The sequence below is a fragment of the Plasmodium gonderi genome (genome assembly GCF_002157705.1).
Source record: "Plasmodium gonderi DNA, contig: Pgo-contig_0, whole genome shotgun sequence".
Classification (NCBI taxonomy): Eukaryota; Apicomplexa; class Aconoidasida; order Haemosporida; family Plasmodiidae; genus Plasmodium; species Plasmodium gonderi.
In genome coordinates, this window is record NW_021628929.1 from 17,504 (window position 1) to 89,592 (window position 72,089).

The window sequence follows — 72,089 nt, forward strand, 5'->3', positions numbered from 1 at the left end:
TATAGTTCTTATGGTGATATTATTTTTATAGGAACACTAATTAATCCCCTATAAAATATATGTAATTATTATCTTATATTATTTGTAAACATTGTATAATAAGCTCATTTGTTACATACTAATACTTTAACATTAAAATTTTTATATTAATCATTTAATTATGATGTTTACTCACGCTATATAAAAATTATATAAAATATATTTATTCATGTGATGTGTTAATTTTTGTATATTATTACTTCTTTCCTTTTAAGTGTCAGTTTTATATAAAAATCATTTTTTTATTAGTTTTTAATGATGGAATTTCTTAATATTATTCTGATTTATAAGATGTTTTTAAAAATATCATATAACACTGTTTTCTTTTTCATATGTACATTTGATTTTTAATAAAAGTCTTAGTGTGATTCTCTATTTATCAAAAATTATGTCTATATCGTTATGGAAAACACATTTCCACACTTTCATTACATATTATAATTAATTATTTTCCATCCTATAAGAAGACATATTATTAATTATTTAAAAAAAAATAAAATACTTAAATTCATTAAATATTCTTGTATTTAATACGTGAAAGAATATGTGAATATTTATGTATTCCCAAAAAATCAGAATATTTGCACCTTTTTTATAGTAATTAAAAGTTAAAATAGCATATCAAAGAAAATTAGAAATAGTAGCTATACAAAATATATTAATATGTCAATTTATAAAGCCATATGTATAAAATTCTTCAAACACACACTTTTATTGTAATTACAAATATACATGATATATAAAATATTTATTGTTATAAGTTTAATTAAATATAAAATTATAATAAACAAATGCTATGTATTATTAAAAGTATAAATATAATATACTTTTAGATATAACAAATAATATGTAATATTATTAATAAGCATTATTACATTTAGAATATATACTTAATTTTAATATGTCAATATTATATATTGTACATATTTGTATAGAAAAAATACATGGAAATTAAATATCTTAATTATATTCTATAAAAGTATGGCATTGCTCTTGTACACTATTTAGCACTCTCATGTGTACACATATATAAAAAATATAATTCTCAAACTCATATAGTTCCTGCAGAATTGCATAATTATATAAAAAAAAAAAATCATCCTACGTATAAAGCACATATCAGATTCATATAACTAAGGTAATATTACCTATGATAAATGAGGGGTTTAAAAAATATTTGTATACAAATCTTTTAAGTAAATATTAATGAACGTTATAATATTAAAATATTTATATATAACTAATAGTTTATTTACTTCTAAATAATAACAAAAAGAAAATATGATTCCTTTGTATCATAAAATTAAAATTATTTCAACTATGATGCAAATATAAAAGGTTATATATTTTAATTAAAAACATATTACTATATTACAAATATAAAAATTGTAGACAAATAATGTATAAAAAACATTCCTAACTTTTAAATTAAAAATATATCCTTTTTTTAATAAGATTATCATATCTAATAAAATAAGTGAATATGATACAATATACCTATTCAACATTTTAGTATGTATGTTAAATATAAACGAGTATACGTATAAGCGATTATAATAATAAAATGTATTACAAGAATTTCTCAGTTTAATTGATATACAATTTATACAATTCTAACATGCTGTATATCAAATATGAACATAAATAAGCTATAGTCTAACAAATAATTTTAATATAATTATACCATTTTTATATGTAACAATAATGAAAATACCAATTACTACAATATAAAAATTAAAATTTTCGTTTGCTCAATCCAAGACTAAAATCACTGAGAGTAGGAAGCGAAACTAGAAATATAGACGCACGGGGTCTTTCTATTTAGTGTACTATTCATTTAGTGTTATTTTTTTATCCTTATAATATGACTTTATATAAATTTTGAAATTTATAATCTCAAGTAAATTAACATTTTTTAATTAGACTTTCATTATCAAGTGTATATTAAAATATTTTACAAGTTGTATTCTTTATGCTTTTACATATTTCTCCCATATAAATATATATTTAAAAATAATAATCAAACTCACAAAAACACATTGGAAAATTAAAATATTATTAATTATAATTTTGTTTTCCGGGTGTACCACGATATATTTTGTAAAAACTAATATTATACTATTATTAATCCAGCAAGTATACATTATTCAAATAAGATTATATTCTTACAAATAGTAAATTTATTAAAAATATAGTTTTTTATTACGACGATATAAGAAAGGTAGATAATGAAAAACAATATATACATGCTAATAAGAATTATAAGTATCAGATCCAACATATATTTGCTAACCGAAAAAATTAATGTAGTGTTATAAGGTAAAATATTATGTTAACGCTATATGAACAAATAATTTTATTTTACAATGCTCTTTTTAAACATTAAAACAATTTTCCTACTCTTATCATTGATGCTGTAATTAAATATAACAGAATTTGAAAAAAAATACATATTGTAAATTTTTCTTTTCAATATATCTTTTTCTTGGTCTTTTAGTTTTATATAAAACACAACTTCATTAATTCTTAGAATTTTATTTTGTCTTGCTTTTCTAGATTTAATTGTTTTTTTAATTCTCCTTTTTTAATTAAGGGGGAGGGATATATTTATTCTTATTTCACTGTATTTTTATATTGCTTATTCATTGTCCTCTGAACATGCATGGTCCTTTAACCACGCATCGACCTCTGAACACGTACCGTCCTCTAAAACCGATTTATATTTTTTCGCTTGACTAATCAAATATTTAGACCATTTACTTTTAAACATTTTTATTTTTGTTAACCAATAACTTTCGTGTAAAAGGCGAAATATATCGACGCTTAAGCTAAATATTACTGATGATTTGGTGAATGCATACAAATCTTTTTGAGAGTATTCTTCAATCTCTAATAGATTAATCAAAAGTTCTGTTTCGCATATTTTCCAATGTATCATTTGTTCTTTCTTTGGCATTCCATATTCTGTGGCAATTTTTTTATACATTATCCATAATTCATTCATCATATCTAAATATAAGCTTTTCAAATATTCATTAAACACATGCAATGCGTAGTGTATTTTTTTCTTTTTTACGACGAAAATTCCACAAGAGTTAATTAATTTTATGGCATCATTTCTTGTTATACCTTTGTGATCCCTTGATTTGGCAGGTCTATCAGATCCTAAACTACATTTATTATAGGAAAAATCTCTGTTTCCGTCATCATTATATAAAAAATTTTCTGTTAAAGAGCTAAGTAATGAAAAGTCAGATAAGTTTCTCACACATCGATGTGACGATAATTTTGTCAAAGATTTTGAAAGTAAATTATTAATAAAAACCTATGAACATTTGGAAGAATTCGTAATTATAATATTAATGTATTTACATATATATATCAACTCATGCACATAATACATTTCCTGAAGAAAAGAAAATCAAATTAAAAGAAACAAGGATATTTAATAAATTTTAATTTTTAACAGAAAATCTTACAATTAATAGAAAACTAAGCAGAACAACTAATGTTACGTTAATGTTATTCCAAAAATACATTTTTTTCAAATTATCTGTTTTAGATAATATATTTTTCTAATGGATTATTATTTTTAATGGTTTACAATTCAAGAATTATATTTTTTTAAATTTAACATTCAGGTTCAGGACACTACATTTAGGCATCATAAAAAAATTTTAATGCATTGGATTTGCATAATTGTGCTATTCTTTGTGATATGTTTTTACTTTTCAATAAAATGAATTACTTTAACTTTTTTATATAACATGTATATGCATTTTAATCTACATATTAATGATTTAATTTTATAATGTATTTATTATTATATAGTATAACTTAATATTATGTTATCTATATGTATCATTATATAGTTTTTTTTACTAGTAAACATTAATATATATAATGAATAATTTATTCTATTATACCAGTGTCTTATAGTACTATTTATTTAATATCTTTAGAGTTTATACGTTTATGCAACATTTAAACTATGAATTAAGAATCATGTGTGTAATACGTAGGAACTTTCTATAGTTGTAATATTTTATTACAAATGATAAAATAATATGTGAGCTTAAGATGATTAACCAGTAATAGTCACAAAATCTTGATTTTATAATGTAGTTTATTTTTTTTTTTTATGCTTCTTATAGTTTATTATTTAACGTTAAGTTGATTTTTATAACAATTTTTACATTTAAGTATATTTTATTTTTGTCCATTGTATCAACTAAACTTATAGTTCCAAAATGCGAAATAATATTTTATTTATGTGATGTTAACTCGTGGAAGATACTTTGCATTTGTGTATATAAAAACTAATATTGATGTGAAATTTTTCATTGCCCTTTTCGCACGTTATGTAAAAAATAATATTGGAATTCTTCTAACTTCTTATTCTGTTTTATTTATATATTAAAATCCTAAAAAGGGGTAACCTATGTATATATATAATAAAATTTTCATTTGAAAAAATATGTGGCATAATGCAAAATTTGCTTAAACTTCATAAAAAAATCAATTCGGGAAGAATTTTTCATTTATTATATGTGTTTATACGTGTAATAAATAATTACTTAGTTATATCATTAGGAATTGCTGGCATCAAAATTTTAAAAAATTTACATAAATTATGAATTATATTTTTTTCATAAATGTACTATTTTACAACACAATTGATATCTTATTTATTGTAGAAAATATACATGTAGTATTGGGCATTTCTGTATTCCTTCTCAATTTTCGATTTTTACCCTAATGTAACATAATGGCAAAGATTTTACGGTTAAAAATTGTATCTTTTCATATTATGAAATTTATTAAAATTAATGCGTTATGATATAGAATAAATTTTGATAAATAACTAATAAATATAATTATGCATTAACATGTCTTTTTCTTGATGATGAATTATTAAAAAATTAAATATAATTCTCTTGCAAAACTGTTATTTAAAATGCTAATTTACTACAATATATAATATTCCAAAAAGGTGTGTTAAGAAAATAACAATGCGTATACGTATACCTTATTAAATAAAACAGGTGTAAAAAGATATTTATGCAAAAATTCTAAAAAGTGATGCATCTAAAGGACAATGCTTTTTCTTTTATTTAATCATACTAAATAGTATTTTTACCATAATATGATTTTTACTCGTATAAATATATTTTAGTAAATTTAAAATAGTATGCCATATTGAGTGCTATTTTAACACAGGTTCATAAAATAAGTTAAAGCACCTTTTACCTAGTTCATATTTATAATTATTCTTACATATATAGACAAAAATTACACAACGAATTTTAAGAAATTATAATTTTCTTATGTTTTTTATTCATACATAGGCGTCGTGTTAATGAATAAAGCATAAAATAAAAATTGTAAAATTTAATATATTTGATTCGCTTAACCTAAATTATAAAAAGTAAATATGTTTTAAAAAGTAAAAAAAAGAATCCATAATGTTATATGAACAAAATTTATGCATAATTACACATTTATAAAATTTTTATTGCGCTTCATTATTCCAAAAATATCATTGCACCTTGTCAAATTAAAGAGAAAGGAAATATCCTCTTACATGCACATGATTTAGTTTTTTTACTTTTATCACCATATATTAAGTTATCATGTGTGTCTCATTTTTTTTTTATAACATTTTTTGACGTATTATAACTTTACATTTATTTTAAAGATTTCTATTTCATGTACTTTTGAGTAGCTTTCAGTTAAAAGCTTATTATATATAAATATTTTTAATATATTAGACTACATTATACTTTTAATAAAAACTTTTCAGCATGTTTTCGAATATGATGAAAAGTGATTTCTTTAAATAAATATAACAATAATGATAATTATTTTCGCATCTTTTTTGTATATCTTTTAGTGATATATTATGGATTGGTTATTAAATTATATTCTAGATTCAGTATAACTCTTTTTACCTATTCACCGTATTTCATTAATAGATGCTTAATAATATAACATTCTAAATATAGTATACATTATTTATATTTTGTTAAGGTTGCTTAATTCATCCAAGGTATAATGCATGTATGCTGTTTCTTTTATTTGCTATTATTATTTAAAAATATAATCATATTTTTATATTAATGTGTGCTTAACCAAGTTGCAAAAATTATTTATAAGGCGGATATTTCTTATATATAATAATAAATAGCTTCCGTAAAACACGATTAACAGACGTGTCTTTTCTCAACCGATAAAGTGAAATGTTTGCAATTAATAATGCCCTGAATTTCTTTTTGCCTATGTCTAAAATTCAGAATGAAACGTGGATGTATTGTATTTATATTTGACTCTTTATATATAAATCTAATTGTGTGTCTTTTCTTTGATCTTCGAATTATCTTTTAATTTTATTTTTTCTAGTATTTTAGCATGTTTCCCCTACTAAAAATTATGATAATTCATAATTTCAAATTTTTTCTTTTTATCTGGCATTGCACAAATACAGTTAAAAGTAAGAATATTATAATTATTAAGATTTTTGTGAATTATCAAAAATTATACCTTCCATAATTAATGAGACTTTTGCTTTTGGAACAATTATCACATTGTGGACCGCTTTTATCAGTGATAATGTAATAAATATTTTCATAATAAATGTTCATTAGTTTTTAAATGCATCTTCATATGCTATAATAACCATAATATATTTTTGTAAAATATAACAATGAGTTGCTATCTATGGCCATATTATTGAATTCCTCAATATTAATTCCACAAAATATATGCTCAGATAGCTTAATTCTTTGAATTATGATTACTACTATGTAATTTAAATTCTTACAACATTCAACACTGTCTACATGATTACATATATATATTTTTCTCCTTATTTATTATTTCATTATATTTTTACACTTATACAACAAATTTATAATAATTTTGTTATCATTTTGAATAATAAAGGGTAAAATGACCCTTCAAGATTTTTTTTTTTTTCTCATATTTGCATTGTCTTTTCTTCAATGAAGTAATTCCAAATTTTCATTAGCATTCCTAAATCTAATAGCATAAAAAGGGGCACAAATATATATAGATAACATTTATTGAGTATATTCTTAGTAATAAATTAAGAAAAAATTTTATAAACTTAATTATCTCATATTCATATCTATTGCTACCTGTTTCCACTTTCTTAAGCAAAATATATGAAAAAAACTATTAACATATAAATATACATAAATTTCCATATAAAAATGCTTTCCCTAAAACTTTAAGTATTGGTATTAAAAGTACAGTTATACGTATATCTTATAAAATGCATGAAAATAACTTGTACATTTTTACATAAAATTAGGAAATAGTTGAGGGAAATATACTTAATTATTGGGGAAGAAATAAATGATTTTTATTAGGTATTATAATAGACAAATAAAATTATAAAACATATTTATTAGATATCCTTTTGGTTTAATGTTGATTACTAAAAGCACCGTATTAATACCTAATGCCATAAATTTATATTATTTAAATTTTCGTGTGACTAAAATATTTTCTTCTGAAAATCATCAAAAATTAGGGGTAAAGAATATTTTTCATAATTTCCGATATTTTATGTGTTGTAATAAGAAATATAAAAATTATGTGATTTGCATCAGACGACCCAGTATATTACACTAACATTTTCAATTATTGTGCTTAACACCAAATGTCTATTTATTACATTTTGAAAAAATATATATAAAATAAATAATAAATAATTATTCCATGTGTTAATATATCTAATGATACCAATATGCAAATGTTTATGATATATATTTAAGTTTAAAAATTTACAAATGTTTTATTTTGTTTAAGAATAAAGATTATTCTCTTTTCCCTAAATATACATAATTTAAACTTGATCATTTATTTATACAATTATTAAACTTTTCTTCTTTTACTTATTTTTTAGTGTCCCTTTTCATGTTTATATCGAATACCAGATTCACACATGTACACACATGTTTACAAATTAATGAACTTGTAATATAGGTCATTAGTTACCATATTTACATGGATTATTATTAATTCCAAGTTCATACTAAATTATATGTCATAAGGATGTTTTGGTTTTCAACAAGAACAAGAATAAATTGTTAAAACATTAGAGTAGCTTGTCATAGTTAACATAAGAATATAATACTCTATTATTGATATGTAAAAAAGGAAAAAAAATAATATAAATTAACAAAGATAAAAAAAAAAAAAAAAAAAAAAAAAAAAAAAAAAAAAATGAATAAATAAAATAAACTAATAACATAAATAAAGATTAATTCTAAAAGTAAAAGAGAAACATGTGTGAAATAAAAAAAAAAATTAAAAAAGTATTTTAATTTTATATATAACACAAGAATTGCATATAATGCGCAAGGAAAAAAATAATAACGCCTATGTTTAGAGTGTAATACATTCACCATAGCACCCATAACTAATTTTCTAAAATGCTATGCTATTTTACAGTGTTACTGATGTAAATAAATTTCTTATTATTCTTAAAAATAATTTATAGCTTTCTTCTGTTTTCAATATTTTTTATTGTTTTTCATCTCCATTTTTCAATTCAACAAAATTTTTAATATAATCGCATCGTATAATTACTGTCTTATTTATATCATTCTTTGAAAATTTCAGAGTTATTCCTATATAATTAAAGTATATTTATAATTGCAATGTTTCAGTTATATTGATGAAGTTTCATCTCATTGCGTGAACAAGGGCATATACCTTATTGTGTTTTAATCATTGATATTCTATCTAACATATTTTTATTGCCTTTAACCTATATCCAAAATATGATGGCTCCTATATTTAATTTTCTTTTTTTTTTTTTTTAATAATTTCAAAATCCCCTTTTAACTACATTTATTGTGTATTGAAAAGAATAAATAGTTTTTCATTGCATGATATTTAGTTTTCATGTGTCTGTCTGTTATATTTTACTGACTTATATGTTCTTATTTATTTTATCAACTGACCCTTAAAAAATTTTAATACTATAATCAAAGCAAAAGGTTGTTATATATTATGCCACAGTGTACCTGTAGTTATCCATAAAAATTCCTAGTTCATTGAATGGCCAAATATTGTATCCTTCTTTCCAAATTTTATAGTGGATCTTCCGAATCATTATCTAATAACTCATTCTTTATAAGATTGTAGTGATTATGGGCCAAATTTTTTTTTTTTAATTTCGTTTTATTTAACCTGCATCCAAAGGCTGTGGAATAATTATAGAATAAAAACATAGAATATATAATATAACAATTTTTTAACTAAAATTATTGTTATAAAATATTTATTCTTTAATTTCAGTTTTATTATTACTCTATGATAAAAAAAAAAAAAAAGGAATAAAAATGTCACCAATATTGTAGAAAGCATTATAGAAAGATGAAAATAATTTGAATTAAATATATTATGCATTGTTAAAATAAAATTAGAAGAAGCATCATTGGCCTCACTTGATGTAGAATGAGGATTTATTGAAACGTGTGCTCTTTCTTCTACGAAATCAACAGATACACCATCACTTGTTGGAAGAACCATAGAAATCTCGTGCATTACAATCCTATCATCTAGAACTACTGAATCTTCGCTTTTTCTTAACATTTGAAGGTCTAATTCTAATTTAATCATTAATGCCTTAGGATTGAGCTTTTCTAGACATTTAATATATGGAGAACAGTAATCATATACCCCTTTGCCTTCTTCACAACAGTAATATTCTTTGTCATCAAATATAGGAATAATATATTTAACATACTCTACATATTTTTTGCATTCGGTATAAATAGAATTGTTACAATTAAACTTTTCAAAGTTTTGAAAATAATAACACAAATCTTTTTCTTCCTATCATTGTTTCATATTAGCAGATTGATAGCATCTGGAAGATTCCTCCTTCAAATCGCTTGAAATAACATTTGCAACTAAATTAAAAAAATATTCAATAACATTATTGCTATATATCTTATCCAAGATGTTAAATTTTTTCCTTAATTCTTCAAAGAATCAATACTAAAATTAGTAGCAACTCGCCTTACGATCTTCATTATTTTGCATACTTGATATTTCTTTTAAATTTTTTAATATGTTTTTACAAAATCTTTTAATTCTATCATCGGAGCTTGTAATTTTCATTCATCCTTCATTTTCATCAGTTAATTTATCTTCATCATTCTGGTTTTTATATTTGTCATACGAAGGAAAACGTGAAAATAATTTTTCCTATTATTATGATACCCGAAGTAAAAAATATTTAATAAATAAATGAGTTCATTAACAAATGTATCCTTTAGGCATGTTAAAATTGTAAAGGATATTCAACAAATGACCATTTTATATAATCAGCACTTAAAAATACCCAATTGTTCTGTTCTAGTGTTCCAATTTTTTTAAAGCATGTTTATTAATTGAAGCAACAAATTTTGCAGAATAATAAATGTATACATTTCAAAAATATGTATACATGACTTACATCATTATGAATTTTCTTATATTAATTTTATGAACTAAGTATTTATTCCATGTAGTTTTGTTTTTACTGAAGATTCTGATTAAGCTACATTAATACAATTAATATAATTTAAGATAAGAATATTTTCTGCAATTGAGCAAACAATTAAAATGAATGGCAATATTATGTACAAAAACTTAAACAAATACAGAATAATTCTAGGATAGCAAATATATATAATTAACTCTACATACAAATTTAGTAAAAACAGTTATTCCTATCTGAATTGTCATTCAGGTTCTGTTAAGCGTATAACATGTTCCCCGAAATATAATGATTTAACATAAAAAATTAAAAAATGTTCTTTGCTGGTTGTATGAGAAATTCCACACTTTTAAAAACAACATTTGCAGTATTAAATGTATTTTATTGATACTATTCTTATGATAATATTATCATATTGTGGCAATTGTTAAAACAAATAATTAAAAGCATAGAGGTTTATTCACAAAAAAAATTGGATATATTCACATCAGAGAATAATTCATATATTTTAATAATATTATGAAAACGTTTATATTAGTTCAATTAAAAAATGAAAATCACTGGAAATTTGGAAAATATCACTCTTATTACTGAAAAAAGCAATATGGCATGTCCTTTAAGGAAAATAAGACTAATAAAAAATTAAAACTTCATATAATCATTAATTTTTTTTATTCTTAATAAAAAATTATTATTGTTCATCATTTATCCTTTATCATATATATGTGTATGTTCAGTACTATCATTGGTTTCCTGTTCATAGTTATTTAAAAGTAAATTGTATCATGTAACTATATATCTAATAATATTACAAATAAGTTCTATTTTTATATCATTTATATAAATGATTCACGTAATATATATTTGCAAAAAACCTTATTTATATACATTTTTTTTTTTACTATTAATGTGGAACTTAATATTTATTGCTTATACATATAATTAATGTTTGTAATAATTAACACCAAAAAGAATGTTCATCATAAACTATGTGATGTTTTATCTAAGAACAAAATTAAACTATAGGCAATAAGTTATATTTTGTAGATTACATGTTCAATAAATATCATTAAAGTAGCATCTTAACTGTAACTAATTTAAACATACATATATATATAACTTTGAATTGACACTTTTGTTCCTATAATGCAAAATATTGCTACGTAGTATAATATAATTTATAAAGTCAAGAGAGACGCATGGGTCATCCTAATGAGTAGTAACTGATGGAAAACTTAAAATTTTCATGTTTTAATGCGTAAGTAAAATACATTTATGTAATTTTTTTTTCTCAGAACGTGACATTTATTACATAATTAACATCAGTGTAATTTAAAATAATTATCCATTCATGCTATTGCAATACAAGTATGCAAATAGTGTGTATTATCTTTTCATGATTTTAATTTACTATATCTAATAACCTCTTTTGATATGTTTTTATTCTATATCATTAACTTGTTTAGCGTTTTCATAAATTAACACAGAAAAAGTTTGTTCTTTATGCAAATTTTTTTTTCTAAATTGTAGAGAAATATTGTTCCTTTGTATATGTCCTAGGCGAAAAAGAATAAAAAAGAAAAGTCTGCTTTTTATTTGCATAAGCAAAAGACCTTATAAGCAACGCAATTATATTTACAAAAAATTCAGAAGTAAATATTCCTTTTTGTTACATAATCAAATTTTATATATATAATAATTTATAATATTTATTATAATATTTGTTTAATTATGCTATATTCATTTTGTTAAGTATCATAAAAAAGGACCATTTGTTATGGTATCTAAGAGCACCATTAAGTAGCACAAAGAAGAAAACAAGTAAAATTGAACTTTAATTCAAATTATACTAGATTATGAATATTATATTCATGCGAAATAATATTTCTCTACAAACCGTGTGTTTATAGATTTGTGTGCAATGATTAAGTATGTTTTTTAATATACATGTTACCTTTATGAAAATAAAAAACATTTTTTGTTTTGTTCTTGATTTTAAATAAAATTAGGTTATGTTTTAATGATTAATAATATACTAACATTATAATATTCTATATATTATTACCTATTATTGTTGTTAATGTGCATTCCCAATTTCACTTTTTTTGTCAATACATATTAAAAATGTCTGTTTCTAGTAATAGTTATATTACTCATATAAGTTAGTCTCAATCTGTGATTTAATGGCACTCATTTTCCAATAACTGATTAGTTACGTATCGGAATTCATTAATATAAACGTATAATATATATATATGCATGAAATTACAATTTTTTTGGTTTCCTTCATGGTACTACATACTCGTATGACCCTGTTAAACTCATTGTATTTGATTAATTCATTGACAGTTTTCTTGAAGGATTATTGTAAAACGTATATATTCTTATTTTATTAGAAATAGTTCTCATGATTTATTATTAGTATATTATTCCTCTCTATAAACGCAAAAACAAAGTCATATTTTTTCTTACACAATTTACATTTACGAGCTTGTGTACATATATTATATATGCATTCTCAATATTTATAATTTATTATGGTTTAGTAGCACATTCCTCAATATACTGTGTTTTAATCTTATTAATATTAAAATAGTGGATATGCCCTAAAAAATTAATGTCTAATATACAGATTAACACTAAACTTTCAGTGACATACAAATCAATTTTCAATTCTGGATTTAATTGTTCTTTGGACAATGCCGTTCATTGTTATTTAATTATAATATAATTTATACCAAAATATATTAATAATATGTTTTAAAAACATGAGTTTGTTATATAAATTTATTAAAATTTATGATAAATAAAATTCCATTATAATAGTTAACTTCTCATAAGAAATATTTTTCATGAATAATTTTTTCCTCCCTAATATTACAGATGCCTATGTCCGATTGTAGTCATCAGATAAGCGTATTTATATTATTAATAGTCCATTCCTCATTTTATTGATTCTGTAATATGTTAAAATGCATTCAGCTTAATTTTAAAATAACCCTTAACAAAATAAGCAATAAGCAGACACCTGTGACCTTACACACAGATTCTTTATTTTTTTTTTTTTTAGTTCTACTAAGTTCATAACAAAGTACGAATAGCATATAATATACTTAAATGAATAACACGCTTCTGTAATATTATTTATAACCTATTTGCAATTGCCCCTTACTGTATTACATACTACAAAGTACAAATATAAGGTATTATTATATAAAACACCAATAAGTACTTAAACATTACTTGAACAATGTAAATTATCCACAGACATTATATCATGTTGAAAAAATATAAAATGCGTTATTGCACTTTTATTCATTTGAACCAAGCTAATAAAAGTGAATGTAAAAAGTAATATTATTATATTCTTAATGGAGTATACATAGTTTTGTAATTTCGAATGCATTAAACAGAAATTTTACTCTTCCAACAAAAAAGGTAAACAATATATTTTTATAAACAACGACAAGCATGAATGATATATTGTTTTGATGACATATAAAATATATATGATATTATCCCTTTGACGAAAATAAATATTTCCCTAATGTAATATTCGCTTTGAAAACTAATTTTACAAATTGTCTAATAATCATTTAAGTTATACATGTTTCATTTTATTATGTGATAAAGGTAAAAAATAATAATAAAATAATTACATTGTATAATATGTATAAAAACAATATATAAAATGACATAATGTAATTACAAAAAAGATTAATAAACAAATTTTCTTATTTAAGGAATTATGTATAAGAAAATAAATGTACCTAAGCAAAAAAAAAAAAAAAAAGGTATACAACGTACTTAGCTCTTTTAAAATTTTAATGTGTAAGCATATATATACAGATCGATTATTATATAAATTTTTATAGCAAAAACATAGATTTTATATATTTTTTTTTAATATAATAAAACTTGTATACACCCATTTCTTAATATATTTTTTTATATTTCCTACTTTTATTATTTTAAAATTCTGTACATCTTATTTGTTTTCTTTCATGTATCACACATTTCTTTATAATATTACTCTCAATATTTATTAAACATTTTGAGCTATAAAAAATTCATAGAAAGCCATCAATATTCTTTTCCAAATGTAATTCTTCTCATAATTCCAATTTGTTACATTTCCCATTCTTGACAAAGGATGCTTTAATGACTGCCTTTATTCTTTATTATTATATATGCTAAATAATTGTATTTTTTTAAATCATACATATAACGTACCTATATTCCAAATCTGCTAAATATTTATAAGTTCTAACTTATATAATATTGTTTTTATTTCTTAAACTTATCTACATGTTCCATTGTAGAAACTATTAATTTGTTACATTTTTACCATTCTATTTTACTGACATGTTCATATGTATATTTTTTATGTGTTGAAATGTTTTGTATTATTAAAAATGCTCTTACTTCATATTCATTAAACCCAATGTGTAAATTCTTTAATCAATATATCAATGTCCTTTGCATTATTACGTATATGTAACATTTGTTAAAAAGTTTTATTACATTTCCTCTACGTAGAATCCATATAGGTAAAAAAGTTATAACCATATTTAGTCTTTATTAAAACCTGTTGTGTTTATACTCAGTACTACCTTTTCTTATTTTGGACAAATGATTTACTTAGAAGAGTACGTTACGTTATAAGCTCCCCCATTTGCATTAGTGACTAAAGATTTATCACTTCCATATAATATTACAATATCTTCATAACCAATGTTAGGTCCAATCCATCTTCTTATTTTTGCGCGTGTGCGTAAAAATGATCTTTTCAATGGTGTAAACTAACAAATAAATTATATAAAAATATCACATACAGATCATTTTTACTATATTAATAAAGGGAATTAAAAAAAATATATATTATAGAATAAAAATACAAAATAATATTATTTTTAAATAATATTTATATATTTACCTTATATAAAATATTAAAAATTAAAAATATTCCAAGCAACAAAATCATATATGGTATAAGGAAATCATATACAAAATGCATTCCATCCCACATTAAGCGGTATAAATAGTTATCATTGTTACCCGAGTTAATATTTTCATTTACACCTAATTCATCTTCTACACCGGGTGAAATTAAATTTTGTTCAAGTTCTTCAGCTTCAAGTTCATCCATAATATGCTTATATAAACCATCATTTCGTAAATCCAGCCTTTTTGCCTGTACAAATATGTTATAAACGTCTACATAGCAGGGGTTATATCTATAAGTAAAATAAATCAAAGGTCCCAGTGATATAATCATACCAGAAGGACGATATTTCATATAATCATCAATATATCTTTTACAAGTATAATTATCATCTTTGCATGAGTCTCTCCAAGTGTAATATATTGGGATTCTTTGTCTAAGGTAATCAAGATATTTAGGGCATGATTCTTTTGTCTTATAAATAATTTCTTTCCTCATTTTACCAAAATCTTCAAAAAAATCAAATAAATCCTTAACTTCCTGCAAAAAACCCATGTCACTATACAAATTATAGTCCGGAAGGCACTTAAAATCATTTCCAGTGAATTCCTTTTTAACAATGCTTTCCCACACTTTTTGAAGATTAGTAATAATATTCTTTAATTCCCTAAAATTTCCATTAGGTTGAAGTTTCTTAAATACTTCATCATGTAACCAATAATTTAAATCATAACAGTGTTTTTTTCCGAATTCATCCTTAGCAGGGTGCTTCTCATGAACAAGTGAGATATTTCTACTTAGTTTTTTAAATAAATCATTAATCCAATTATACTTTTTTGTTAATTCAGATATTACTTCGTATTGTCCGACATATTTTTCTATATCCGTATCCTTTTTCAGCTGTTCGTAAAATAGATAAGAAGGTGCATCGTTGAATACAACTCTAGACTAAAAATTAAAAGGGGAAAAAAAAAATATATTTATATATGTTTATTATTACGCAAGTGCATATTTTCCTTGTGCAATATTTTATTCTTATTAATAATTAATGGCAGATTATAATAAGTTACAAGAATATTATTTAACAAAAAAAATTAATATTTACTGGCTCTTCTGTCTTCATGAGTAGGATATATTTTTTTCTAAATTAAATGTCCGTGTTTTTCACAGAATTTTAACATTTATACTTAATGAATTGTTCCATATTTTTTTAAAATTAAAAATATTATTTGTAAATATCCAATTTCTTATCATTTATTTTTTAAGCAGTTGTATAAAACTTTCTTAATAAGAAATAAGACAATGTTTTATTAATGCATATATCTCTAATAATAAAATTCTTTTAAATTGTACCCAATAATTGTGTTATAAAAATCCGAGTAACATCCCTGTAATTGTATACATACATTAATCTGAATGATAGAAAAAATTAAAAAAAATAAAAAAGGTGAAATATTCCACAAAACTACATAAAAGAAAATTCTGATTAAAATCGGTTCAAAAACTTAAATAGAATAATAAAACGTAATATGCATATATAATAACATGTACTTATATTTTGTCATGATGATTCAATGTTTTCATACCTTGTTAATGGAAAGGAAAAGACTTTATATTATCAACATGTCAGTAATTTTTTTTTATCAAAATAGTGGTGAATTCAAAAACATTATGCCATTCACAATAAGCATTCGATCTATGTAACGTATAGGCAATTGTATTATATTTAATTTTAATATAACTGTAAAATTTATTCTTAATTGTAGTGTAATGGTTAAGCGGAGTTTCCCACGATGTTAATATTTATCTTAATATTATCGCATAAAGAAATTATATAGGAATAAATAATTTTATATATAACAAAATAATACAAGCACTCTTATTTAAAATAAAGATGTCATACACATACTTTAAATGGAATAAGTATTTTAAGATAAACAATTTAACACAACGTGCTTATATGTTTAACGTTATACTCAGTAGTAAATACATGTATGTAAAAATTACTTTCATTTTAGTTTTAAACATAATTACATATATATATATATATATATATATATATATATATTATCAATAAGCTGAAAAAATAATAAAAAATTTAGAACCTTTTTACATTGCTCATAAAATATATTTTGTGCACTTTTAATGTAACACATTTAGAATTTATTCTGTATTTATTATTATATTATATATTCACTAAAATTTAATTTTCGTAAAGTCATAATTTTCAACTATCATTCCTTTAAGATATGTGTGTGTAAACTCTTCCATTAGTATAAATAATTAATTTTTTTTCACCTTAATGCAATATAAAGTTGACATTTTAATTGTCAGTGATGTTGTTCTTTTATTATCTTATTACCTTAAGAAAAATTATTCATTTGTTGCTTTTTTTATCAGAAAAATTCATTAACAATAAATAATTATTAGCTTATAATCAAGGTAATAAAACAAAACATTCTGGAATGTTTTTTCTCATCTTAGGAAAATTTTATATTGTATAATGCGCAAAAATAAAAGATAAAAACTACCCATCTATGGCAAATACATATTTTCGTCATTACGTCGAACATACAAAATAATTATATCATACTAAGAAAATGTATATTAATATATTTTTTCTCTTTAAATGTGTAATATCATGTGAATAATTATTAAAAAAAAAATTATTTTAGTTTTTTGGCTATGCTTATAAATTATTAATATAACAAAAAATATGCTTGTATATATTTTTTAAGCTGAAATTATTTTCCCCTTTATTTGTATAAGAAAATTATATTATATCCCCAACGAATTTAATCTGTCATTTATAAAAATTACATAATTCTTAAAATATGCTTTACACTAATATATGAAATTTATGAATATATAGAATTATACCAGTTTTCATATTAATAAGACTTTTCCAATGAGATTGATAACTGTGAATTATTTTTTTCTTAATTTATTGATGTCGTGTCTTTCTATGCTTCTTAATTTTTCTAGAATATATATGGGGATCAATGAATTGCCAAAAGCAATTATAAAGAATTTTGTATTGTAATAATACCAGAGTTCATAACATTTTTTTTTCCAAAAATTAAATAACTATAAAAATGTATTTTTATAGTTTGAGTTATTCATTATGCTGTAATAAATTTTGCTTCATACGTGTATAAAAAATATTTTTGTTATAGATGTAAAAAAAAATTTCCTTGGTCTTTTTTTTCATATAAATGTTAATAACATGGATCCTATAAATATTTTTATTTAAATTTGTTCACGCTGTATCTACGCATATACTTTTGTTTTCACATATTTTCTTATTTTTAGTAATATTAAAAAAATAGAGGAGAATATATGCTATATATTTTGTTAATTCTAGAATGTAGCATGATAAGGTATTTTTTTTGTGGACTTCTTTTTTTAACATATGAAATTGCATAACATTTTTGAATTTACGTCTTTATTATGGTAAAGACACATTAAATAGCAAATATCTTATATCCGAACAAACTCATTTTTAAATATATATAGTGTAGTTCACAACAAGAACCATTTTTTATTTATATCCTAGATCCTTTTCATGATATTGCCTTATCTATGCCTTTTTGATTTCCTTTCTGTAAATAAGTCCTTATAGAAAAAATATGGATATTTCCAATTTTATTCTTTAAAATTAGAGAATTCAGGCATTTTTTTTATATGGTAAATATTTATATAACCATGATATGTATTTACATTCATATTAAACTATATATTATAATCCAGAAAAGTATAAATATTACAGCGCAAATTTACATTTGTTTTATTATATACCCTACAATGTCTTACATCATGTATTATTACAATTAAGTGAAATATGTTTTTTAGTAAAAATTTTGTCATATTCCACTTTTGAAATACACTACTTGTTTATATAACTACATTGTAGTTTCAAATGTGAATTCTTATGATTCCTAATTTGTAATTTTTCATGTATAACCTACAAAAAGTTGTAATTTAGCTTAATGTTGCCTAATAAACAATGAAAAGTCTAACTATTAAAAATTTATGTTTTAGCATGAAAATGAAAAGTGACTTAATGTATAAATGTATTTAGTTCCATTATTTTGCATATACATATAAATATATATATCAAAAGTGTTTATCATTTTGTTATAATAATTTAAGGCTCAGGACAATGAGACAACATCCCCATTTATATATTGATAATATATATTTTAGTTTCGGTAAACACTTAGAGATTCAAAATTTAACATTATGTTTCAATTATAATTAAACCATAGAATTAGTTGTAAACGTATTACAATCCACGTTTGTATTTAACCTTTTTTACAGCATATAATTTTAGGGCGCGGTTGTTGATTATTCAACAAGCGAGTCCCTTGTTAACATAGATATTTGAAAGGATAATTATCTAATTGTTTTAATAGAAAAAATCTCGAATATATTAGGTATGATAACTTCAACGTACTTTATAAAAAATTTCTAGAATATTTTAAGGGTATGTTTTTCATCCATCCTTCCACTACAAAATCAAATGAGTCTAACAAATAACTTGAAATCATAAATTTTTGTATAAAATATGATTTAAGGATGTAAACCATATCCTATTAAAATAGTAATGATTATAGCACTATTTAAAAAATGGCTGTGAAAACTCAAAACCCAAAGAAAAAGTTACTAAACAAAAAGTATTGTATAGAAAAAATGATAAAATATTTACATAAGAAATAATGTATAATAATAGAATACTAGATAGTATATTAGCAAACATTTTATGCGATTTAAAATAATATTAATTAATCTAATTACAAACGAATAAACTCATAATACATGATATTCGATATTAACAGATATATTAGCACATATCTAGGATGTAACCATATGTTAATAAACAATGATCTAACAAAAGAAACAAAATAAATCCAAGGTGTTAAATATTTCTCGTATTAAAATATATAATATTTAGTTACTTTATATTACAATAATTTCGTTGTGTTTTATTTTGTAAATAGAAAATCTAAATTAAATTTCTCTCACCAAAATAAATAATATTATATGTACTTCTGTTATACATAAAAAGTAAAAATACAATACGTGTTATAAAAAAAAAATAAAAAATAAAATTATCAAAAGTTATAGACAATAATTTATATAACAATATCCCACAGTTAAATATATATAATAAATGTATTGTAAAATTAATATCTATGTCTGTAATGATATTGTTTAATTCAAATTTCATATAACTTGACAAAAAACATAACTGTACCCAATAAATATGATGATTAAAAAAAATAATATAGAATGAATAATGGTTATTTTTATATTACATTTATATATGTGAGCATACTATTGCAACAATTCTTTTGAAATAGCTTTTTATAAAAGAATAATTCTAAACTTGATATATACAAATTAGTTACATATATAAAAATATAGATTTCTGCGCATTTATAATATAAAATTGCATTCAACGTTAACCTAATGCTAAAAATTATATAATGTTAAATTGTTTTTATATGTTATATATCTTATTCAGATATAATTCTTCAAAAATATGATAATTCATTATAATAAGGTACATTCATGTTTTATATAAGAAAAATGAAATTGCTAAGCCCTAATATGCTATATTATCTAGCCTTTTCTCCTAATTGGCATTTCTTGGTGATTGTGCACTATAGAAAATTTTCATTAATATATTATAGTAAAACAGAGTAATTTTTTTTTATTTATTTTATATTTTTATAATTGTTAAATTTAACGTAAGAATAATGCTTTCTCACATGTTTACTGTTTAACTAATAAAAAAAAAAACCATGAATTATTAAAAACTTATAATAAATTAACCCATTTACTTAAATTGTGTTATTTAACATTCCTAAAATGGAATACTAATTTATCAACAAATGTCTTTTATTGTTTCCCCACGTCTCTTTATATATATGAATATTTCAATAAAACATAATTACTCATTAATAACTTCAATGATATTTAAAGCTCCCATTTTTAGTTATTTAAACTTATCCATTTTGTGTTGTTTAGCATATTAATGGAATACACTAATGTAACACTTTATTCTGTTAAAGCGTGTTTTTCCACCATATTATGGTCTTAATTTTTATTTTCTTCTCATTTAAATTTATTTATTCTACAAAATTCATATAGTACTAAAGTGATTCTTTTTTAAGTAAAAACTGTAGTAATAGTTGTAACATTAATTTAAATCTGAAGTTTTATTAAAAAGATATTAAATATGACATATCCGTGAATTATACACTTTAATTATTGGTGCAAATTGCTTATACACAATAATCATTAATTTCGCCTTTTATTTAAACTGCATATGACAGAAAAAAAAAATGCCTTCAAATGATCAAGAACCAGATGTACTTCTGCACTAATTTTTTATATTATAGAAATATTTTTTGCCTCAAATATTAATACTATTATAGACATAAAGAAAAGTCTATTTTTTTTTTTTTTTTTTGCAATTTCATTTTATTTATTTGTATAATTTAATTTTTCAACTTATCTTTAGTATGACATTTTTAAGGATTCATGGATCTATGAGGTTAAGGAAGATGATGTTTCAAATTCGTTCGAAGATACAAATATTGCTACTTCATTTTGTGAAAATATTGAATCGAGCAACGGAGTCTCGAAAAGTAACTTGATTAGTCTATGTGAGAATTTTGTGAAACACTACTTATATATATCTGATGAAGATATTCTTGCAACAATTAAATACGATAATATTAAATGTTTTAAATTGTTGAACTATTGGTTAAATGATAAATTAAGGAAAATGGATACTACTGACGAAATTAGACAAAAATTTTGCAGACATATAAATAACAATAAAAAAAATTTTGACTTGGAAGAAAATTTTAAAAACAATATAATATATGCTATAGATAAAGAAGATTTTGATAAAATGCAATTACTATATCGATTATACGATAATTATTATAAAATTTTTGGTAAAAATATTAACGATACTGAGAAAAAAAACTGTTCCATATATGTTTCTGCTTGCTACAATGATTATAAAGAGGGCTTACAAAAATGTTCAAATGAAAATACAAGAGACATTAAATTATGTGATGCACTAAAAAATTTTAGAGATTTATATGAAGAAAATAAATTAAAAAAAACATTATGCAATGATTCACATTTAAAAGAATTATTGGATTTAGAATCATTACACTTAATAAATGAAAAAAATATAACTAGGAGTGAAGAAATTATTTCCCCAGTAAATGTACATATATATGCATCACACATAGTGTACCTTTGAAAGTGTATTCTAATTTTTTATAAATTTATTATTCTTGTAATGTTACATATATATATTTTTATTTCGAAACAAATTTATAATATATTCATTAATGTAAACACTTATACATTCGTATATATTATTTTTTCTTTTTACTTTTAGTGCGATGCTTTTTTTAAAAAATTAAATTCAGAATACTATTATGATATATTTGATGGTTATGATTATGAAAATAAGAAATTAGAATTATTTAAAGTCATCAATGACTTTTATAAATGTTATTTAAGTATTAAAAATACTAATCCTGCAGAAGCAATTAGTCATCGCGCATATTTTAGATTGTTTGTTTATGAATACGTTGACCTATATCATGAAATTAAAAGTGAATGTTCTTCTAATGGAGATATAAAATCTTATTGTTCACACTACAAAACCTACAAAAGATTATATGAGAAGGAAGATAATTCCTATTTTGAAAGAGGGAAAAGACCAGAAGTCAAAAAAAAATTATTTAATCAACAGTCCATACAGTTAGAAAAACCAATAAGTACGTCTGGTTACATTTATGATGATGCTTCTAATACAGCTATAACACATCCTATAATATCGATTTGTGCATTCCTAGGAACATTTTTTATTTTATTCATTTTATATAAGGTAAATGATAACACCATTATGTTATGTAAATAGTATTTAAGCGTCGTCATAAGATTTATATATGAAAAATTATTACTACAACAACATTTACATTTACAAATACGCAATGTAATATTGATGTTAGTTTACTCCTTTAGGTTCATACTTCCGAATTAGCATTAGAAAAAAGAAAAGATGGAAGGGTGTTAAAATCAAAACTAATCGATCTTCTTCTCCACCATCTGAATATGAACTTATAAATTTTAATAGGAATGCATATGGAATATTATATCATTCTTAATAAATTTTAATCGCAAGTACATTTGGTATCTACAAGACACTTTTACAGATATAACATAAATACACAAAAAATAAATTACGTGTAATTCTATTAAAAAAAAAATATAAAATATAACGCTAAATAAATAATTATATTATAATACACAAATTGAAATTATAACAAAAGTGTAAATCATTTTATATTGTTCTGTAAAAAGAAAAACAGGCACACCCTTTTATGAAAAAAGAATGATATCCTAGACTATTCATTAATATACTAAAAGAATCATAACAAAATAAATATTTTTTTGTATCCATAAGTTATGCACATATACATTGGTATGTGACAAAAGTAGAAAATGTATATAAAATAGGTAATGCGAAATATCTTTATATTACATTGTCGGTATTACAAGTAAATATTAAATAAGTTGATATACACTCTATGAACTGTTAATATTAATTAAAAAATTAATGCCGTGTTTGCAGAAAAGTGAATAGTTAAAAAAAGTAAAATAAAATTTCCACATATAATTTTAGCTTATAATATGAGGAACGTAAATATTAATGGATGGAATGCACTTTTTTAAACTAAATAGAATGTCGTCTTAAATTTTTTATAATAAATAGAACTTCCAAATGAAATAACTAATGATGAATAATAACATATATGAAATACAAGATTAGCATCCTTAATGGGAAATATAAATAAAAAAAAAAAAAATTTCTAAAGAATAAAGTATTTCGTAGTGTAATAAGTATGCTACGAATAATGCATGCAGAAGTATATTTGTTTATTTGTAATGCAGAGGTGTATCTTTTTGTATTAAAGCAATGGACGAATAAAGAAGATAATAATAAATATATGAACATAAAAAAAAATAAAAATTTGTTTTAACTTACAAGTATATGTATTATTTTTAAGATAAAATTTTACTAATAGTGAAACGGAAAGAAAATATACTAATGATATACCTGAGTTTGTAAAGAACAACATTATAGCTATAAATATTAAATATGTTATTGAATATAAAAATGTAAAAATAACGCTTGTTTCAATTGACAAAGTCTTTTTTTTTAACATAGATCCTTGCATCCAAAAAAGATATGTAAGAATAGTTATATGTGTACATAAAAAACAGTAGAACTATCTTTATAAGGATAATTGGAAAATATCAATAGACATGGGAAATAATAAAGTAATATAATATATCTCATATTATTAAACAAAAATAATATATTTAGCCAAAACAAAGTAAGTAAAAATTTACATATTATTTACATTGCATGCTTCTAAAACATAGCGAGGTACAATAATTTTTTTAAAAAAATATATGTGAAAATTTACAAATTAGTCGTATATATATTAATAATATGGAAACAATGACTCGTCTAAGATGTGCTAATTTCAATTTATTAGCATATGCATGTATTAATATATTTAAAATGTAATATAAAAGAATATACACAATATAAAAATGTCATTATTAACGGTAAAGGAATATATACACATATGTCTAAACTGAAAAGAGTTTACAATATTGACTTATATATTTTTTTTTAATTTTCATTATATCAAATATATATTTCGTAATTAATTATTTATTTATATAACAAAAATACAATAATATATTTAATGCATATGACTTTAGTAGCAACACTATTTCCTTAAAGAAGAATATTCCTTCCCTATATGCATACAAATATGTTAAGTGTGTAGGAAAACAATTAATGTACTACAATGTATTGCTGTATAAGGAACCTACATAATATAATAATTAATTTTTGAGTTACTATTTATAAATTATCGAAATTAAAAAAAATGTATTTTTTTTGTATTCACCTTTTTCATTGTTAATTTTATTTAAAATATTTAATTTTTGTTTATTGAGTTATTTTATTATAATGTGGATAGAAAAACCGTATTTGAAAAATAAAAATGATGTTTTATAATTCAACCGTTGTATGGAAAATGTCGATATATATATTATCTCAGTAATAATGCGGATGACCCATCATTTTATTATACTCGCTTTTTTTGTATATTTATTCCTCTTGAGATGAGTAAACTATTTGTTTTATAACATTGCGTTTATTATTTTTTTAAATGTTACTTATTTATTTTTATTATGTATAGTTACATTTATCCAAATATTTTTATTAAATGCTGTATTATGTGATTTTTAATAATCATACGTGGATTGCCCACACTCTCTTCAACGTTGTTTTACCCTTATAGAATAATTTCTGACATATATTTTCGTAATTTTTCTTACCAATGCAAGACATCTATAAATCGATGATGTTATAATTAAATATAAATTGTTACTAAATTGTAAAATATTCAAAGTAATGTTTATCATTCTCGTACTGTTCAAAATATTATTAAAAAAAAAAAAGTGTAAAATATATATAACAAAAACTAACATAATATAAAAAAAAAAGGATATTTTGTAAAATAACTATATATATTTACACAATTTATATGTAAAATATATAATGAGAATAATTTCCACATTTTTTAAGAATACTATACTATTCAAGCTTCATTCAAGAAAGACATAGAGTACAATAATTAGATTCATTTTTCATATATATAAAAATAAATAGCAACATGTAAAAAGAAAAAAATAAAATAATTTTTTTTTGTTATAATTATATATATATAATTGTAACGTTTTCATAAATGTAGGAAACCATTTAACATATTTAAGTATATAATTCCCCATGCCTTAATGATATACGCAGATAAAACTTGCATGAAACAATAATACGGAATGACTTCTTCAGAATGGTACATTTTGTACATATATTTATAAATGAGTTACCTGTATAGATTTGATCTAATATTAATAAACAGTTAAAACGAGTCCTTGCGGTATAATATTAATTATGTAAGAAAGTTTCCTTAAATAATGTTTAAGAAAGAGAAACATAATTAAGAAAAAGTATTATTATATTTAACGTTATTTGACTCCCATAAAATATGTATTAAATGTATATATAGGAAAATATATTTCATGTTAGCAGACAAATACACAGTAATAAAATTTATAAAAATCCCAAAATTATAATAATTATTGTTAAATAATTGTGCTTTTTAAAACATAATTATATAGTTTTGATATATAAAAAATGCATAAAAATTAATCAAAATAAACATAAAAATAATAACTATATTTATAATGTGTAACTTAGCATTATACTTAAGTTTCACATTCAAAATACTTATATGTCAATTTTAGATAAAGTATTGTATCAAGCTAATTTTTCGATATGATGAAATAATGGGTATTTAACATTCAACGATAATATTAATATATTAATTATAAAACAATGCATGCACAATAGACATTAGTTCATGTACTTAAAAAAAAATATGTATAATATAATTCTGCGTATTATCTTCGTTGAAATCCTTAACAAAAGAAAAAAGATAACAAGCCTCCTAGTAATATATAGAGAGTATGAAGAATTGAAACCCGCTTATTGATGTAATTATTATTATTTCTTTGGCTATAAAAACAAATTATTTTGTATATCCATATTTTTTTGAGAAAAATTTAAAAAGTGTAATCTAAACATAGAATAAAAAAAAATACATTATAGTTAAAGAATGTTCATAAAATGAGTTAAATGGAAAAATATAAAAAATGTAATCCTGTAAGAATTACATCAAAAAGCATTTTTAAATTTAAGTCTAGAACAATTCCAGAATTACTAAGTGTTCATTGCAAACATGTATTATATTAACAGATACACACAAATAATTCTGTAACAAAATAGAAAAAAAAAAAATTATGAATAATTTTCAATAAATAAAATGAGTTAGAATAATTTTACAAAAAATGATAATTCATTTATTTATGTGTATAACATATAAATATGGCAACTTCAATTTATGGAGGTAATCTAATTTTCATAATGTTAATTAAAAAGCATTTTGAAATAGAGAATTATGAATGTCATGAATAATGGATATGGGAAATGAAAAAATAATGTATCTCATTGATAAATTAAATAATTTAATAAGTATTAAATAAGAAATTATATAAGAAACATGTATTAATAGAGCTAAAATGACAAATATGCGAAGTGCATATAGCTCTTGTTAACCCGCTGCGTAACCCAAAGGTTATAGAAAAAATTTACATTAATGACTCAAACTTATTTAATATTATCCTTATTATTCAGTTTGTTTAAACATATATAGATGAAACAATGATTTCGTAACTTTTCTAAACATATAAGTAAATATAAATGACATCTTTCTAAAAACGTTGTGTTATTGCCATCTTTGTTATGACGTGCAAATTTAATAAAATAAAAACTGTAAATAAATTTGATGCAGTAGCAATTGATATATACTATATTTCGATTCTAAATAAAATAAATAAATTGATGTACATAATAATGCTGTAGTGTAAACTTAAGGTATTCTATTAAATATACACACTAGGACAAATAATATATTGTTTTTTTATTATTTTTAAAAATACATATTAACACTAAATAATATAGAATAAATTTTCATTTTCAGAAAATGCTGTCACCATACGTAAAATATTTTTAATAAATTTTTGTATCATTTAATAAATATAACATTATAACACTATGTTCACATTTGCGATCGCACAAACTTGAACAATCTAATTTTAATAAATCACATAGATAACATATACTATTCATATTTTCATTTTCCCATTAACATATATATAAATTCAACTTTCTTTAGGTCATAATTTTTGTCTCTTTTGGAATATTTAATTATACTTGCAAAATAAGTATACGTCTTTTTTTTTTTTTTTTTTTCATTTTCTTAGTTTGCAAAATAACGTCATCAAAAGAAACACAATTAAATTTAATTATACATAACGTTTGTGTTAATAATTTTCCATTTATTATTTCCTAATATACATTATTCAATCATGTAAAACAATTCGCATAATATAAGCAATGTTTGAAAATATATCCTATGCGTGCATTAAGCACCATTATTGATTGCCCATTTCTTTGTATGGATTTATTCCTAATATATTTTTTAATAACTGTTTTTATTAGTTTTTATATTTAATAACACTTTAAATTCTATTGTAACTATTTAAACTCCTTCCATGCAATATAATATTCTGTTAATAATAATAACAATAGTGTTGTTAATATAATAGAGCATTTTTTAAAAATATGTGTGCATCACAGATCAATTGATTATTTATAATGTAATTATAAGTACTGTTTCATGAAAAATTATGAACATTTTTTCACAAAAAACATTTTCAACTTGTAATAAATAAACATTTTATTAAAGAATATTTTCCTATTATAAAGTGTTAATATTTATATTAATTTGGACTTTCCTCAAACTATAGAGCATTTTATTCTCTAAAAATCAACATCAAATAAATAAGGTTAATGCATATCTAAAAAAAATAATAAATTGTTGATATTAGTCTTATTCTAAGAAGAAAATAAAATATTTTCTAATGTACACAACATTTTGCTTTCAATATAATAAATTATCCCTTAGTAGTATTCTTTCAACAAATGGAGAATTACCAAACTGTTGTTACACTAATATTTTCTTATGCATTTACATCAATGATAAATTATTATCAGATAAAACATGATATAATTGTATTACCTTATAAATTAAAAAGTATATGAATATATAAAAATATCTTGTCCACATAATTCCTTTCGTCTTAACTGTTATAAAATAGCAAAAAACAATTCAAAAGTGTATAATGATGATACAAATGTTAATCAGAAAAATATAATAAGGGATTATTTTAAAAATTTAATGATACACAAAAATAATATTAATTAAAAGAAAAAAATAAGAGTTTTAACTTGAAAAAAAATGTTCAAAAATAACAAAAAAATATATTTACAAATAAGTGTAAAAATACAAAAATAAATGTATTTCCTTAATCATATTTTTCATCCTTTCTGTTAATTATGTGTTAAAGATCATATAGAATATTTGTAACATTAATGCCTTAATATCTTTAAAACATATAAATATAGGTTCATAAAAATTCAAACTGATTGATAAGATATAAGCACACCGAGACTCTGTGGATTTATTCTGGAATTTTTTGATTTATTCTTTTGTATATTTTGAAAACGGTTTTCATACTTATTTGTAATTCTGTTCTTTTTGAGTATCTTCCTGTTAATGCATATTCCCAATGGGGTGAACTGATAAATAATTTGAAGATGGGATATACGTAATACACTTATATAATAATTATAATTAATTTGAAAACAAAAAATATTATGAATCATAAAATGTTTATCATGTTGTGGAATATTTTTAGTACTTTATAGAAAACAAAAAAGGTAAAAAATATTCCCAGGCATACAAAAGCAGTTAACATGATAACATGGAAAGAGTCATATTCTGATTCACTGTTCGATGCTTCATACACATATATCGATTTGTTGCTCTGTTTATTATACCTTTCACTTATTAATTTAACATTACGATCAATGGTTGCTTCATCGTATATATTATCTACTTCTTCCCTAGATGGATGGTTTACACATTCTAGTTTAGACAGTAAAGTATACGGATTATTTTCCTTATCACATATAAAATAACTAGGGCATCTATTTTCAGCAACTTGATCCACACCGTAATAATAAATACAACACTCTTTTAAGTTTTTTTTATATATTTCGCTTATATAATTAACATAATTACAATATATATGACAATTATTTTTTGTTGGATCGCTGACACAACTAGAAATAGTGCTGTAGTTTTTAAAATAATCATGCAAATTTTTCATTTCTTTCCATTTATCTAGACTAACGTGAGAGTTATAATAATATATACAATTTTTAATATCTAAATGGTCCATGATTCTATAAAACACATCGAACAATTTTACCATATAATTTTCTATATTATTTATTTTATTTTCGCGAATTATTTTGCCTTTTTCATCATGTATCCAATAAATGAAATATTCACCCCATTCATTACAATTTTCTTTTTTAATGACTTCACGTAAGTTTTTTATAGCCTTTTTACAAAGCTCATATATTCCAGGAGTGTCCTTTTCTAGAATAAGTATCTCCTTGCAATCACCACAATATTTATCAATATTATTGTGCTTATTCAATTCTTCGTATTTCTTATATGATGGTAATTCTTCAAAATAAGTTATCTTAAAATTGAAAAAAAAAAAAAAACGATATATACATAAATCGTAATTTTAAAATAGATTAATTTCGTGATGCACATTAACCATTAACAAAATAATATCATAAACATTATAATAAAAGTGTATCATCCGTGTTTTTACACTTTAATGGACAAATTCTAACTTCAAAGTTTGTTTTACTATTATCCATTATATAATCATTATTTTGAAGCAATATTTCATGTGCATATGATGGTTCCAAGGTTTTTCTATTGCTTTCATCTTTGAAGAGTAGCTCAAAATGTCTACCAGGGCATACTAATTTTAAATTATTTAATTCTGTGATAAACACTTTTTTAAAAGCTGTTAATTCATCATTATAAGCTGATGATTTGTTACACATGTCTTCATGTTTCATAACAGAATACAAACCAAAATTGTTCTTAATATAATCACAATACTGTTTCGTATTCAAAGTTTCCTTTGAGCTTAAAATACTCTTTATATCCTTATAGTAACCTAAGAAATCATATAATTTTTTCTTCTTTTTAAATTGATTTTCATTAACATCAAAATTTTTATGAGAACATTTAATATTCTCCGAATTATTTGTATTCATTAGGTCCCAGGCAATGTAAAGCATTTTAGTAATATTTTTACGAAAAGGATGTCCTATTAATTTTTCATGTAACCAATAATTTAAATAATTACAGCACTCATTCTCATCTAAATGTGTTTTAAATTGATTCAATAATCCTGTCCATTCGTATAATATTAAATTAAGGTTGTTGCAAAGGACACGAAAATCACTATTTTTTGAAGTATTTTTTTGCATGCTACTACAAATAAATGTATCATTATTAAAATCATAAGCCGTATACAATTCTTCATAAAATCTATATAAAGCCAAATTTTTTAGAAAATCATCCTAAAAAACAAAGAGACAAATTTACCAGTAATGCTAAGATGAAATAAATATAATTCCTTTGGATAAACTGCATAAAGCAAAACATAAAATTCTATAAATTATGGTTTAATAGAACACAACAATTTTAATAATTATCAGCTCTTTAATAAAATCCTAATGTTATACTGTTTTGGGAATCTCAAATGTCTTTTTTCCCTCTTGAGCATTTATTTCATGCTTTTTCATAGATAATGAACATACGGATTTATTATTTTTATTGAATACTAAATTTAAACATCTATTAGGGCAATTTTTTTCTACAAATTGTAAATCTTTATTTTTTTCCTTAAAAATTTCTTGAAAAAGCAAAATCTCTTTATAATATATTTCTAATCCTTTTGAAATGTATCCATCATACATTTCTTCGTACACATCAAAAATGTGCTTTACATAGTTACAGTAGTGTTCCTGGTTTGACGTTCTTCCTTCTAATCTTTTTTTTATTAAATTATAGTATTCTAAAAATTCGTATAATTCTTTTTTATTTTTTATCACTTTTCTATCATATGCTTTTACATATTTTCTATAAAATTCATTATTCAAAATATTAAAACATATATGATTAAATTTATCCTTTTTTATAACTCTCTGTATATCTGTGTAAAATTTATTAATTTGCAATGTTTTAAAGTCCACATTCTTTAATTTATCGTATATCCAATATATTAAAAAATCACAAATTTTCTTATATGTTATGTCACCATGTTTAAGAACAGTCCAAATGTTTTCCCACGATTCAACTGTTTTTTCAATCTTACAAAACAGTTCGGTAATTTTAATTTCATCTTTCTTTCTATATATAGATTTTTCGCAAGTACCAACGTTACCCATAATTTTGTTCAAATGCCTTGACATATTGTATAGTTTCGATTCATTTTCTAAGTTAATCTATAAATATAATTAAAAAATAATAAAAAGCAACACTTAATATAAAATTAAATTTTTTTTATTTTATTAAAAATAAAAGAAGTTGTATGAAATTGTTTTTTTCATTAAGGAGTGGAAATTTACTTCTTCACTCAATAGCTTTATCGTGTTTTCGGCTATATTATTTATGTCCATTTTGAATAAATGGGTTACTAAAACGTTTGTGTCTAAAAGTATCTATATTTGAAAAAGAACACTATACATATTATTGATGCTTTAATGATTTATTATCCTTGTTTTTAAAGTATAATTAAATATTTTTTATGGTAGGCTTATTTTTAATTTTGCTTTTTTACTAATAATCTGTAGTTTTATTAGCATCATGTGATAAAAAAATTTTTAATGAAAAAAAAAAATAGGAATACAACTATTCTACACTATTACACATTTCTTTAAATACCAGGTAAATACGTAGGAATTTTAGTTCATTCACATTTATGTTTGTTTTATATAATCCAATTGATACACTTCTGATTATATACCCAAGACTTCTAATATATCCTAGTGTAAATTAAAATTTTCACTTAAATATTAATTTGGCCTTTTCATAATTTTCGCACACCATTTTTAGATTAATCTAGATCTAATGAAATTTTCATTAAAAAAAAAAAAAAATTTCAATTTAACAGCTAGAAATCAAAATATTCTTTAGTTTGTGAATGTCCTTTTAACTAATTTACATGGCTTTTTGTGTGTTTTAAGCCATTATTAAATGCATTCATATTCATTATTTAAGGAGCAATGCAAATTTACACAAAACCTTATTTGTGCATAAATATAATACATTAGGCGTTATTTCTTGTTAGAGTAACAATATTTAATTTAATATTTAGTCCAATATCTTTTGTAAATAATGAAAGAATAAAATTAATCAAAATTACCTCACAGATTTAACATGTATCTGATAATCGTATAGAGATGCAAATTTGGGTGTGTGTTCACGTACTAATTTTTCAAAAATTATTTAACATGTTTAAAAAAGATACTAATGTGTTTCTAAAACAATATTCATCAAAAAAGTATAATTACATTAGGAAATGAAAAAAAAAAAAAAAATTCCAATTTCACAATTTGGAAAAACATTTTTATATACTGGCCAAAATAATCATTATAAAAATGTACTTTTTATTAAAAAAAAATATGGAAAATATTTTAAAATATGATATAATGCAGAAAAATGTTAATATATAATTTTTCTAAGTCATTTGTATAAACAGGATCCGTACATGTATCAAGATTGCGTGAATTTTTAAATGAAATAAACTCACGATTTGACTTAAAACTTCTAGGCATCACAAACATTATGTTCAGTAGAAAATACAGTGCTATTCATCTATGAACTAAACGTGAGTAATTCTTATATTTTTCTTTAAAATGTCTATCATATTTTTTTCCACTTTCGTAATACCTTTGCTTCCTTTTATAATAACCAAAACTCGCATTGTTCTACCGATTATCGCAATTGTAATTTTTGGGATATTTGTAATAGTTCTCTATTACATTATCATTTGTGTTATTTCATACAGCAACTGCGATTTTAATTTCATGAAATTATGCGTAAACCTTTTTAAAAACATAGCACAATTTAGATTTCACGTAAAATTGTTGGCAAAAAAAACAATTAAACATTAATATATGTGCTGCAAAAATTAATGCACAATGATATGTGTAAAATTAATCTGTTGTTTGTCGCGATAAATAAGTTTTACATATATTTTATGTTTTCTCTAATAAAGATGTGTCAATCAATTTTTCACTCTTAATTTTTTACATAAAGATGCAACCTAAAAAACATATTTTTATTTTTAATTTGTTATTTTTCCATTTTATGAAAATAAGTGTCACTCTATTAATCTAAAATTATTACAATTTTTTTTTTTTTACCTTTTCTTTTCATCATTATTTTTCACATTATTATACCTTTATTAGGCTTAAGACATGTTTTTCTCTTATTCCAAAAATGTCATTTTAGTTATGCAACGATAGTTTTTTAATTAGTAACATATATGCTGCATTTGCTAAAGAACAATGAAGATCAAAACCTTTACACGTAAAAACTTTATTTAATAAATAGTAGTGTGTTTTTCTTTTATATATTTTCATACATTCATATGATTCTCCATTTTAATAACTCAAAATATAATACTCATAATCCATTCATTTTTAGCATGAAGATGTATATATATTTTAGCGTTACCATACACCTTTACGTATTTTACGATACAGCTCATTTTACCCCTCTTACAAAATTTTGCATTTTTGTGCTTCTACTTATGAGTTACCCCCTTTCATCTTTTTAAAAAAAAAAAAAAAAAAAAAAAAATTAAATCAATTCTTAGCCTATAAATCCAATGCATTTGCTCCTCTTTCTCATCTATCAAATAATAATATTATTTAAAAATAGAAAAAAGAATTTTCATTTAAAGTTTTGCGGTCTAACAGTTGCTTCGTTATATAGATTTGTTCTATTTTATAAAACATGCACGATTAGCGCAAATTTTGACCGTAATCCAACATTAACATACAAATAAATAATTTAAAGGTGGTTAATTTTTTTGGAATCATCTTTTGTGCTCCTTACCAATGAATCCAAATTTTTTAACATTTCGTGCGTTATGCGAATATATATATTTTCATCAAAGTCAATTTTTTAAAAATATAGAAGGTATACAGAAACATCACATATATTAAGGAACAGAAACAAAATTAATGATTAAATAATTAAATATATTATATAAGGTTAGCTCTTTTCTTATTCAATCATTTAGTATTTCAATAATATATATATATATATATATATATATATATATATAACTATAAATTTTTAATAACAGGATATAGCTTGTTAGAAATTTATGCCTCCAAAAAATTCATAGAATTGAACATAATTTTAAAAAAAAGCTATATGAATTGCATCTTTTCATCTATTAACCTAGTCTTTTTTTCAAATTGCATGAACATGCAGTAATAATAATTAAAAGGAAGTAAATATAGTAGTGCAACTAATTTTATCATTAATCTGGATACAACACAAAATACTACCTTTTTTTTTTAAAGCTTCTTTCTGTTTTATTTTTTTTTCTTTTCTTACTTAAAAATAATTTTTAATTCAAGAATAAGAAAAATTTATTAAAAAAGTATTTTTTATAATATTTATTATTTGTCTCGCGCTAAAAAAAAAAAAACCCATTTTGCTTAGAGATTGATTCTAATTTGTAAAGAGAGCAATTAATTTTTTTTTGAAAAAAATATTACAACGATATAAAACACATATTCCATAATTTTTTTTCTTTACTTGAATATTTTTTTACTCATCATAGGTCATTTTTGCGCAAGCAAATTAATTAAAAAATTGCTGGTTACACCATATTCTTTCATAATTTTTGTTTTCAATTGTGCCATATATATATATTTCATACTTATTACGTCTCATTGCAGTACAAACAAATTAGAAACAATTCGAATTCAAGCTTATTGATTATATGTAGTATAAAAATTAAGTATAGCGAAACTTGTAGAGCATTTATTTTATTTCTTTTCACACTAAACAAGTTTTTTGTTTTTTTTTAACTAATTAAAAATATGGCATCACCTGAAGTATTAGAGTACTTTCTTGGAACAGAAGAAGTTGTCCCAACTATAAAGCAGTATTATAGTGACATTTTTTCAAAGAAAAATGCGAATTTACTTATGTCAGCTGCATCTAGCGCCTTGCTGTATTTATCTTCTGGTCCTGTTTTTCCTAATTGTTTGCCTTCGGTATAATTGATAAAGAAAATAAAAAAATAAAAAAAACATATATATATATATATATATATATATATATAAACATTTTTTATTTTTGTTAACAATTTTAATTAGTATAAGAAAATAAAAGTATTAATCGTAGCAGTAACCGAAATAGATATATTAGTAAGTTATAATAATAAATACTTTTCTAATTCTATTAAATTTTTTTTAGACGCCATTGTGTAGCATACTTGGTGATGCTCTAAACACATCGAATGAAATTGCAGCCATTAACACACCAATGATGGAAAAATTGAGAGACAATAAATGGAATGAATGGATGAATCAACTAGAAGAACAATGGAAAAATTTTCATGATCAGATTGAAAACGAAAGGAGACAATGGCTCGAAAAAAAGGATAATGAATGGGATGAATGGAAAAAAAAAATGGAAGTAAATTACACGAATTATTGCAAGGATATAGATAATGAGTTCGAGTCTAATTCTTTAAAAGATTCTGAAAAATGGGATAGTACTCAATGGGAAGACTGGATTAGAACAGTAGGGAGAAAAATGATTGAAGGTGAATATGAAAATTGGGTTCATAAAAATGAAAAATATTTAGATAAATGGATTGTGACAGAATGGTTTGGATGGAAAAAAAACAAAATATCATCATGGTTGTCATCCGAATGGAAATGTAAGGAAAATGAATCTTGGTCACAATGGGAAGAAACTCCTTTAGCCAAATTGCTATTTATAGAAGATAGAAAAAAATGGACAGCATGGAAGGAAAGAATTCTTAAAGAAAAGGATGAATGGAATAAATGGGTCGATCAAAAAGAATATGCATATATAAATAATGAGTGGAATCCATGGAAAAAATGGAAAAACAAAAATCGTCTTTCCTTTAAAAAATGGATTGGATCCTTTATAGATGAATGGATAAGCAACAAACAGTGGAATGAGTTGCTACAAGAAAGGAAAAAATTTGTTATCGCCAAAAAATCGTTTCAATTAATATATAACCTAACAAATTAATGAATATTCATTATTATATTTCCCCATTAAAGACAATTTCCAAAATAATGAACTCCAAACTACATGTGCGGCAAATTCTAGAGAACAAAATAAAAAAAAAAAAAAAAAAGCATAGAGAATATTTCCTTTTTTTTTACTCAAAAAATGTGATAAACTGATCCATCCCCTCTATTCCCCTTATATAGTGATCTTATATTTTATTGGGATATTTATTATATATATATATATAACCTCTCAAAAATGAAAGAAATCGCCTTTTTTAATCTACTTCCAAGAAAAAATAAAGTTGTACAATACCATTTTGTTCTATAAATATCTTTATTGTGAAAAAATTAAAGCATGTACATGTACACTAAGTTGAATAAGAAATTAATGTTGTCCTATAATATAATGTAGTCTAATATGTTGTAATATAACACATGATGCATAAAAAATGCAGTTCGTGACTTTAAGCATAAAAAGAAACATTGTAAATTTTTATAGAATTTGGATACTTTATTTTTTATCTTCATTATATATTCATCATTTTACTAAAACAGTTTTATATTTTTTTTTATTTTATTATTATTTTTATTTTTTCGCATACAAAGTATCATTACGAATTTAGACACGATCTGCATTTTTTCATGTAAGTCGATGAAACCACTATTTCACATAGAAATTTTGCAAAATTGCACACCTTTTTGTACATAAAATTTATAATTTTTGCACCTCATTTTTATTGTTTTACATATACTAGTAAGGTGAATTTATGAAATACCATTTGCATTATTTTATCTTTTCTCCTTTAAAAACAAACAATTACAACAAATTGTATTTCGAATTTTAAAACTTATAGTCATGTAGGATTATGCTTTTTCAGCATATATATTCCTTGTTAAATATATAATGTAAACCTCTTTTGGAGTTTTCATAAACATTAAAACTGTTTATTTTAAGTATGAAATGTCTATAACGTACTTAGCATTTGTACATATAAGCTTATTATTAATCCCTTCACTAGGCCTAATCTTAATTTTTTTTTTTTTTTTTAAGCTTTCAGATGCCTTTTCCCTTCCACATTTATATAAATACATAAAAATAAAATAATTGCAGTTCCACAACATTGCGACTTATGTATCACATATAGTAAACACAACTGCAATTGTATTTGATCTACATCTTTTAAGATATTCCATATATAAGCGATTAAACTAAAATATGCTTAATATTAATTCGTAAAACACGGAAAAACATATAGAATTTTTTTTTTTTTCTTTTTTTATATTATTCATTGTAAATAATTACTTAAAAGAAAAAAAATAGGGGAAATTAAAAAAGAATCATTTCACTGTGCCAGCTGAAAAATTTTAATCATTGGCATGTTAAAATATTATTTTTCATTAAGGAGAAAAATACTTGTTTCTTTTTTAAATAATACTATGTAAACGTTCTACAAAGAGAGAGAATTTTGTGCTATAGCAATGAAAGAAAACGTAAACAATTTTATTTTTACTTTTTTTTTTTTTTTTCGTACATGCATAAATATACACAAGTACATCTATTTTTCTTTTTTCGATATGTTCATGTATATTATATATTTATTTATTCATATCTTTTTTATTTAAATGTGCAATATATGATGTTTTGTTCTGCTAGTAGTTAATTTTTATTACAATATTAACTATCTAGGCACGAGTAAAAAAAAAAAAAAAAAACGATTTCGTGAAAAATAGGTTCTGTAACTCTGTGAAAACAGTGTTCATAAAAATTATACTTTATTTATATGTTGACAAATCTTGTAGAAACAATAAAAATGTTATAGAATATTACATTTTGAAAAAATTATATATGTACATATAATGCATATATACACATTTGTTTGCATTTCTCTTCTTTGCATAATATGATATTTTTTACAAATGAAAAAAGTCAGCTGCATGCTACAGCATTTGTTTCAAATGCATGAAATTACATAATTAACGCGAATAAATATATTTGTCAAAATAATTGTTAGTACATATCTATATATATATATATATATTCTTCTATAAAGCAAACACCTAAAATGGAATTTTTGGCTTCTTCATACAATTATCATTTGTCATATTTTTTTTTTTTTTTGAATTTTTATATAAAGCATATATAACAATTAAGATATACTGGTACTTATGTTCTATGAAGAACAATTTTTGTATGATTCATAGCACATTTATTATTTTTTTTTTTTTTTTTTTTTTTTGTCGTTTTGCGGGAAATTTAGAAATACCGAAAGATTCCAAAAAATAAAGGAAAATTAATTATTCATATTATAAATGTTTTTTAAAGAACCCCTTTTACGGAAAATTACCGAATTTTCCTTTTACGAGGATCAAAACAAATATGAAGATATCTAGTTTTATGTATCATTTTACCCAAAATTTCTCATTTCATTAAAAATTATTAATAAATAATTAGACGTCATACATCAAAGGATTATCCATGGTTTCATGCTCACCTATAACCTTACATGTTTTATTTTCATTTCTTACTTTAAACCATGAATATGTGGTTAGATAAAAACAGCTAATAAGTATATATATACACATGTGCACAATTTTGTAACTATACATGGATCGATAGATATATTCCTACGCATGTACATAAAGGTGTGTATTTCAATATCTTTAGCAATATATCCCAATATACAATATATATACATATATATATTTTTTTTTTCTTCCTTTTTCTGAACTTCTTTAACATTGTGTAGACTCCAAATAACTTTTTTAGAAATAAGAATAAATCGTTGAAAAATTATATAGGAACAACGGAAAAATATATAGAAATACGAGAAAGTTGGAAACACACAGAGTGGATAAATTGGATGAATCAATTGGAAAAGGAGTGGAAAGACTTCAACTCCGTCCTAGTAAAAGAAAAAAAAAAATGCCTTGCAATAAAAGAACAAAAATGGAATAAATGGATCAACAATTTGGAAAAAAAATGGATGGACTATGACCAAGACATTATTAAAGAATGTAAATCAGATATATTCAAAAACTCTAAGTTATGGGATGAATCAGATTGGGTAATATGGATTGAAACTGAAGGAAAACAACATATGCAGAAAGACTGTGAGAATTGGATTAAACAAAATCGTTATTGTTTCAATGAGTGGATTATGAAGCAATGGGTAGAATGGAAAAATAAAAAAATAATGCAGTGGTTTATGAACTCTTGGAAATATGAAGAAGATGATTACTGGGAATCATGGGAACGCCGTGGATGTTTCGAAAAATGGTTGAATAAGGCAAAGAGAAAAAAGTGGGCTCTTTGGTGTCAAAGAAATGACCGAGAAACAGAACAGTGGAACAGATGGGTTAAGAGTAAAGAAGTTTTTTATAAAAATTACGTGATTAGTAAATCTATGGAATGGGAAAACGAAAAGCGTATGCTTTTTGATCATTGGATGAAATACTTTATTAGTAAGTGGATAGATAAAAAGCAGTGGCTTGTGTGGGTTAAGAAGAGACATAATGCAATTAACAAAATAAATGTTCCCATAAAAAAAAAAAAAAAAAAAAAAAACTAATTTTATGTAAAATAAATGAGAAATCCTAATCTCTATAATTTCGATACATAATCATATGCTGCATTCTGAATAAAGGACAAAAAAATGAGATGATAAAAAAAAATAAAATAAATAAATGTAAACAAATAAATTAAAATTATAGATTCATAAAAAGGACCATTTTCTTGTTTTCCGAAACAAAATTTGAAGATTTCATCTTTTTTAAAATTAAGAATATTACTTTTATTTATAGTAATGCGTGTATTATTTGTCTATTTATCATAATTTGATGCGTAAAATATCAGTAAACTACCCCGCAATATAATATGTCCTCATAGGACATAATTTGTTTTTAATGATGCACAATAAATGTTTGTGATTACTTAAAGCATTATATTTTAATGATTTCTTCTTTTTTTCATTGTCACTTTTTATTTTGCATATATTTTATGCATTCTTATTGGCATATATTATTTTAATGCTTTTATTAGTAATTTTATGAAAATTATTTGACATGCTTTTTACTACTAATGGTGTAAGTCAACACATAAGGCGTCAATACCATTTTTGTAAACAAAAAGCAAAAGATATTTTCTTTATGTCATTTCATTTTATTTTTTTTTTTTGTGTGTTAAAAATTGTAAAATTTGGGGTTTATAAAATCCAAAATTTTGCCATTACACACCTTTAGTTTGTTTTCATAAAATTGGAAGCATTAATTTAAATTTTTTATTAATATTTTCTTTTTAACAAAGTTTTCCTTTTTGTCAACTATACATCTGTATATATGTTATCCATATATGTAATATATATATGCACATTTTTTGTATGTAATAAGAACTAAAAGCAGTCTACTTTAAATTTCTCCCATGTATCTACTCACTTTTCGTTGTCACCACTTCATTTTATATTATATAAACTCGCAACATGGCGTTTATATTTATTATTATAATAATATAAATTATTTTATATTTTAAGGGGGAAAATGACAATTCCACGATGTTTCTAAATAATGCATTATCTCTGATGTTCGATTTCTTCATACATTCATGCAGCTATGGTACCATAACATCAAAGACATGATTTCAATACCTTTTAAAGTCGTAAAAGCTACCGCTTGTATTTTGTTTTAACGTCACTTATTTTATCTAAGCATTACACATGTTATTTATATATGCTTATATTTATCCCCTTTGTTTGTACATACGGATCCGTAAACACATATTTGAGAAGGCTAAGAATGATTCCATATTTAGAATTTAATTTGATTTTAATTCTTAGAACAAGTGTAAAATATATACCCCAGCACAAAATGACATTATCGAATAGTCAGACATAATTAACATATTAACAAAAAAGAGACTCTTACCATATAACTTTTTTTTTTTTTTTTTCAAAAATTTAATTACCACAGTATATTCTTAATATATGATATGGAAAAATCGCACACACTATTAATCATATTATGAAAAAATATATATGCGCCATTATATATTGTGTGCAATATAACATTAACAAAATATTTTACTTAATAAAATTTTCATCACATTACTTTTTGGTGAAACGTAACGCGGTTGTTCTTCTGTGGAGAAGAATTACTGTATGTATTACATAACCTCCCCCCAGCCACCAATTTACACTTTTGGCAAAGAAGAAAGGGTGTTGTTTTTTTCATTTTATTCCTCTCAGATAATATTATGTAGTTATGGAATATGATTATTTCCACATATTATATAAATAAACACTTTTCATGTAAAATGCAAAAGTGGCGTAAATTCCAAACATGCACTTTACATTTTCGTGTATTTAGCATCTATATCATACGTTATGGTACTATAAAACGCACTTGTTATTATTTATTTCTTTTCCTTTTAAACATTAGTAGACAAGACTTCTACGTTTATTGATTTCTGTTTTTTTTTTTTTTTTTTTTTTTTTTTTTTTTACAATCTTTTTATTTATTATCATATTGTCTTAAAAAATTCGTTCATTTTTGTTTTTTCATGCAACATTTTGTTTCTTCACAATATATATACTGTATTTTAATATTCTCTTAACATTTTCAGAATTTTTTCACAAAATTCCTTTGTTTATTACATGTTTGGAGTTTATCTATTTTATATTTTGTACTAATGAGTTGTGAGGAAAATCTACAATGGTAACAAATGTTATTTCATTCATTAAAATCGTTTATCTTAAGCAAACTGGTACATAATCTGAATCATTTATTTGATGTATTAAATTTCACGTTTTAAAAATCATACAATTTATAATATCATTATATATATTACTATCAATGTGTTGTAATATTTATAAGAAAATAAAAAAAAACGTATATCATACATTCATTGAAATCCCACTTATTCCATTATTTCATTTTAATAATGTTTTAAGAGTGATTAGACTTTCGTGATCTAACAATTCTAGGGTCCATTAAAATAATCCCACCATTAGCATTCACCTTAATCTTTGTGTTAGCGTATAAGATTTATCCCATCAAACAGGTGAACATAAATATAAGCAAAAATAAAATTATTTTTAAAAAAATGCACGATATAAGAAAAGTTATGTATTGTAAAATGCTAACATAGAATCAAATGCTGCAGTTCCTATGTCCTTAGGACAAGAATAAAGATTTGTTAAAAATGCATAATTTAAAAAAAAAAAAAAAATAGAACAACAAGTAATAAAATGAACAATGAATAATAAATTCAGTAATGTTTTGTTTTCCTTTTTTTCTCATTATTTGGACATTTTGTATTAACGAAATCGCTAAAATATATATTTACATGTATATTTGTTTAATTCTTTTTAAATAAATATTTCAACACTATAAATTTCTTTTTTTCATGATTTCTGTTAACGAAGTTACCAAAATGTATTTCTACACTCATGTTTATTTCATTTTATTTGACAAATATTCCAATATAGATTTTTTTTTTTTTCTTTTTTTTGTAATTTCTGTTAACGAAGCTCCTGAAATATATTTATACATGCATATTTATTTTGTTTTTTTTAACAAATATTGGGGCTTATATTTTTTTTTTTTTAGGTACTAAAAATGCATTATTCTAATAATTCTAAATTAAATAAAATAAAACGGCTGCAAATATAACGCGAATATGTACATTTTTTAAAATTCAATACAGGAAATCTTCAAATTGTAAATAATTATAATTAATATATTCATTATTTTCAGCAAATGTTATACTTTCAAATAAGTGTTAAAATAATTATATTTATTAGATGATCCATCAAATAGAACAAGTATTGCAGCATATAGAACAATCCATTAAACCAACTTGTGCATGCATTAAATATATACACTTTTTTTCTTAAATAAGAACAAAAATAACATCAGTTATAAACGTTTTACGTTTAAATGATTAACCTTGACTTAATCTAAGAAAACGAAATTTATGTAAGGAAATACAGATTATTTAAAAAAAAATATTAAAATTACAGTCAATCATTATGAATAAAGGTTTTTCCAAACATACAATTTTTTTCTTTTGTTACGTATTAGGAATTTTTAATACTATTTCTTTAAACTTTATTCTATATATGTTGTACATATAATTCTTGTGCAACATTTAATAAATGCATAATTGATTTATCTTTTTCCTTTCCTTTCGTTTTTTTTTTTTTTTTTTCTCATTATTATATATTAATTTTATATATATTTTTCCTATTATTTTATAATTCCTATTTCAAATGATACTTTATCGTTCATCGACATCAAGAAAACTGAAAGTGTTGTGATTACTGACACAAAGCATTATTAAAATATGTACACTTGAGTATAAATACATGTAAATAGGTTATTACATACTAGTTTATGTTATCTGCAGGACACACTTTGGTTTTTTTTTTTTATATTTAAAATTTTTTAACTTGTTAAACAGTTATATGAAACATGGAATTAAAGAAGAACAATAAATTATTGACACACAACAGTTCATCCACTGGAATCACATCAAATGCAAATAGGAACCATAAAATGTCTAATAAAGTTTCAACCCCACTCATTTTACATTTATCTATTGCTATATTTGTTTTAGCATGTGCACTTCTTGTAAACGTTGCTTCAGCGGTGAAAAAAAATTAAAATTAAAAATATATATTCAACAAACTCTATTCTAATTTATTTTTTTTTAATTAATGAGCACAAAAAAAGATATTACATTACTGCATAACCTATTTGTCCTCCTAAAAATATATATATATATTTTTTTTTTTTTGATGTTATTTAGGCCTCAGCTAGTAAACAAAATTCGAATAACTTTGTTTCACCGCTTTTAGTAGGATTTGGGGCATTAAGCGTCGAAGAGTCAGAAGAGTTCAAAAGAATGGCTTGGAACAATTGGATGTTGAGGCTAGAGGCTGAATGGAAAGAGTTACAGGAATCTATAGAAGAATTAAAAGAAAAATGCCTTGAAGAAAAAGAATCAGAATTTTCAGATTGGTTAAGTTCTTTACAAAATAAATGGTATCATTATAACAAAGCAATGCTTAAAGAGTATAAATGTAATGTTATGGAAAATTCATCGAACTGGAATGATGCTCAATGGGAAAATTGGGTAAAAAATGAAGGGTTAAAAATTATCGAAGAACAATGGAAAACATGGATTAAAAAACAGGATGAGCAGATAAGAGATTTAACCTTACATAAATGGATTCAATGGAAAAATGATAAAATTAGATCATGGTTATTATGTGAATGGAAATCCGAAGAAGATTTTTATTGGACAAATTGGGAACGTTCTTCAACAGCAAAATGGTTACAAGAAGCAGAAAAAGCACATTGGATGAAATGGAAAGAAAGAATTAATAGGGAATCTGAACAATGGGAAAACTGGGTTCAAATGAAAGAAAGTATTTACATCAATGAAAAATGGGCAAAATGGGCCCAATGGAAAAATAATAAAAAACATTTATTTAACAAATGGTCAGCTAGCCTTATTTATAAATGGACTTTGAAAAAACAATGGAAAGTTTGGATTAAGGAGGCAAATAATACTACTACCATGAATGATATTTAAAATACTGCACAACTATATAAATTAAGATAAGAAGAAATGAAAAATAGTTATCTTTTTTCCATGTCTTAATTTGCAAACAGCTCCATAAATTTCAAAAGTAGACAAAATGAAAATGTAAGGATGCCCTTAAAGCAAGCATTCTTAGGACCCGGAATTCTCATAAGCTTCACAAGCACACTTATCTTATGCTACATACATGCATACTTATTTTCCTTTATATTTCATACTTGTGTGAAATTTCCACAACATATAAATGTGACTAAACACCTATATGTGCGTATGAAAAAAAGAATCATTCTAGTCCAAAGGTTACATCCGTGATTACCATATTATAGAAATAAATTATAACAAATAGATTCCATATGAATGGAAATAAATCAAAAGTAATTCTTCAATTTTATAATAGAATTCCCTTGGAAACTATTCATATCATGCATTTCTATATATTTTTCTGTAGTTTCCTAAACCTATAAATTGCACGTCGTTTGTAATTTTTACACATTATCCAGTGCTATTCAATGTACTGTTTTCTTTAATTAATTCTCATAAATATGTTTTTCCCCTTTATTGTACACATTAATTTTATAATGCAGTTTAACTTTATTTAGCATTTTTTCCTTAGTAATGTAAATATATCATACTTCTAGTAAGTGCGTTATTTATTTGCATTATATGCTTTTCTTTGCCATTTCAAATGATGCTTTATAATGGTTTTTTTCATCTTTCCCTCTTTCTTATCTGAAATTTACATATATACCGTAGGTATATATACATATAGCATCTCTATTAAATAAATACTAGAAGAAACGCATATTCTAATTTTGTTATAATATGTAAAAACATAAAAAGGTATATAAAAATAAGTACCTTTTCATGTACATGCAAGTTATATACTTTTTACGCTATATGAAGGAACAGTTTATATGGGATAAATATATCACTTGCATACCCCTACAATGTCTTACTTATAGGACATGTGTTAAGTAAAAAAATTACTCTCATTTGTTTGCATAAAATATATAATTTCTCTAAGTCGATTGTACATTTAAGTCTATATTTAATGAAACACAAAATTGCGTTCCATCATTAATTTATGGTATTACCTCTAAAAATAAGGCCTGAAACAAATAATATTATGAAAATGTTTTAAAAAATTGCAAATATCTAAATTAGTGTGTGATTTTGTTTTACAACAATTTCGAGCCGAATAGAATAGTTCTATTCAATGTCTTTAAAATTATTAACCATTTAATTCTTGAACAAGTTAATTTTACATTTATATAAATAGTACTTTTTTGTAAGGATGCGTATGTTTGTGGGGTATGTTGGGGATATGTTTTTCTTTGTTTTCATCTTACGTATTATTTCTTAACATTTTACCATATTTAAAAACTCATAAAAACTCTTGCAAAAATATACTCGCGTTATTATTTAGTTACATTACACACAACTACATATATAAAAATTCGAGTGGACTTATAGCAATATAATCTCTTATCATTTTTCCAAAATAAAAGGTGAAGATTCCTTTGAACACAGAATTATAAAAAGTGCATAAAAAATGTTACTTCCCCAACTGTAAAATATGTAACATTAACACATACAAACCAAATCCATTTATCAAATCTAATGAACAAAAAAAAAAGTGAATATTACAAAAAAATATAAAATAATTTAATATATTATCACATACATTCAGCTGCATTAAAAAAAAAAAAAAAAAATCTTATGTGTTACCTTGTGTGTTTAACCGTCCCTACGCTTTATAATTTTGTTTAAGCAAACAGAAAATTCATCCTGTCGATAGAATGATAGAGAAAATTATTAAATGATTAAAAAATAAGTCAAACTTTTCCTCTTTTCTAACCTCTCCAAAAAAAAAAAAAAAATTTAATCGTGCACCTTTACAAAAAATGAAAATGGAATTATATGGTTATCCAAGAACTGTTCTCACAATAAACATTATTTGCAATTGCCATCTTACATAAAATATACACAAAATTATGTATAATTAAAATGAAATATTTTTAATTCTTATTATGGATTTTTTAGATAATTTTTTTTTTTAATATAATTATTATTTTAACTTCTACGCATGACTTTTTTTTTTATTCATATGATAAGGAGTACCTTTATCTTCTATAACGACAAATTAAGCAGTGTGCATAAGGTTTGATTCCAAAAAATAAAAATAAATGAAACACAATAAAAATATAATGTTATTTATAAAAGGTTTTATTTACTCCATGACTATGATAATTTGTTTTACTATTATAATGTATTTTCAAATCCGTTAATATTATAATAGAAAATTAAAATATATATTAATATATCAAGAAAACCATTTGAACAAATTGTGCATATTTACTTATGAGAAGGATTGTACTTGCTATTTTCATTTTTTATCATATTAGAATAAAATTTTCAATAGAAAAACAAATTCAGATTAACTTTTTCATACTAAATTCTACATGTTTGCAATATTAACTAGTCCACAAAAAATAAATAAATATTTGTATAGAATAATTTTATTTTTATACTCTGTGAGTTCAAATGAAAAAACAGAATTGTTCTGTTGCATAGATTAAAACTTTCTGTTCTTTCCGTTCTTAGATAATAATTTTAAAACATTCAAATCACGTTTTTTATAAATATGTAACATCTAAAAAAAATTTTTTTTTTTTATTTTAATTTTCTTGTAATTATATTTATTTTGCACTTTATACTTTTCCCTATTTGCATCTATCTCTGTGTAACTTTTTGGTGAGATAATGATTTTTAAGTTTTGTTAAATTAAACTGAAAATATAGAATATTTAATATATTGTATTATGGGAAATTTGTTTCACATCTAACATTTAGGCTTTATGGAGATATTATATTCTTCTTATAAGAGCTTTATAATCTTGTTAAAAATAAATTAAGCAAAGATGGAAAATATTAAGGATTTTCAGGAACTTACTACAAAAACATTGTCACTTCCTGTAATTAGAGAGACAGGCAGAGATTCTTTATTAAGCATTTATCAATCTTTTAATAAGGGAAATATATTCAATGGAATTGTTCTTGTTGTGTTTTTAATTTTTCTGTATTACTTATTTCAAGTAGGAAAAAGATAAGAACAAGTATACGTATATATATATGTATGTATAAATTTCTTTCCTTTTTTTGTCTAATTTTTATTCGAACTTTGTCAATATAGAAAAAAAAATTCCTTCAATTTTGCACCTCTCACTATTTTCTATACTTGTTAACATGCATGAACTGATTCTAAAATTTTATTCAGATTTTATCAACATTAGGAAATAAGGTCAAAAGACTTGCAAGGAATGCAATATCATTCAAAGAAGGAGAAAACGTAGATGTGGAAAAAGAGAGGAATGAATTAATGAATACAAGTGTGTATAAAACAAAAGGAAATGGAAAGGAAGAAAAAATTAATAATACGAAAAACGAACCTAGAAATAATAATGAGCAAAAGGAATCAAACCATGACAAAATTAAAGCGATCACCAGAATTTTCGAAAAAAAGGGGGTTAAATATAATACTAATATAGAAGGAAATGATAAAAGAATATTAAAACTAACAGAAATAAATATTGATAATTCAAAAAATAAAATAAATTTGCTACATAAAATAACAGAATCAAACAAAAAGGAAAAAATAAGGAATTTAATCAAGAAAATGAATCCGCTACAAATCATAGATCACAATGATCAAAATTCAAACGAAGAATTACACGAAGATAAATCAGATGAATGGAAAAATATGGAATGGAATAACTGGATGACGAAAACTGAAGATGAATGGAAAATTTTTAATACATCAATTGAAAATGAAAAAACGAGCTGGATTCAAGCAAATGAAAAAGAATGGGATGATTGGTTAGAATCTATACAAAATAAATGGATTTACTATAACGAAAATATGGACGAGGAACACAAAATCAATCTTTTGACGAAATCTTCAGAATGGGATGAAACTCAGTGGGTAGAATGGATTAAAACAGAATGTAAACAGTATATAGAACAAGAATGGAAAAAATGGCTTCGTCAAAAGGAATCCAATTTGGGCAACTGGGTTGTAAACAAATGGATTCAATGGAAAAATTCAAAGATTACTGAATGGTTAATGACTGACTGGAGAATTCAAGATGAAGCATCTTGTTCAAATTATGATTATAATAAAATTACAAACCTCTTGAAAAGAAAGGAGAGAAAAAAATGGAACATCTGTCGAGAAAGAATCAATAAAGAAAGGGAAGAGTGGAATGCTTGGGTTCAGTCAAAAGAGAATTTATATGTAAATACTAGATGGAGCAAATGGTCTAAATGGAAAAAAAACAAAAGTTTCGTACTTAGTAAGTTGGTGGAAATGTTTATTAATAAACTGATTATTGAGAAACAATGGACAAAATGGACTCAGACAGAATATAATTAAACATATCATAAACATATCCTTGGGTATAATTAATAAAATATAAATAATCACATGGTTATTATTTTTTCTTGGCCCATATTTTAAGGGCATTCCTTCGTATGTTATCCAATAACACAGTCCTAACAAAAATGAATGAATTGGGTAATAAAGACAAAGTACAAATATTGAAAACATATGCATATTCCTATTTATTTTATTAGTATTGTTTCGTTCATATAATTATTCAGAAACATTTGGTTTAATACTTAAGCAATAAATTTGTATTAACGTGAGACCAAAATCGGAAAGCAAAACAGAAGAAAACAAAACGAAAGATAACAATATGTGTAAATATCAGTAAACCGTAGCAAAATATGGTAGAACTAGTAATATTTTTAGAATAACAATGCTTAACAGGAATAAATCATATTTCATTGGAAATAACTGAAAGAATTGCTCTTCAAATAATTGTTCACACTACACATCTAAGCACATTTAAATGAAATCAATGCTTCTTATTTTTTTTTGTTCATTCTATACACACTATTTTTTAATGTTTTTATTTAATGTCTTCCAAATTCCATTTATTGAATAATTGTCCTTTTTTTTTAATTCAATAATATATAGCAAAAATGCATGAGCGAATTATATTCATTTTATATAACCTTGGTTATTTATATTTTATTTTATCCGCATAACTACGAATGTACTTATATATATATACAAATACCTGTAATAAACATAGTTTGTTTACACAGTGGGTATTATATTTACCTTTCCAAATAAGTTTAATAATAGAAAATTTTGTTCTCAGATAAATCTTACATGGATAGCATAGATCATAATATATATTTCATTTTCTTTAAAGGGAAAAATCAGATCTGCATTCATATAAATTTTATAATAAGGTTTTCTTAAAAATGAAAGACTATATATGATTTTCATGAATCAAAATCCATGTTACTATTCTGTTGTGAACCCTTTTATTTCTATGAATCTTATAACCCCATAAAAAAATTACACAAAAATGGTATTGTTCGTATAAAGGTTATTTCCTTTTTTCGTTAACTGCGAAATCTATATTTTTATTTCCCTTTCGTAATTATAAAAAATTATACATCTTATTTTTTAATTCATGTTAAAAGATACGTTTTTATACACCATGTTTCCTTATTTTATTTACTACCAAATGGCACGTAACAACTTGCATATTTATACCCCATTTATAAAAAGACGCTAAGGCATATTGTTCTTTTCTCCATGTTACATTTTTAATCATAAAAAATTTGGTCATTAAAATTACATTTTTACTTTTCCACCATTATATACTTAAAGAAGACGCGCGTAAAAATGTTTCTGCCCTTGTTCATTTATGTGAATGAAAAAGCTGCTATTTTTTTCGTTTTTTTTTTTTTTTTTTATTTTTTCTTGCCATTAGAATATTGCCATTTTTGTAATTAATTTAAACTATTATTTTTGTATGTACATGCAATGGTATATGTAACTACTACATAAAACATTTTATCTTTTATATTACATTAATACATATGACTAATATATGAACTAACTTATATTTAGAATACCTCTACGGGGACTGTGTTTAAAAACAGGCATAAAATTTTTTTTACTTTAATAATAATAAACCATGGAATTCGTTCTAAGATGATAAATATAAAACAAACGTATTTTGTAATTTTACTATTCATAAAATAAGTATATTTTTTTCTTCATATTTATTTTGTTATCCGCTTGTATTTTTTTTTTTTTTTTTTTTTTTTTTGCCACTTAAAATAAATTCTAATTGAACTTGTATTTTTAATTAAATCTTAAAAAAAAAAAAAAAAAAATGAATTAACCCTTAAAATAGATCATCCATTAAAATTTTACATTTTTCGTACTCTTTTTTTTGTTCTAAAAATACAAAATAAAATTTTTTTTTAAAATATAATTGAATATATTTTCGACATCTAGAAAAAGAAAATAGAAAATAATAAAAGGTACATAAAAGCATAAAAAAGTGATAATTACTACACTTTTCTACTTAAAAGATGTATAATTTTTTTTATTTTAATTTTTTTTTTTTTTTATATTTATGTAATAAATTAGAATTTAATAATTACATCTTAAATATTTACATGTTTAATAATTATATATTTAATCTAAATAAAATACTTAGAATTAGAAGTAAAATTGTAGGAATTGAAGCAGAATCTGAAAAATATTATTATGTATATTTTTTAAATTTTGTAAATAAACTGTACAATACAGTGCATCAATTTTTAATCTAATATTTTAAGAAGCATTAAAAGTAGAAAAAAATAATTTTTAAAAATAAAATTTTTATTATATATGTACTTTTTCTCATTATTATTTATTTATTGATATGTTTTTTCTTTTTTATGAAGAGAAAAAATAAATATGCATTTTACCATAAGAGGTTAATAGTTTATTAACCTTATGAAATTCTTAAAAAAAGGGATTTTATGTAAATTTTATGAGTTCCTTTTTTTTCTTCTATGTTAAGTGGTATATACATATTTAAATGCACATATAAATTATACTATTATTTATTAGAGAAAAATATTTAGATATAACATAAATTATATTGCATATTAAATATGTAGAATTTTATTTTTTTCTTTCCCATTTGAATTTAGTTTATGTGATATGTTACATTAAATTAATATGAAAATACAATAAAAGGGTTTTATTATTATTATTTTATTTTTTTTTTTTTTTTATAATTAACATTAGAGAAAATATTCTTTCCCTTTTTATTTTGTATTTTAAGGGTTTGATTTTTTTTTTTTTCCCTTTTTTCATTTTTTAAATAGTTATATATGTAAATTAAAAATGGTAAATTCTAACGAAACATGTATGTTAACAAGGAAATTCACATTTGATAATAAAGTTGATTCCCAGAATAATTTTGCAAATAGCTTAAATGGAGTAGAAAATGAACCTAAAAGAAAGGATGACAAAAAATTCAAATCACTCCGAAGTACACATGTTTTTTTACTAGCTATATTGTTTGTTCTATTTCAAGTAAGATATAAAATGTCTTATATTGTGCGTACATAATATTCATTTTATTCTATCTAACTTTGCTTTTTTTTCTTTTTATAATTAACATTTTCATTATTTCTTAAACGTATATTATAATGTCATTTACCTAAATGCATTATTATATGTATATATATATGCATACATTAACGCAATTTTTTTTTGTAGAATGGATATACATATGAAAATGGAGTACAAGGGAGGAATGAAGGGTCAAGACAATTGGGTTATTCGAAATTCTTTAAAGAGGGAGATAAAGATAATAATAATGTAAAAACAGATCGAACTGATGATCCTGATGAAGGGGAAAAAAGGAGGTCTCATCATAGGGGATCAAGAAATCAAATGCGACATCGTGAAGAATACACTCGGGATATGGATTCTTATGATCCTGCAAACAGAGGAGCCAGTGCGAGTATGCAAAGGGACATAGAAAACAGCAGAAGAAGAAATAGAAATAGAGATATGGAAATGGACATGGATGAGGAAAAGGGAGCAAGAAGAAGAAATAGAAATAGAGATATGGAAATGGACATGGATGAAGAGAAAGACAGAAGAAGAAATAGAAATAGAGATATGGAAATGGACATGGATGAGGAAAAGGGAGCAAGAAGAAGAAATAGAGATAGAGATATGGAAAGGGACATGGATGAGGAAAAGGGAGGAAGAAGAAGAAATAGAGATAGAGATATGGAGAGGGACATGGATGAGGAAAAGGGAGCAAGAAGAAGAAATAGAGATAGAGATATGGAAAGGGACATGGATGAGGAAAAGGGAGGAAGAAGAAGAAATAGAGATAGAGATATGGAAAGGGACATGGATGAGGAAAAAGGAAGAAGAAGAAATAGAAATAGAGGAGGCATAGATGGAGATGTAGACGGAGAAGATGGTAGAGGAATGGATCAAGACAGAAGGAAAAATAAAAATAGAGAAATGAATATGGAAGAAATGCCAAGAGAACTGGGCCGAGAAGTAGGAAGAATCATGGAAGGAGGCATGAATAGGGATAGAAGAAGAAATGATGATATCGAAAGAGAAGATGGTAGAGATATGAGTGGAGATAGAAAGATGAGAAAGGGTAGAGATATGGATGAATTGAGGAAAAGAGGAATGGACGAAGATATGGAAAGAGGTAAAAAGAGAAATAAAAATATGGAAATGAACGATCCTATGATGGATAAAAATAATAAATGTATGGATAAAAATCCAAAATCACCTAAAAATGCAATGTCTGCTGAAGCTGATGTGAAAAGTTTAGAAGGTTTGAATATTTCTGACCTTAAATTCAACGTTTCTGAAGCTGAAATAGCTCAACTAATAGATAAATTAGAAGAATATGTAAAGTTTAATGATATGTTCATATTATTTAACTATGTTAATAATAATGAGAAAACGAAATATATTAAAATGCAACTATCAATCCTTAGACTTTGTGAAAATTTATCAAAAACATATAAAGTACCACACTATTATAAAACTAGACAGTGGTCTAAAGCATTTCAAGGTATGTCAGATCAATTACTACACAATGAAAGAAAATCATATAACAAATTATGCTCGTTCCTCCAAAATGGAAACAGTTCTCATATAGCATTTGTTGAGTTCTTGAATGAGCTAATAGGAATATGGACTAGTTTTACAAAGGAAATGGAAAAATATTGGAAAGAATATTTAACAAATAAAATCAAAGTTTACTGGGATAATACAAATGTAGAAATGTAAGAAAATAGAGCTGTTATGAAATTTTATTTATTCAGATAAAAATAATTTGCAGACCTAGACACCATATGCATACATGTAGATTAAAAATTTTAGATAGAGATAACAATACGTGTGAAATAAGATGCATATATACATGTTTCTTTATGAATGATATAATATTACAGTTTATCCATTATACGTATACATGTTACATAAGGTTTTTGTATTCATATAAGCATTTGCAAAGGTTTGTAATCAAAATTTTTTGAAAAATATATATTTTAGTGATTAATGGCTAATTAATATATATATATATATGTACATATATATATATATTGTGAATATGTTATATGAATATTAAATATATATTCAATGTAATATTTTTTATTTTTATATCGTTTTTGTTTAATTTGAATGAAATGTTTATATTCATATGTATATAAAGCAAGAACTTATAAATTGTATTTACACTATTGTATTCTTTTTGTTCATACTGCACGACGCAAATATATTTTAAATGTTCAGTATGTACTTTTTATGTACATTTTCTTATATATATACATATGTATACATAATATCTATTAACACAGGCAAAAATTTAGATGTAATTATTTGAATTATTTATTTATTTTAAAATTTTCATGTGTGTTGTTTTAGTTTTTAGTTTTACATCACACAACAAAATATTGTATATACATTATAATACTTAACAATATAATTTATTTAATTATCATAAAAGGAATAATGATTTAAACGAAATATAATTGCTGTTAAGCTACACGGAATGTAAAAAATGTACGAGTAGTATGTAACATTCCCCCTCTTTGTGCATATAAAATTCACAAAGGGATAAGTCAAAGTTAGGGAATTATAATATCACACCAGCTTAGAAATAGTAGTGCACATGCTTGCAATTATGCAGTGTATATTTATTCGTTTATGCGTGCACAAAAAAGTTTCAATGGAAACAAAAAGCAAAAAAAATGCTACAACTGCTCATTGTTGGAAAGTGTGCTTTCATAATTTCATAATAAATGTTTCTTTAACGATGCGCAGTGTTAACTATATTGTATCAAGTAATCTTTTCCCCTAAATATTAGATATTGCCGCAAAACATTCAGAAAAAATCAAGGACTATTTTTATTTGCTCCTTCATTCATATTATTACGCAAAGTGTGCGTTTTAAGAATGCATTCATCTATATAATACATATATATATATATATATATATATATATATATATATATATATATATGTAGTGAAAGACAATATACATATCTACCCCGTTTAACGTTTCTTATTTTGCTTTGTTTTACATTTATTTTAAAGAAATAAATGCATAATTAAAATAAGGATAGAAGGGAAATGCTCATTTTAATCATATTTCAGATAAAAAGATAAATAGTTAATAAAAAGGCAAAAGTAATTTATTTTAAACATAAAAAAGTTAAAATAATTATCACACCTCAGTAGCAGAAGATATATACTCATTTAATAATTAAATTTCATCAAAATATGATTAATAAACAAAGTACAAATTAATGCAAAATAAATGAAAAATTGATAACCCATATGTTTCCAAAAAAAATGTATTAAAAATAGAAATATTGTAAAGATTAAGTAGCATGCTAACTAAATAACATCTAAGTGGTGACTAAAAAATACATTAATAAAATCACAAGGTTATTTACTGTTATTAAATATTATAATTTATGTTGAAAAAAATACATAAAATTTTTCAAATAAGCAAAAAAAAAAAACAAGAAAAAATATCCAACATCTGAAGACGAAATAAAAAAAATTTCTCGCGTAAAAATATATATATTTGTGAACAAATATGACATATTTATTAATTTATGGATTCAAATATGTATCACATCTTACGAAACAATAAAAAATAGCACACATGGTATATACTGCTAATAATTTCAAGAAAAAAATTTGTTTTTTAAAATATGAATATGCTCATATTTCGTGTGATATTGTTTTTTCTTTAAATCACAATCATCCTTAGCTATAAAAAGGCGCACAAAAAAAAAAAAATATATATATAAAAAGAAGCGATATCTTTTATTTTTAAGTAAATAAAATTGAAAATTACGAATGTTCCTAAAAAAGGATTTTTAATTAAAAATAATCCGGCCCCTTCCACAATCTCTGTTTTAAATAAATATTCTAAAAAAACCTCATAGGGTTTTCATCATTTTCTTCTTCTCTACATTTCCTAAATAGTTTATAGTATAATTTATTTTCATTCATTGAATCAATTTTGTCCATATAGGAATATAAAATTGATTTAATTTTCTCTTTTTCACTATTAGCGTCCTCAATAGAAGTATCAGTTAAATTTCTTTTTAAGTTTTCATTTAGTAGGCCATTATTAATTAAATTAGTATCAATTAATTCATCACTTAATACATTTTCATTTATTATGTCATCTTTTGTTATATCATCTTTAAATGTATTGTATGGTGTGTCTTCATATAATGATCTATTGGTCATTGAACCATGCATATTATTACCATTATTATATTTTATCGTATTGTCACATTTTTCCAAAAAATCCTGAACAAATTGAAATGCAAAAAAGGTTTAATGGTAAGATATTCATACCCTTTTTTAATGAATACAAATTTGGAATTGTTTTGACCATGTATAGCAGCCTACGGTATATCACCATATACCAGTGTATATAGAAGTATATAAACATATGGTTCATCATCATTTTGTTCTTTCAGCCATTTATTCACGTAGCTAAAAGTGGTGTTACAAATTAACACCTGTTTCATTTTCTTACCTTGCTGAATAATGGATTTGTCAACATCAATGCAGAAAGTATGAATATTTTATTTAAAAGAAAACTGTTTTTTTTTTTAGACTTATACTTTCTTAAAAAAGGCATCACATTTGAAGTCTTACTTTCTATGCATTCTAGCTTATTATTCGTGCAGCATGTAGTTATGTTTTTTGTGTTCTTATGATAATGTTTTTTCATCCTATATATACATATATATATACATTTTTTTTTTTTTTTTTTTTTTTTTTTTTGGTGGGTGAGAGGTTTATTCCTTTAAAAAATATATCTTCATAAAAGCAAAGTTTAATTTTACTTGTTCCTATGAATTGTTCCTAATACTATATATATATAAATATATATATTTTTTTCTTTACTAAGAATGAAGTTATTACAAAAAGAAAATATAATAATAAAATTCATTTATTATTCTTATTTGAACATTTAAATGTGGTACAAGTAGAATTGTGATGCGGAATCTAAAAAGAAAAATATATGCATATATATATATAACTTAAAAAAGTGCTTTAGAATTTCTCATTTTTTTTTTTTTTATCATGTTACCTAGCAGATGAAGAAAACAATAATTTTTATTAGAATCTTTATTACTGTTATATATTTATATTATATATTCATAAAAAGCTCAAATATTATATATACATATCTACAAATTAAATAATAAAGTTAGAACATATTCATGGATTTGTTATAAGATTTTTCTTAAGCAAAAATTTTAATTTAAACATTGAACGTTTACAAGAATGCAATAAAATTAAATAAAATTCGTTATATTTATTAATACATTTTTAAATATAGTTATACTTCCTTAATTTTAATTCTTTCATGCTCCATATAATTATAAATTGTTTTCTCTTATTCAGAAAAAAATTTTAAAAGAGTTATTCCAAAATATAAATTTTGAATATTTTTGAAGAAAACCCTAGATCACCACAAAAAAACAAAATTTCATAAGACGAATTGTGGTGTACTCATAGTTCATATTGTAATGTTTATAATGTGAAACTTTTGGTTTTAACTCACAGACACGTACATATTTATTGGGCCATTTTCCCGAAATGCATTGCCCTTTTTGATATATATATATATATATATTTTAATAGGTTATTCATTTATAATGGAAAAGGTTCGTAATAGCAAAACGCGTATATACTAGTCTTGTATGTTATGCAATATCCATGCACTCCGTATTTTTGGTATCATGATGTGTAAAAAAAAAAAAAAAAAGGTCTCTTAAATTTTTTACACTGCTTTTTATAACTTTATGTAATTGTACATATATTTATATACACACAAGTATACTTTTAATGAGCATTTAAACCTTCTTAATTTCTTTATTCCGTGTCATTATATTTTGTTATAAGAATTCGTACGAAAGTAATTTAATCTACTGTTGTATATTTTATTAATTAGATGACTTATTCACAAAATGTAATCTTTGTACCTTTATAATTTTAAATTAATTCCTTGTTTTACCGTATAGATATTTCTTTTATTTTTCTTGGATTATGCAAATTCATTTTCCCACCTGCTAACTCGATTTACACTTTAATTGTCTTTCTCACGAAAGCATTTTATCCCGTGTATTTAAAAAGTTCATATCTGCAATGCTGACAACATGTAATTCCTTAAGCAAATATTTTCTACTAATTATATATCCCACACTATCTTGACATATTTAAATGCATCTTTACATGTAACAAAGTGAATTTATGTATTCTTTTCAGTCAACACATTCAGCCTACCTAATTGGTCATATATATATTATTTGTACATGTTAGCACATACTTTATTTTATGTTATGTATAAAGCACTTTCTAAGAATGTGTTCTTATGTCGACATGGACACATCTAATAATATGTAATGATGAATATTAATTTATAATGACCTAAAATGACATAATTTAGGACGTTAATGTCTTTTTTTTTTTTTTTTTTCTATGGATTGATATTCGTACGCAACAGCTAATGCTACAATGAATTAAAAGCAAAAAAAGGGAATTTAATTCCTTCTTTATTTTTACATTTTATCTTTTTTATAATAAAGCAACGTTTGCACTTTTGCGTATCTTAAGATAACGTTTTAATTGTTTAAAAATCCTGCAGTATCAACCGATGTAAGTAATTTAGGTAAACACTTTTTCATTTTATATTAATAATCCTAATTATTTCAATAGTTTAATTTATTTTATTAATCATTTTTTCCATTCACACTAGCAGCTGAAATGAGATAGAACAATTATAGCATTTGTTATGTATATATATATATATATATATATATATATATATATATACATGCATACGTTTCACCTTGTTAAAAGCTAATGCACAAAATAGCTGCATATGCCTGTACTTCCTACAAGTGTAAATAACTTAAATTAAGAAATACATAACTCACGAAGGATATTTAAAAAGTACCATACCTAGTATATTCGCGTGCACTACATATACTTAAACATATATGCATAAGTGCGATTATGAATATTTGGCAAAAAGGTGAACAAAATCAAACGAGTTTAAAACAAACTAGAAAATTCGTAATAAAATTTCCTATAACTAATTGTGTTTCAAATGTTTAACACGATTTCATAATAGAAATAGTGTTCCAAAAAATAAAGAAAAATAACTAAATTTTTATTTTTAGAATTAAAACAAAAGCAAAATAAAATAAACGAAAATGAAACAATAAGAAAACAAATATAAAGACACACAACCTTTCAATCTATCTCTTTCACAAAAAAATGGCCTTTGTAATAGAAAATATTAAATACTACGGATAAGTAAGAATATCCTCTCCATTTATTCGACTACGAGAAAAAAATAGACAAGTTATAGTTGCATGTATTATCTGATTACAGGGGGGGTTCTGTAACCAGAAAAAATAATTCTTAAAATTGTTCTGACAATACTAATTCACCTTCAGAATAAATCACACACCTATAGAAATGATTATAAACAAACAAAATAAATGTGTTATTTATTTGGAACTTTATATTTCAACGTATTTATTTAACGTTTTCTTCGATCCTTTTTCTGTTCATCATACTTTTACGAACGGTCTCTCATTTTATAACCAAAGTTTTCACATATAACATAGACTTATATAATCCCATAATATGAACGTAGCACATTTTAATCCATATCATTTTCATTATATGTCCTAAACTTGTTATCCATCATACTTTTCCATATGGTCTCAGTTCTTAATTTAAAATTTCCCCATGATTCTTTTTTGTGTTTTATAAAGTGCAAAAAATCCTCTCTATCATTTATTTCGTGCTTAACTAATTCCTTAAAATCTTTATAATCATTAACAGTCTTTCTCATTAATTCATCAGATGTGAAATCAACAATTCTTTTCCATTCGGTTAGTAAAACATCTTCTGGAATTTTATATTCAAATGCTAATAGTTCACACCAATTCCATAAATGTCTTTGCATAGCTTGGAATTTATTATTCTCAATTGTATTAAAATTGTTCCATAAATGAAGAAGTTCCTTGTAATCTATGGTTCCCCTTAACCTTCTAATTCTTTTATATAATTCTTCTTCTGATAACATTTTTCTCGATTCCGTGTCTGTATCTGTATCGGTATCTGAATCAGGAGATAGCAGATCGTCACCTTCGAAATCTATTAAATCTTCACTTTTCCTTTTCCTTGGAAATCCAAATTCAGAGAAATCTTTTCCGAAATTTAACATATCATTATCGTCATCATCCTCGTCCTCTTCTTCATCAGAATCTTCGTATTGTTCTTCTGATTCTCTATGTTTGTCCCCTGATTCTCCATAATGTCCTAATTCTGGTTGTGCAAACTGGTCTACATCTACTTCTAGATACTCTTCTATATCTGGCTGTACAAATTGAACTCTTTCTGATTCCGATTCGTCTTCAGATTGCTCTGATGCTTGATCCTCCGGTATTGCAACATAATAAGATTTATTATTACCAGAATTAGCATTAAAAGACCCACCCAAAATTGTTTCTAGTTCTTCATATCTACAACCACCACTCTCTTCTTTTTCTTCTACAATTGGAGAGTTCATAAATGTTTCCTTATTATTTTTTTTTCCTTCTCTTTTTTTAGTATTAGATCCTGATCGTCTATCCTCAAAGAATTCAGATAAATTTCTTCCATAACTATTTCTAAAATTTAATTCCAAAACTTCGTTTCCATTACCGTTGCATAAATCTGAAATCTGCAAATAGGAATTATAAAAAATGAAATGCATAAAAATGTGCGTTAACAAAAAAATCAAAAGAATAAATTGTTAAATTAGAGTCATCATCGGGAAAAATTAAAAAAAATTGGGATATATAAAAAGGAAACTAAAAAAATACAAGAGAGGGGTAAAACTAATATATATACATTCATTATAAAACATAATATAATTAGGTGTTATAATTATAGATCAATTTTTTTACTTGTAATATAACACAAATCATGATAAGTGGTAACACAGAGCATGGTTTAGCTGATAAAATATGTGATAATATGCTTCTTTTTTTACATTTTTTTGCTTGTGCATATAATACTGCGGATCTGAGGGAATGACCACGAATGCTGAGTTTGTTTTCATCTAATTGTTTTCTTAAAAAAAAAATTCTTACATTTTTAAAAAATTCCATATTTTTCTTTTCATATCTCAAAAGCGCAAAATAATAAATTTGGGATAAGGCATTTTAACTCACTAGTTTTCCCCTATACGTAAATAAAGATATATAGGGGGAAATAAACAAACAAATAGATATATATTAATGTATATATATTTATTACTGGGTAACTCAAATTATACAATATAATATGAACAATTTGAGGAAACAAATAAAAAAAAAATTCAAGAGAGAAATATTATTATAAATATTAAACAAAAAATAAAATAATGATCCCATATAAATAACTTTTCAACTTAAAATATTTATATGTTTTAAATATGCATTAAAAATCTAGTTCATCCTAACTAAAAAATCACATGAATTCTTTACAAAGGCGAAAACTAACTAAATAAAATAGTCCATCGTGCAGCGCTTCTTTTTTTTTTTTTTTTTTTTTCAATTTACTCTTTTTTCATTCGGCCAAAACTGTGAAAAAAAAATTTCTCACACCGTGAAAGCTTCTCTGCAGAAATTTATTTGCTTAGCAAGAATTTAGTTCTATAAAAAGCTTTACAAAAGTTGTATTAGAAAGCTTCAATTTTTTACTTGATTTTTTTTTTTTTTTTTTTTTCTAAATAATTTATATATGTATAAATTGTATACCTTCAACACCTGTAATCTTTTCACAATAATATTTTAAAAATTAGTGCTTTTTAAAAGATTAATAAAAAAAAAAAAACATCTTGGAACTCTAAAATAAACCCTTAAATGTTTGGATGTATATATATATTTATATACATGAAATGGTAATAAAATAGAAAGAGGAAGATTAAACATTCTGATTAATGTTCAAAAAAAAACATCTTTTCTAATTAAACTAACTTTTTAATAATAAATAGATGAAAAACTATAAACCATATAAATAAAAAACCATTGATTAGTAGTATTATTCTACTAATTAAATTTCCTCGAAAACACCTTATAAATGAGTAGTTAAGCCAAAGAAAGCAAGGGAAAGTTAAGGCCCCTTTATATAATATTTGTGTAATACATATATTTGTTCCTATTAATTTGTTTCGATTTATATTCATCTTGTAGCTAATATATAAAATTCTTATTTTTAATTATCCTTTAATTTTATTTTTTAATTATTCATCTTGTCCTTTTGATAGATTAACCTTCTTTTCTATTTTATTTTTTTCGTTCTTAAATTTTGGTTCACCCCTCAAAATGTTAAGGGTTTTTACATTTTAATTGCAAAATTTTTACTGATCTAATCATAAACACATATATATATATATATATATATTCATAAACTCATGTGCAAAATAAATCAATTAAAAGAAACACAAAGTTATTATGAATAGCTTTTTTCCCCTCTTTTTCTTCTGGCCCACGGCAATGCATGTATTTAAATAGAAAAATTTTAAATACGTGCTTCTCTTTAAGGAAACAAGTCTAATGAGAAAAGGATTCTACCTTGACTAAAAAACAAATGGTATCTATTAATATTTTTATAAAATAATAAAAAAAAAAATTTTCTTCATTGTACACAAAATTATAGTGATTAATTAAAACAATAATGGAAATAAAGAAAATATAAAAACTTCTTATGACCAATTCCTAAAAAGCTACATTTCAAAATTGTGACTATGGTATGGTCTGCTTGTTAATCATCACACATATTTCAGTGTAACAGTACTAAACAGTTGCACATAATTGTTAACTGCGTAAAAATATAATTCTTTTTATTTCCCCTATATATAAGTGTGAATATACGCATGTAAAGCAACCATTAGAGTAAATTCAGAATAGAACAAAACGTACGTTTCCCTTTCTCGCTATCACCCAGTTACACCGTATCTGACAATTTTACTAAGTGTTAAAAATTTGATATATGTATAAATATGAGAAATGATAAATCCCTAAAAAAAAAAAAAAAAAATTACACTTAAATACAAATGCTTATATATAATCAGCCGTGCGCTAAATCATTTTTCTTGTCAAAAATATCAATCCAATATCCATACACGCACATACAACTATATAAATAATAGTTAAACTAAGAATGCTACTTACTATTGGTGATATAAAACATCTTTCGCAAATTTGCACTTTGCACAATCTTATAAAGTGTGAATAGCATAAAAACCCACATTTTTCAAAAAAAGTAAAATTAAAATAAAGCTAGTTTCATTAAATATATTTTTTTTTTTTTTCCATATGAGAAACATATGTTACAGAACTTTTTTTCTTATCTACAAAATAAAAAACAGGACTTTATTGAAAAAGCTATCCATTGTAAAATGCAATACAAACTTAATAAATTTCTTTGGGTCAAATTTATATATTTATAATTTCACATAAATGGGGCTAAATTTTTAATCAGTATATTAGTTAAAGTTAACATATATAATAACAACAATAATATATTGACTGTAAGTAATGAATTATAATTTTTGCAACAATTGGGGGCCTGAACAATTGTGCAATAAAATAATAAATGTTAAGTAATTCTTATTGGGTTCAAATGATGACATAATAATTCTTTTTCCCTCTATTAAGTAATAATAAAATAAAAATAAGGCAGTATAAGTATACATAAATATACATAACTAATGATGAAACATAGATTGTTCTTTATTTTGGTAGAACAATTTTGTTCTGTGAAGAAAAAGAATTAATCTTCACAATTTTTGACATGCATATATAGTTAGTATGGCATTTAATGTAAATACCTTAAATTAAATCTTTTTGCATATTACGAACATGCTTCTATTTTTTATTGGTGCATTTAAAAAAAAAAATAATTCAGAAAAAAACAATATTTGTTTTTGAAATCTGTGATATTTTGGGCACAGTTCAATAGAAAAATTGCAGATATATATATATATATATGTGTATAAATATATATGCATGTTCACGATTCTTCATGCAATCCCCTAATGAACGAATTATTCATATAGTACTTATAAAAAGTATGTAGTGCACTTTGCAAATATATTTCACATGATCAATTCGATCATAAATTATAATTATAGAGTTGGTACATTTTCTTCGAATAACTAAAATATTTTGACTTTCTAAGGTTATACATAAAATTCTTATTGCCCGTTAATGTGCAAAATAATAGAAAAAATTGGAAAAACAGCACCTTCCTACAAACAATGATTTTAAAAGCGTATGCATTATTCTATTTTATTTTAATTATTCCAAGGTAAGCTAAAAATGCTTTCATCATTTAACATGCAGATGAATATATTATTTTCCCTCCATTAAAAAAAAAAAAAAACTCACACTTTTATGCTCAAGTGTGTTTAATAGGAACTTTTTGCAAAGATAAAAGAAAATATTTTTATATTTTTTCTCTAATATAGTTACACTATACGATGTACAGCGTATAACCAGGAAAATAATTTTTTCAAGAAACTCCTTAAAATAAGATCTAAAAATAATGATAATGCTACTGTGCATAAACCAATATATATTAACAGAAAAGAAGAAAAAGATAACAGGGAAGATAATTGGGAGCATGGCAATACGTATAACAACGAATTAGAAATTCACATAAGGGAAAATTTAAAAAATATTTTTAAAGATGATGCAAAGAATGATGGAAATCTGATATCAAGAAATAAACAGAAAGAAGAACAAAATTGGAAAAATAAAAGAACACTCAATGTCCAGTTAAAAACGAACTCAAAATACGATTTAAGAAGCCTATTAAATAAGGAAATACATGGGGTAGAAAAAAAAAGTCAACTCTTGCCACCTCGAAAACTGGGTTATAAAAGCATGAATATACAACAAATATGGAAACCAAAAAAAGAGGATTGCGAAATGTTACAGATCGAACCGACTGAAAAACCTGAAGAAGAGGAGTGGGAAATTATAGAGATGGAATCAATTGAAAAACCTGAGGAAGAGAATTATGAAATGGTAAAAATGGGGAAAATTAAAAAACCTGAGGAAGAGAATTATGAAATGGTAAAAATGGAGAAAATTAAAAAACCTGAGGAAGATAATTATGAAATGGTAGAAATGGAGAAAATTAAGAAGGTACATGAAAAGACACAAATCCAGACGCACTCGGTACTAAATGCTCTCAATTTCGAGGCCAAAATTGCAGCAGAATGGAAAGAGTTAGAAGATGCAGATAATAAAATTTGGACAGATGTAACAAATAAAACTCAAAAATTGTTAATGAATGCATTACAATCTGATTCCGATAAATCTACAAAAATGGAAAGTTGGAATAGTAAGCATAAATCATTTACTTTGATGCGTCGTGTTAAAAATAAAGCAGATACACATTGTTTAGACGATTTCAAGAATCATCTGTTTAATAAAATTAAGAAAAAAGAAAATGAAGAATCATGGATAGGGGAAAATGAAATGTGGGAAGTTCTAAAATATATTAAGAAAAAAAGTGATGCAGACTGGAATGAAAAACTAGTGAAATCATGGACACAATGGTTCCGCAGCGAAATACCAGAAATAAAATTTGAAATGTCTATGACCAAGGTTTAGCTAAACGTAGTTTGAGCGAATAAATATATGGATGCATAAAAAGGAAGATGCTAATAAAAAAAAAAAAAAAAAAAAAAAATTAAAATTTTCCAAGATACATCTGTATATATAAGTATATATAAAGGAAAGCGCTTGAACAATGGAGGCAAATGCTTTATCTAAATAAAAATATATTAATGTGGAATAATTAAAAAAAATGAAGAATGCACATTTTTTTTTTTTTTTTTTTTCTTTGTACACATTCAAACAAATGTTCACAAAAAAAAAAATGCAACAGTTAAAATGAAGAAAATCAATAACCGATTGCAGTAAATATATTTTTTCCTCATTGTTTAACTAAAAATTTCTAAGAATGCTGTTTTATAGCAAACATATGCTAATTTTTTCGAATACATATTGCCATACATATGAATATTATTAAATGAAAATTAAGAAGGAATATAATAAGTTTGAGGATTCTTTTCTTTTATTGGTTAGGACGTGATACATAAATATTCGTGTACTAAAAATATATATGTCGTTATCGCAAAAGTTAATTTTTTTTTTTTTTTTTTTTTTTCTTATTCCGATGCCTTCGCCGTTCTTCCAAGAAAAGGTGAACATTATGCAACGATGTTATACTACAATGTTGTAAGTTTCTTATATATATATTTTTTTTTTTTTAATTTTTCTTTTACCCGCAGTAACCTTTCATTTATTATTGTACGACAAGTGCTAAACTTCGTTGTGCTATAAATATTTGCATAATTTAGCCTTTTTTTTTAGTGTATTCTAATAAAAGAGTTGTAAAATGTGTATAAATAAAATATTAAACCTGTTGCATTTATATAACTTATTAATAAATTTGTGTTTGCAAATTATTTGATAAAACAAATATTTCACAGTCTTGTAGTCCCTTCGAAAAATGCACATGTTCACATGAGAATTAAAAGGGCCACTAAAACGATGAACTATTTTGTTCACATATATTTAAGTGTGGGGAAACAATTTTCAATGAACCTACCTACAGAATGCTTCTCAAAGAATTGTTTTAACATACGATTCTTATTAATAATTATGCACTTTCAACTAAACCATGTGTTTATAGGCACAATTATTTTCATATATAAATTTTTTTGAAATTATCTTTTCTAATTTCATTTCTATATTTTGTATGAACTTTTTCACCTCTTATTACATTGCTATAATTTTGTTCAGCTACCAGATATAGGTTCATAGGAATATTTCTTTTTTTTTCAGTATTTTTCAGCATGCAAATATGTACATGTATATACGCATGTGTGTGTGTAAAAACTGCACTGCAAATTTTATTTTTAATTGAAATAATACAAGTGTTTCATTTTCTTTAACAATCTGAGACCTACGAGAAAATAAAATTTCAACGTTTTGAATTTTCAATAAATTATTTGCATTTTGTCAAACACTAGAAGCCCCAAATTGGAAAAAAAAAAAAAAACCTTTATACATAATATCAACTCAAAATATGATAAATAATTATCATTAAGTGAACAAGTGAATTATGTTTGGTTATTCCAGCGTTGTAAAATAATCATATACGTATAAAACATCCACACATGCACTTATATTATATATATAAACAGTGTTATTTATATAGAGACTTTTTTTCTTCCATGTTTCAGATGAATTTTTTTTTTTTTTTTTCTGTTAAATGAAAAAAACTATTTGTATAAGTGATAACAATGAAGGTAATGGGTTGACAGGAAGTCAAATAACATTTCAAGGAATAGAATGGTTCTAAAGATGTCAAATAAATGTATGGGTTAATCTGCTTTTAACTGACAATTACCCACTTAAAAGAAATATATTTTTTTAAAAAAACATTTCTTATAAAATGTTTAAAATAATCAAAGGGATAATAAAATAAATACATATTGTGATGTATATAGAGTAAAGCAATTTTTTTTTTTTTTTTTACTTCTTTCAGAATCTATATTTCGTAAGAATCTCTATGAAGGTTGCAAATCCTGGAAAAGCGAAAAACTGTTATATTTATATAAAAAAGGGGATTCTTACTAAGCAATCAATCTATATATATAGTACATTATATAAACTATATATTTTTACATATTTGTTCGTGCTTATATTTATATGTGCTCCCAACTTTTTAAACATAGAACTTGACTCTTTTGACGAATATAACACGAATTTTATAGTATATATTTTAATGATTATTATTATTTGTGGGTAACTAATTTATATGTATTTTTTTTTGTTGTTGTATGGATCATCCCATTTTCATGCAAAAAAACAATTCTTTTTAAATGTCACCCAAAAAAAAGTACTAGAAGAGGGGGTGGGAAATTGTGGCAAATTCATTGTACAAAGGCCAAAGAAATATTATTATATGTATGGTTTCCGGGCTCCTAATGTCCAGTGTTCAGTGATTTTAAATAACAGAATTCAACGAACAATTACTACCATTTGCCGCCTATCAAGATTATATTTTTCTGTTTCTGTTTATGCTCATGGTAACAAAGTCCCTAATCATCCTGCTATACTACTAAATTAAATGGATACCTGCATCCCGCATCAAATTGTACATATATATATATATATATATATATATATATATATATAATCATAATCGCAACAACATTTTGTTCTAACGTCCATTTCGTTTATAAAAAAATAAAATATATAATAATTAGAGCAGAAAAAATATTATATATAAAAAAAACAGGAAACAAATGTTTTCTTTTCTTTCTTTTTTTTATATGATTTATTAACCACAAGAACTGGAATTTATATCAGTTTGGTTTTTAGATATATTTTTTTTATATAAAATTTTCATTTCTTCCTCCTCTTTTATTATTATTGTTATTAGCCACATTTAAGCCTAAATGAATATATATATATATTGAGTCAAAAATTCATTCGTGCGATTATTTTAATGTTATTTATAATAGTTAATTAGAATGAGAGTGCTTTTGACTATGTTATCCCAAGATGAAGTCATATATGCATAATAGAGGAAACATTTTACTATATATTAAGTTATCTAAGAAATTAATTTTTTTTTCGCAACATCCTTTATATTTTTTTTCGTCGTAAAATACAGGTGGTTTTATTATTTCGAAGCTAAAAAATTCGAAAACCATTCTATGCATTACATTTATGCGTAGTAATTGAGCCCTTAATATATGCATGCATGTACCGATTATGCAGTTGCAAATTCATAAATATTATATATATAGCATTTATTTTTATGATCTAGTCAATTCAAGAGAAATTCCTATACTCCTTCAGAATCTAGCATAAGAAAAAACAAGGAAAAAATGGAAGAACCTAATTAATATATTAAAAATCAAGCTTTGAAAAGCATTTATAAGAATGCATATTTAGATGCAAAATTTCATCTTTCATCCATCATTTTTAATAGCGAAAAGCCCTTAATTTTTTTTGTTAAACAAATTTCAATTGAAGCGAAAATAAATAATTATATGTATATATATATATATATATATATACATGTATTCGCGCAAACATATAGTGAGGGTATTTTTTGCAGTTATAGCCACCGTGTCATTTAATAGAAATGGCGCCACATGCAACCGTTTGCACGAGCTTGTTTCGCCCCTTTTTGTAGTTTTTAGTTTTTTTTTTTTTTTTTTTTCGTTTTTTCATATGCTTTTCATTTTGTATATTATTTTGTTTGGTTGCAAAAACAACATTTCCTTTTTGTCGCATAAAGAAGGAAAAATAGAAATGTTCAATGTGTAGAACTAAAACGCCTATAAATAACATTAAGTTCTACTCAGAATTTAGAAATTATATTCATATAAATTGATAAGAAAAAAAAAAAAAAAAAACATGGATTCAACTGAGAATGTTCCCCAGTGTGCTGTAAAAAATGTATTTACTTCATTTAGTCCAAAACCAAGTAGTTCTACCCTAGCAGCAAATTTAGATGAAAAATTTGCGTATTTGTTTGCTACTTTTGTTTTACCCCTTATATATTTTTTTTTAAATTATATATTCTCGGTAAGATAAGAAAAAGATCATTAATATTCATTTTAAGTATATATATTTATATATATATATGTGCATGTATATGTGTGCACACATGTATGCTCGTGCGAGTTCACAGATACGTTCGTGTTTTAGATAAAAATTGCAAATTTAAAATAAAGGGAGAAATACACTAAGAAAACAATAACATATATATGATTCAAACATTCTTCAATCACTTCTGAATTACACCGCTTTCGTTAAAACTGTCAGATCTTCAATAAGAGGTCAAATAGGTGCGCAATCGAATGGGTAAAACGAAAACAGGAAAATGATGAAAGTGAGGAGGATAGCGACGAATATTATGACACAAGTGAAGGCGAAGAAAACCCGAATGAAAAAGAATTTGAGGGAAAAGAAAAACACTTAAAAGAAGAGGGTACAAAAAATACAGGGAAACCAGTAATAGAAGAAGGTAAATGTATAAATAAGTCGGATTTAACAGGAATGCCAGAGGATGAAGATGAGTTAGAAGAATGGAAAAGCAACAAATGGAAGAAATTTATGAGTAATCTTGAAGACGAATGGCACCTTTTAAATTTGTGGATAGAGGGAGAAAAAAAAAAATGGATTGAGAGTAAGGACAAAGAATTAGAAAAATGGTTGAAAGAAATAGAAAACAATTTGATGCAATCAGATACCATAAAAAAAGAATATCAACATGAGTTTTTGAACAATTCTTTAGAAAATATTGATGAAGGTCAAATAAAAAAACAATTAAAAAGTGAAATAAAAAGCTATATATATAAAAACTGGAAATATTGGTTAGGAGAAAATGAGTCTCATTTACACACATGGCTAATAAAACAATGGACACAATGGAAAAAAAAACAATTACATAACTTTAAAATGAATGAATGGAA

The 72,089-nt window shown here is 23.5% G+C and overlaps 14 protein-coding genes across 15 annotated transcripts in view; 8 read left to right on the forward strand and 6 right to left on the reverse strand.

Moving 5' to 3' along the window:
• Nucleotides 1-2,677: 2,677 nt before the first annotated feature.
• On the reverse strand, nt 2,678-3,578 carry PGO_050030 (tryptophan-rich antigen; the record flags this gene model as incomplete). Its single annotated transcript, XM_028686381.1, has 2 exons — nt 2,678-3,364; nt 3,507-3,578. The coding sequence occupies 2 exons, from the start codon at nt 3,576-3,578 to the stop codon at nt 2,678-2,680; spliced, it is 759 nt and encodes a 252-aa protein (XP_028542182.1).
• Nucleotides 3,579-9,161: 5,583 nt separating this feature from the next.
• PGO_050040 (variable surface protein) lies at nt 9,162-10,178 on the reverse strand (the record flags this gene model as incomplete). The annotated part of the gene is made up of 3 exons (XM_028686382.1): nt 9,162-9,329; nt 9,421-9,909; nt 10,158-10,178. The coding sequence occupies 3 exons, from the start codon at nt 10,176-10,178 to the stop codon at nt 9,162-9,164; spliced, it is 678 nt and encodes a 225-aa protein (XP_028542183.1).
• A 5,017-nt stretch (nt 10,179-15,195) lies between these two features.
• PGO_050050 (variable surface protein) lies at nt 15,196-16,626 on the reverse strand (the record flags this gene model as incomplete). Its single annotated transcript, XM_028686383.1, has 3 exons — nt 15,196-15,360; nt 15,495-16,451; nt 16,609-16,626. 3 exons carry the CDS (start codon nt 16,624-16,626, stop codon nt 15,196-15,198), a joined length of 1,140 nt encoding a protein of 379 aa, XP_028542184.1.
• Nucleotides 16,627-21,853: 5,227 nt separating this feature from the next.
• PGO_050060 (variable surface protein) lies at nt 21,854-23,707 on the forward strand (the record flags this gene model as incomplete). The annotated part of the gene is made up of 4 exons (XM_028686384.1): nt 21,854-21,880; nt 22,033-22,779; nt 22,933-23,427; nt 23,552-23,707. 4 exons carry the CDS (start codon nt 21,854-21,856, stop codon nt 23,705-23,707), a joined length of 1,425 nt encoding a protein of 474 aa, XP_028542185.1.
• Nucleotides 23,708-29,724: 6,017 nt separating this feature from the next.
• On the reverse strand, nt 29,725-32,865 carry PGO_050070 (variable surface protein; the record flags this gene model as incomplete). Its single annotated transcript, XM_028686385.1, has 5 exons — nt 29,725-29,886; nt 30,009-30,860; nt 31,021-31,764; nt 31,930-32,691; nt 32,815-32,865. The coding sequence occupies 5 exons, from the start codon at nt 32,863-32,865 to the stop codon at nt 29,725-29,727; spliced, it is 2,571 nt and encodes an 856-aa protein (XP_028542186.1).
• A 3,447-nt stretch (nt 32,866-36,312) lies between these two features.
• On the forward strand, nt 36,313-37,501 carry PGO_050080 (tryptophan-rich antigen; the record flags this gene model as incomplete). Its single annotated transcript, XM_028686386.1, has 2 exons — nt 36,313-36,489; nt 36,692-37,501. The coding sequence occupies 2 exons, from the start codon at nt 36,313-36,315 to the stop codon at nt 37,499-37,501; spliced, it is 987 nt and encodes a 328-aa protein (XP_028542187.1).
• A 1,516-nt stretch (nt 37,502-39,017) lies between these two features.
• PGO_050090 (tryptophan-rich antigen) lies at nt 39,018-41,054 on the forward strand (the record flags this gene model as incomplete). Of its 2 annotated transcripts, none has more annotated exons than XM_028686387.1 (2): nt 39,018-39,124; nt 40,253-41,054. In XM_028686387.1, the coding sequence occupies 2 exons, from the start codon at nt 39,018-39,020 to the stop codon at nt 41,052-41,054; spliced, it is 909 nt and encodes a 302-aa protein (XP_028542188.1). The 2 variants fall into 2 exon arrangements, with proteins under 2 accessions (XP_028542188.1, XP_028542189.1); XM_028686388.1 differs by lacking the exon at nt 39,018-39,124 and adding an exon at nt 39,962-40,030 and having other exon boundaries at nt 40,233-41,054.
• A 3,895-nt stretch (nt 41,055-44,949) lies between these two features.
• PGO_050100 (tryptophan-rich antigen) lies at nt 44,950-46,075 on the forward strand (the record flags this gene model as incomplete). The annotated part of the gene is made up of 2 exons (XM_028686389.1): nt 44,950-45,126; nt 45,287-46,075. 2 exons carry the CDS (start codon nt 44,950-44,952, stop codon nt 46,073-46,075), a joined length of 966 nt encoding a protein of 321 aa, XP_028542190.1.
• Nucleotides 46,076-49,004: 2,929 nt separating this feature from the next.
• PGO_050120 (tryptophan-rich antigen) lies at nt 49,005-50,515 on the forward strand (the record flags this gene model as incomplete). The annotated part of the gene is made up of 2 exons (XM_028686390.1): nt 49,005-49,178; nt 49,361-50,515. The coding sequence occupies 2 exons, from the start codon at nt 49,005-49,007 to the stop codon at nt 50,513-50,515; spliced, it is 1,329 nt and encodes a 442-aa protein (XP_028542191.1).
• A 2,832-nt stretch (nt 50,516-53,347) lies between these two features.
• Nucleotides 53,348-55,279, forward strand: PGO_050130 (Phist protein; the record flags this gene model as incomplete). Its single annotated transcript, XM_028686391.1, has 2 exons — nt 53,348-53,539; nt 53,726-55,279. 2 exons carry the CDS (start codon nt 53,348-53,350, stop codon nt 55,277-55,279), a joined length of 1,746 nt encoding a protein of 581 aa, XP_028542192.1.
• Nucleotides 55,280-57,433: 2,154 nt separating this feature from the next.
• Nucleotides 57,434-58,253, reverse strand: PGO_050140 (hypothetical protein, conserved; the record flags this gene model as incomplete). Its single annotated transcript, XM_028686392.1, has 2 exons — nt 57,434-57,823; nt 58,056-58,253. The coding sequence occupies 2 exons, from the start codon at nt 58,251-58,253 to the stop codon at nt 57,434-57,436; spliced, it is 588 nt and encodes a 195-aa protein (XP_028542193.1).
• A 2,949-nt stretch (nt 58,254-61,202) lies between these two features.
• Nucleotides 61,203-62,700, reverse strand: PGO_050150 (Phist protein; the record flags this gene model as incomplete). Its single annotated transcript, XM_028686393.1, has 2 exons — nt 61,203-62,270; nt 62,497-62,700. The coding sequence occupies 2 exons, from the start codon at nt 62,698-62,700 to the stop codon at nt 61,203-61,205; spliced, it is 1,272 nt and encodes a 423-aa protein (XP_028542194.1).
• A 2,976-nt stretch (nt 62,701-65,676) lies between these two features.
• Nucleotides 65,677-67,197, forward strand: PGO_050160 (Plasmodium exported protein, unknown function; the record flags this gene model as incomplete). The annotated part of the gene is made up of 2 exons (XM_028686394.1): nt 65,677-65,709; nt 66,076-67,197. 2 exons carry the CDS (start codon nt 65,677-65,679, stop codon nt 67,195-67,197), a joined length of 1,155 nt encoding a protein of 384 aa, XP_028542195.1.
• Nucleotides 67,198-71,028: 3,831 nt separating this feature from the next.
• Nucleotides 71,029-72,089, forward strand: part of PGO_050170 (tryptophan-rich antigen) — a gene marked incomplete at both ends in the record, with an annotated part of 1,494 nt that continues 433 nt past the window's right edge. Inside the window, 2 exons of the mRNA XM_028686395.1 lie at nt 71,029-71,199; nt 71,452-72,089. The exon at nt 71,452-72,089 is cut by the window's right edge and continues 433 nt beyond it. Of these exons, the coding sequence (XP_028542196.1) occupies nt 71,029-71,199; nt 71,452-72,089 (809 nt within the window). The remainder of the gene's footprint in view (nt 71,200-71,451) is intronic.